A 67,518-nucleotide genomic window follows, 5' to 3' on the forward strand; every position below is an offset into this window, starting at 1 on the left:
AAGGGTCTCATGGCACCGTGGAGGTGTCCGCCCCCCAGGCCTCTGCGGGGTAGTTTGGGTCCCCGCTAGCTGGGTAACTCCGCGTGGATCAGGTCTGCGTGCCCTAGGCGGGGGCGCACCCGTGGACAAGGTGGGCCTGGATCCTTGGTCCTGCGGGGCGGTCGCGGGGCTCGTGCGTCCTAGCGCTGGTCTGCGCGGTGGCCGCAGGGGCCATGGACCGCGCGGGGGTTCCAGGACCCGCAGGGTCTGGAGTGGGGACCCGGCACTGCGCGCCACGGGGCCCTAGGGAGGGCTCTCCCGGTAACTCCCAGCCCGGCCGCCCCTCTGCTGGCACCCCTGCCCGTGCCCACTCTCGGGGCGCCGCACCAGTGTGTTTCCTCCGTGGCAGTCCTTGTTTGACCGCCTCGTACTTCAGCGGCGCCGGGAAGTGTGGGTTAGAGGCGTGGCGCAGGGCCAGGGGGCGGACCTCAGTGGAGTGAATGAATGGCGCGAGGAACCGAAGGATGAAGGCCGGACGGCGCCGCAGTGCCCTACGGGGTAAAACTGAAAGTGCACGCCGGGTTTTGGAGGGTGGCCGCCCACGTGCCAGGAGCGCTGAGTGACGTGGCTGGCTCGCCCGCGCCGGGGGTGCGGTCTGCATTTTCCCTGTCCCCCGGCAGGGGCGGGGGGGGCGGGCCCCGCACGGATGCCCCACCTCGGCCCCGCCCCCTTCCCGCCCCGGCGCAGCGCCGGACCCGCGGGTTCCCAGTCGCGCTGAGGTCAGAGGGAGGCGGCCTGTCGCCCAAGCGGAGCGCCTGCGCCGAGCGGGGCGGTAGCGGAGCAGAGCCGGAGCGTGGTCCGAGCCGAGCGGAGCGCAACGCCAGAGCGCGGCGGAGACGCTGACCCCGCCCGGCCCCGCGCCGCCGCGGCAGGCCCGGCATGGAGGAGGAGTGCCGGGTGCTCTCCATTCAGAGCCACGTCGTCCGCGGCTACGTGGGCAACCGGGCGGCCACGTTCCCGCTGCAGGTACGCTTACGTAACCCGGCGGTGTCCCCTCGCCCGGCCGTTGCGGGCCCGCGAAGGGGTGGCCGCAGCCGGGCCGCGTGACCTTGGCCGGGCAGCCCCAAGGGTCTGGAGCGCGGGGTGCCCAACGCGGGCGGGGGAGGCAGGCGCTTTGCGGGGGCGGGGCTTGGGGCAGCACTTGGACCCTTGCGGGTGGGATGGGGCAGGGATGCGGGCCTTTGGTTAGAATGAAGCCCCCGGCGCGAGCGGTGCTCACCCACCGGCCCGACCCTGGGGACGAGAAAATGCGGCGTCGCGGCCGGAGACCCTGCGAAGGAGGGCGCTGGGTAGGCAGGTGTAGGCACTGCTCACCTGGTGGGCTCCCCATGCCGTCCCCGCCCCCTGTGGGTCAGGATGCTGGCCGGGAGGAGGAGGAGGAACCCCGCAGTGAGGCCCCGGGCGGCAAGGGTGGGCTCCATCCTGCGATTGGCCGTGCCGGGGACGTGGTCCCGGGCAGGGGACGGGGCAGAGAAGGCCTACCTGCCGGTGTTGGCTCTGGAGAAGAAGAGCCCAGCGGCCAGTTCGGGCCCGTGCAGGGTCTGGCTTTAGAAGCCGCTTGTTACATGTGTCAGCCTTTCCTTACTGGGGTGCCCGCGGGCTTCCTCCTGCCTCCCCCTCCTGTCCTCGGTCAGGGGCTTTCCGTCTCTCTGGCTCATCAGCCGGCACCTGCTGCTTCCTGTCGCAGCCCCGAGGTTACGGTGGGGCGGCCCTTGGAGGGGCGGGGGGAGGCCTGGGTGCAGTGGGGTGTCATGCTGGGGTGTCAGCATTGGGGTCCCTGGCACTTGCCCTGTGGGCTCAGGAGGAGGCTGGGTGTCCGGGCAAGGTGGTGGCTCTCTTGGACCACTCACCTTTGGTCCATTGTCCCTGGGCCCCATCCGTGAGTAAGGAGCCGGTGTCGGGCCCCTGCTGTGTGTGCCAGGCCCCTGTTCTGGGCCCTCAAGGACGAGAAGGGCCACCCACTCCCAGTGGTCTGTGGGCTGTGGGCTGGCTGGAGGGACCCTGGGGAGGGTTGGAACCACCTCAGTAGAGATTGAGGGCCGACCTGAGGCAAGCAGGAGGAAGCAGTGGAATGAAGACTGAAGGTGGAAAGGTACAGGGGTTCAAGTCCAAGGGACCTGCCCAGCCGCCACAGATCTGTGAGCACCTGTGGAGATCATGTGAGATCCTTGGCCCTCCCGTTCTGACCAGTGGGGCTGCAGACCGCGGGGGTTGTCAGGGTGCGCGCTTGCACCTGTCCGGAGGCCCCATCTCTTCTTGGTCACTGATTGCTTGGGCAGGCCCAGTGCGGTGGGACGATGCTGGGGGGAAAGCGCAGGGTCCCTGAAGCAGGGGCAGACGGGAAGGTGGAACCAGGCAGTTCCCCGGCAGATACCGGTGGCAGCCGCCCCCCGCACTAGGAGGGAGCCTGGGGAGCCGCCCTTCCCAGAGGTGTGCTGAGGTGCGCAGGCCTCTGCTGGCTTCCCTGAGCCTCTGCCTCTCCCTCCTCCCCACCCGCCTGCGGCCACTCCCTTTCTCTTTCCCTGGGGCAAACTTTCTCTGCTCACCTTGTTCCTGAATTTCCCAGCACTTAGCCTCAACTTCCACACCAAAATGTCCTTTTCCAGTTACTTGACGGGGTGCTCCCCCGGACCACCCACTTGGGGAAGTGCCTCTTAAGGACTGAACCTCGGTTCTTACCTGGGGTCTCCCCAGTGCCCAGCATCTTTACCTGTGGGCTTGAGGGACATAGGTAGGAGGTTGTCATCTCCCTCCTGTCATCCCTGGGGTGGGGGTGACACCTCTGCCTCTGATTTAACCCATCCCTGCACTTCCTTCTGTCTACTTAAAGAAAAACACACAACATGCGGCTTGTGAGTTTAAGGTTATTTTCCCCCGCGGACTCACTGAGGATCGTAGCCCGGGAGATGCCGCTCTGAAGAGGTTGGGGAGAAACCAGTTTATATGTGATGTCTTTTTAGCTGGGAAATACATGCAGTCAAGCATACATCTTGGTAGAAGGTTACTGCTAATCAGGAAGAACAGATATCTTAAGTTAATGATTTTAGTGCTTTTCTGAGTATAGGAAGATGCAGGAATTTGGCGTCATTGCAATTCTTTCTGAGATATGCATCTAAGTATCTTAGGGCCTGTTTACCTAAAGCACAGAGTGCCTCCCAGGTTTTTTTTTTTCCTGCGGTACGCGGGCCTCTCACTGCTGTGGCCTCTCCCGTTGCGGAGCACAGGCTCCGGACGCGCAGGCTCAGCGGCCATGGCTCACGGGCCCAGCCGCTCCGCGGCATGTGGGATCTTCCCAGACCGGGGCACGAACCCGTGTCCCCTGCATCCGCAGGCGGACTCTCAACCACTGCGCCACCAGAGAAGCCCTCCCAGGTTTTTTTTTTTTATCCTGAATTCTTCAGGTGGGCGACTGAAGTGGGTTAGACTTAGGCCTGTATCAGTTGAACCGGAAGTGAGCCAGGCTCTTTGTTTTTCTTTGTTCACACTCCCCTGGAGGCTTAGGAGGCCCAGGAAGAGGGGCAGGTCTTTAGCCCGTGACCTTGAGGAAGCTCTCTTCCGCCTTGAGTCCTCTGGTGCTCAGTTGCCTCATCTGTAGAATGGACACGATGCCTGCCTCACGTCATTTTGGGGCCAGGGAACATGGGAGGGTGAACGTCTCTGGGAGATGCCTGGGAGGCGCTGGCTGCTGAATGAGGTGGCCCCAGTGCCCGAGGGTGCTTTTCGTACCCCTCACTGTGCAGGAAGACCAGACAGGAAGGTGGTAGGGCTGGTGGCAGCAAGCCTGCCTGGGGCATCTCGGGGAGGCCAGGACCCCCCTCAGGACTGGATGTGGGTTAGGGTTCCTTATGCATGTCCTTTGCCCTCATGACCTCCTCCTCCTAATTACAGAAATAAGACGTAGCCTTGGAGGATGGAAAGAGCTGAGGAGAGGGAGAAAGTCGGAGAGGGTGGCCCTCAAAACGTGTTCCAGCGGCCTTCCAGCCTGTGGATTTGTGAGACAGTGAACTTTACTTTGCGGCTTGAGCGCTCACACGGTCCCTGTTTGAGGTCCAGCTTGGGGCACACAGTTCAGCCCATAACAAGCGCAATTTCCAGAGATTCCTTAGCTTGCTAACCGCTTAGTGCCTCCTCACCTGGAGTCCAGATTTCTCATGGGTCTTCCTCTTGCTTGGGCCCGGGCTGCGGAGCCCTTGTAAGTACTGCAGGATACTCCACGGGGTCCCATGCAGGCATCTTGCTCCCCTCCCCATGCGTGAGCTGGATCAGGGAGAGGCAGGGAGATGGGTGGCGCTGGCCCGCAGACCCGGCTTGCACCCCGCAGCCTTAGCCCAGGATGGGCTGGGGGTCAGTGGAGCCTGGAGGTGGCCTCTCCCCGCACGATTCCAGCCAGCCGTCCCTTAACTCCACAGTTCAGTCCACTGTAGGCTAGAAGGAGCCTGTTCGGAGAACTTTGGAAGTGGCACAAATCGGAGGTTTAATTAAAGGCCCAGAAGTTGACACGACATCCAAAAGCTGTCCTTTTTGGGAAGGATGGCACCGGCGGCGACAGGCTGTTCAGCTGCGGCTCCTGTGTCTCCCTCGCAGCCCCGCGGCGTGCAGCCGGCTAGGCAGCTGGCTGCGGCCGGCTCTGTGGTCGCCCCTCCTTCTGAGGCTGTGTCTGGGGTTTGGCACTGCTGCTTCAGGCACGTGTGGCCTCTGTGGTAGGGGTCACCAGAGGCTCACGGTGCCTCCTTGAAGGGCCATGCTGGGGGCAGGGACATTACATTATGGAATTCTGTGGCCTTGAGATTCTGACTTGGGACCTTAGCTCAGGACCCATTTAAACACCACGTCGCCAAGATGGGAAGGCAAGACCACAGGCGGCCCCGGAGGATGGTTTAGGGGGACATCTCAGTTTGGGGCCTGCAGAAATCCACTTCGTTCTCTGAGTTTCCTGGCCCCTCGGTACAGAAGCAGAACTGAGACGTCTAAGGGGGCTGGGTGGAGACTCTGTTTCTTTGTACAGGGACCCCAAAGCCAGGCCTGAGTGCCAGAGGGCTGGCTCAGACACCCCGCAGGAAGAGGCAGGCTGGTGGCAGTGGGTGTGCTGAGAGGCCCCTGGCCTGGAAACCTGGATACAGGCCCCTCCCTTGCCTAGTGACATGGCCACAGGAGCTGAGCAGAGGTGGACGGTCCTGGGGTGTTAGAAGCACATGTGCACGTGTGGACGACTCACCCAGCGTCTCCTAGAGGCTCGTGACTGGGTCCCAAAGAGGCGCTTCAGACCATAAGGAGTTTATTTCCAGCCTCTCACATTGAAGAACCCTCTGAACCACAAGGTGGTCTTCTCCGGAGGTGTCTTGATTCGTGGTCAAAATACCTGGTCCTTTGGAAAATCTTTACATTTTTTCCTTAGAATTCCTGGGATAAAAATGACCTTTGCAGCAGAACTGCATTTGGAAGATACTGGAAGAATGTCACCTGCCCTTTAAAAGACACAGTTTTTGCCTTCGCATTTTTCATGGTGACACATGCATTGGCAAACAGTGCAAGGGAGCCGACGCCCCAAAGCACACCTCCCTCTGGCCCCACTCCGGCCACCCAGCACTTCCCGGGGCGGGACGCACTGGGGCCGGAACCCTGTTCTGTGCTCTGCAGGCCACATGGATCTGCTCGCTCCCCTCTGGCCTCTGGAAGCCCCCATCTCATCCACAGTGTGTCCCAATCCTGGAACTTGGGTGTTGCTTCATTATTTCTCCGGCCGTTTATTTTCCCAAGAAGGTCCCGAATTGCTTAATATCTTGGTTTCCTGACTCTCGTAGTTTGGGACTGAAATTTCTGTTATTCTTCTCTGCCTCTCATGCAGAAAGGCACGAACTTAATTGTCTGTGGTGTGTGTGGGTGTAGCGTGTGCGTGAGCATGTGCGTGTGCGTGCTCAGGTGTGGGTGTTTGCGTGTGTGGACACCTGTGCGGTCGTGTTATGCGGCATTGCTGTACGCTTGGTAGCACCCTGTGTTGTGCTGCAGTGACCGCCCCTCACAGGGACCTCTCTGGAAGCGTCTGCCAGCAGGTGGCTTCCGGGACTGCGCCCAGCAGGGACGGTTGGCTGTGGGCCTCAGGGGCTTGGATGTCCCCTGGTGCTCAGCCACTCGGAGCTTTTGAAATAAGATCACAGAGTGATCCGGAAGAGTGATGCCGAGGAGGAGAACAAATGGAGTTTCTCAAGAAGGAGGGAAGGAGGTGTCCGGCCACGGGCCTTGGGCTAGAATCGCGCGGTCAGCCGCGGAGGGGCAGCTGCTCCCTCCCCTGCTGACCCAGAGCTGCTTTCCTGTCCCCCGTCTGATGCCAGTGCCACTGGGAACTCGGGGCAAAACCCCTTCTTTTATTTAGGGCTTTGCAGTGCGGCCCAGCTGAACATGACCGGCTAGCGTGCAGGGCCTGGGAGCCGGGGCAGGTGCGCTGTGCTGGGAGCAGGGCTGGGGCTGGGGTGATGGGGTCCGGGGCTGTGATGCTGAGGTGAGAGTGCCCGTGGGGCGCAGGTGGCCTTGGGACTTACGGCTGCTTTGGGGAACACAGGGCTGTTTCCAGTAGGAGTTCCCATTGGAGACTGGAGGGTGGGGGTTGAGCTGAGTGGTAGGGCTGACCAGGGATGGGTGGAGTGAGGGACGCCAGGCGCCCAGCCCTGAGGCTAATCAGGCCCATCACAGGCATGGGGCTTTCTTGTGTCCCCTCTTTCCTAAAGCTGATTTCCTAGGAGAGCGACTAAAGGTCTTGCAAAACAAGCCACAATGAGGGTTTCTGAAGATGGTGAAGTGACCCCTCCCGCTGCCCAGCACTGACCCTGGAGGAACCAGGGTGGTCTGAGCTTCCCCGCTCCTGCCGTCAGCGTGCTCTGCTGAGTTAACGACCGGGTCTCACTGTGTTCCCCTGGCTGTCAGCAGTGAGTTGATGACGCAGCAGCCGGGCGGGCAGCCGGGAGCACATAACCCCCGCAGGCCGTGGGATCAGAGCATGGCTCCCAGCCCCCCAGCACGTGTAGCTGCCCTCGGGGAGGGATGCTTTGCCTGCAGAGGTGGACAGGGGTCTGCGTGGGGCGAGAGGCGGGGGCCTCTGTGGCCGGACGCCTCTGGCGCATCTCGCCGCCCTCCCACACTGTCCCCAGGTGCGCCTGCGCATCCGTCGTTGGGGTCTCCCCTGCCCCGGGAGAGGGGTGGGAAGCTGGAGCGTGGGGTTGCGGGGCAGCGCCTGACGCCGGGACCTCGCCCAAGTGCCTCGGTTTCGCCTGTGCGTCTCGGTGGGCCTCCCGGGTCTGAGACCGCATCCCCGGCCTTAGCTGTGCTCACGTGGTCGCGTGCGGACCTGCACGAGCCCAGTGGGCAGCAGGCCGAGGCTGAGGCTCTAGTTCTTTCTGCTCTCGGAGCCCGAGGCCCGGCGTTGGCCCCCGGCCTGCATCCCGAGGCCCACGGGCCACAGCTGGCGGGGAGCTCAAACTCCCAAAATCCCCGCAAGTCCAGGAGCTCCAGCAGAGGCAGAGAAGGCAAGGTTTCCAGCAGGGGCTTGGGGCCAAGAGACCTTTTTCTACACTGAGGAGAGGAGCTCACAGAGGCCAGAGGCGACAGAGCTTTGGGGGCTTCAGAAAGCGGCGTGGAATTCACAGGCGGTGGGACGTGCAGCCTGCGGTCTAGGCTTCATCCCACGGCAGCCCTCGAAGCTTGGGGGTCCGTGAGGTGCCTCTGGGGCCCCGGGGCCAGGGGAATACGGCGGCACAGAGGCTCCCACGATGGGAGTGAGGTCTTGAAACGGGCCCTCTTGGGCCATCTCCACAGAGAATTCCAGGAGCATCTGCCCCTGGCTGGCGCCGGGCTGGGGACGGTGGAGGAGGGGGATACACCGGAGGGGGGAAGGGGGGAGGGGAGAGGCCAGAGGGGGTGTTTCTCTTTATCTCGTGAGGCCTCACTTCCCCTCCCCTCTTTCTCTTTTTTCTTAAAATGAGTCTTGTTGCTGGTAAATGGTGAAAATAGCAGGGGTGGGGCAGGGCCAGTTTCCCAGTGTGAGTAATTCCACCGGCTGCCAAGCTGAGTGGGAAGACAGGCTTGTGGGTTCCCGAGCCCAGGATGCGGCCACAGCAGTGAGTGAGCCTTGCCGTGAAATGCAGTAACTCGTGGAGGAGTGTGTGCTGGGATCGTTACAGACCTGCTGATGTAAATATAATTGGCATCAGCGTGAGCGTTACGGCTGCACAGCTGCATCGCTCCTCGAGGGGCCTCCGAGCTCAGGGCCAGCAGTGCACGATGTCTTCTCGTTCAGAGCACGCTGACTGCCTCTTCCGCCCCGGCCAGAGCACTCTGCTTTGCTTTTTGTTAATTGAAGCATAGTTGATTTACGATATTTTGTTAGTTTCAGGTGTACAGCGCAGTGACTTCGGTTATACATATATATTCTTTCAGATTATTTTCCATTATAGTCTATTGCAAGATACAGGATATAATTACCTGTGTTATACAGTGTTTTATATGTAGTGACGTGCTCCCATATTCCTAATTTATCCCTTCCCCGCCTTCCTTTCCCCTTCTCTAACCACACATTTGTTTCCCGTGTCCGTGAGTCTGTTTCTGGTTTTGTATTATTTTTTAGTATCCACATATATGTGATATTGTCTAATATTTGTCTTTCTCTGTCTGATTTCACTTAGTATGATAATCTCTAGAGCCACATCCCCATTGCTGCAAATGGCAGTATTTCATTCTTTTTTATGTCTGAGTAATATTCCAGTGTGTGTGCGTGTGCGTGTGTGTGTGTGCGTGTGTGCACGCGCATAAATAAGCTCTAAGAGAACAAAAAACTTAACTTTGTTCAACTCTATTTCACAAGACCTAGAAAAGTGCCCAGCACTGGGTAGGCTCCTACTAAGTCTGAGTTAAGTAGAAGAATGAATGAGTGAATGAATATATATACACACACCACATCTTCTTAAACCAGTCGTCTCTTGATGGACACTTTGTTTGCTTCTGTTGACGAAAAATTAATCCGTCAATCTAAGAAAGAAATGGAAAATTTTATTCCAGCCAAATTTGAGGATTATAACCCAGGAAGAGCATCTCAGAAAGCTCTGAGAACTGTTAGGCCTGTTAGAAGTCAAGACACAGTTACAGAAAGTTTTGGAGACAGCTGGGCATCAAATGTCATATTATTGACAGTTTAGATAATCCATGTGACCCCTCACAAGATCAAGAAGGAATGTTATCTTTAAGGAGTTGTCTTGTAGATGCCGGGAGAATGTTACTCTTTATGGCTGAGCAGGGATTTCTGCCCACGGGGAGGTTTGTAGATGCAGATATATGACACAAAGTGGGGGGAGAGAGGAGGCCAAAGGGCAGAGGACATTTTTTTATGTTTAAATTTTTCTTGTCTTGCCATAAAATAGGAAGTTTATTTCATACTTCCGTGTCTTGGCTACTGTAAATAGTGCTGCTGTAAACATTGGGGTGCGTGTGTCTTTTCGGATTAGAGTTTCCGTCTTTTCTGGCTTTATACCCAGGACTGGAATTGCTGGATCATTTGGTAGCTCTATTTTTAGTTCTTTAAGGACCCTTCATACTGTTCTCCATAGTGGCTGCACCAATATACATTCCCACCAACAGTGTAGGAGGGTTCCCTTTTCTCCACACCCTCTCCAGCATTTGTTATTTGTAGACTTTTTTTTTTTTTCTTTTTTTGCGGTATGCGGGCCTCTCACTGCTGCGGCGTCTCCCATTGCGGAGCACAGGCTCCGGACGCGCAGGCTCAGAGGCCGTGGCTCACGTGCCCAGCCGCTCCGCGGCATGTGGGATCTTCCCGGACCAGGGCACGAACCCGTGTCCCCTGAATCGGCAGGCGGACTCTCAACCACTGCGCCACCAGGGAAGCCCATTTGCAGACTTTTTGATGATGGCCATTCTGACCCATGTGAGGTGGTACCTCATTGTACTTTTGATTTGCATTTCTCTAATAATTTGCGATGTTGAGCATCTTCTCATGCGCTTGTTGGCCGTTTGTATGTTTTCTTTGGAGAAATGGCGATTTAGGTCTCCTGCTCATTTTTTGTTTGGCTTGTTTGGTTGGTTTTTTTTTTTTTCTATTGAGCTGTGTGTGCTGTTTGTGTATTTTGGAAGTTAAGCCCTTGTTGGTCGCATCGTTTGCAAAGGTCTTTTCCCATTCTGTAGGTTGTCTTTTTGGTTTGTTGATGGTTTCCGTTGCTGTGCAAAAGCATTTAAGTTTGATTATGGCCCATTTGTTTATTTTTGCTTTTATTTCTTTTGTCTTGGGAGAAGAGAACTCTGCTCCTAGAGGGTGCATGTGAGTAGGCTGGACTCTCCTGGGGCTTCCACCCACACTCCATGGGGTTGTGCAAGGGTGAGCCAGGGGTGAGCTAAGGGGAAACAGAACGGGGAGTCTTCACAGTTGGTTGATTTCCTTTGCTATTGTCACTGCTCTTGCTTAATAAGGTTTGCTCCTGCATTCTTTTGTTCCCTTAAGATCGTTAATTGCTGAGAGCTGTTCAGGGGCAAGCACTGTGACCAGGCTTAGGTCACACCTGGCTTAGACCACAAGTGGCTTCTCTTGCGTCAAGAAAGCCATGCCTGGTCCTCTTCCTCCTGGGACCCCCCCACCCTGTGTGTCTACGGTCGGGACTCAAAGCTGAGGGGTGGGGGGATGTGTAGGGCTGTGTAGTGCGGGTGCTGGGAGCAATGGAAAGACCACAGCTGCTTCTGGGGGCCCCCCTTTTGCAGGTGAAGAGCGGTGCTGGGGTAGAGTGACCAGCAGAGGCAGGACCCTCCCCATCTCCCAGTCTCTTCCCCTCAGTGCTCAGTCGGGAGCCCCTGGCTGAGCAGGGATGTGATGTCCGGGGTCGCAGTCCCAGATCCCAGAGCTGAGTACTAAATGTGTGTGGGGGGTGTTGAGCTGAAGACTAGGTTTTAACGCAGACACCTCCTTTCTCTGGGGCCCAGGGGCTCCCCTGTTGGAGCCTGGCCCTGTGCCCCGTCTTCCTGCTGCGTCCCCCGGCCCTGCCCTCACACTAGCCAGTGATGCCAGTTCATAAGCTGCTGGTAGGTGAAATGGAGATGCCAGCCCAGGGGCTTAGCGCTGTCGTTCAGAAGCAGAGAACAGCGGCTTCGAATGTGCGGGCTCTGAAGGATTAATTATCTGTGCATGCGGAAGCAGTGGAGCAGGCTATTTTGAAAGGATTTTCAGGATGTTTGTCATCGTTGCTTCAGATCTTGTTTCTTTGAAGTCGATGAGAATTTAGGGACCTGGAATACCGCAAGCTCTGTCTAGGAGGCCGTGAAATCTGGCAAGTAAAGTTGCAAAGTGCCAATTTTAAGTTTCTAGTTTAAGAAGACTTGAGTTTTGCTTTATTACTTTAAGTCCTCATAATACTGGCTTGAAATTTTTAGAAAGACGTTGAAATACACGTCATAAGCGTGTAGCTCCACATGTGTTCACAGAGGGAGCGCGCCTGGGGAACCCCCCCCCGTGGAGAGCTGGGGTGCGGTCCTCGTCTGCACCCAGGCCCCCCCCAACACCCCGAGTCACTACCCTCACCGCCCGGAGAGGCGCTATCCTGGTGGCCAGGGAGCTTTGCCTGTTTGCGATATTGAGGTGAGGCCTGAAGGTTGGTTCGTGTTGTTCAGGTGAAGAGGGAGGGAGGGTTTGGGAAGTTACTGGTGCACAGGAAGGCACGCACAGCCAGGGCACAGTGGCCGACGATGGGGCCCCTGGGGCAGCCACGGCCCGGGGTTTCCATGCTCTCTCCCCGACCTCCATCTCTCCGAGAGGTACTGCGGGTGGGGGCCCCGCTCTCACCTGCGTCCCCCCTCCGCAGGTGCTGAGATTCTCAGTTACCTGGGCTGTGCAGTGTCTGTTTCCAGAGTTGGTGGAATTGCTCACCTGCTGCGTCTCCCTCCCTTTCTCTGTCCTTGAGAATCAGTTATAAAAGGATCCCTTTTTCTCATTTTTGCGGTTTCCGGAAGAGAGAGGGCCCGAAGGTCAGGGTCCACGTCTCGCTGGGAGTCCCCGGTGGGCGGCATCTCCTCCTGCAGCAGTGAGCTCAGCGGGTGCGCTCAGGGGCCGGCCCCACTTCCCACCCCGCAGGGCACTGTCTCCTGCTTCCCCCGGTGGCTGCCGGCTTCCCCCAGCTTGTGTGGCTCCTTTGGTGGGGTCTCTGGTGGGCCATGTGGAAGTGAACTTCCCAGCTGAGACCCGGCTGGGGGTGGGGAGAGGACGGAGGGGACTGGGCACCAGGGCCGGGGTGTAGAGAGGGGCGCCCGTGAGACCGATGTGTGTGTCAAATGAGCGAATACTCATCAGGCCCTGCTCTGTGCCTCGTCCCGAAGAACAGGGTCGCAGCTTCCCTGGGGGGTAGGGCAGGAGCGCCGTAGGGGGGGAGGGGCGGGTCCAGGAGAGGAGGAGGAAGGCTTCCGGGCAGGTGCCAGGGTGGCTCAGCGCCAGCCGCTGGGGCACCGTGTGCGAGGCGGGGAGGGGGCCGGCGGGGGCGGGAAATGGTGGGTCGCGTGGGAGGTTCCAAGAGGCCGCGCTGGTGGTCTGGGGTGGGGGGCAGGGGCGGGAGGAGACGCACCAGGAGGCAGAGGTGCCGGGTTGCCGCCTGGTGGATGACGTGGCCTTCAGCTCAGCCCCCTCCCCAGAACCCGTGGGTGGGAAGAGCCTCCCCCAGCGGTGGCGCCCACGAAGGCTCAGCTCCGGGCAGGCAGCGAATCCGGTGGCGGTCGGGGCTGGCGGCTCCAGAGGCAGGCTGGCCCTGAGCTTGTTCGCACTGAGTGTGGGAAGGCGGCCGTGGTCAGAGTCCACGCGTGAGCCCCTTGCCTCCCCAGGGGTGGGGGGACACGAAAGAAGGCCTGAGTGGGTCACCTGTGCTCTGCCCCTCGGGGGTGGCCGCCTGGTGCCGCAGGACGCGGCCGGGCCCTGGGTGCCGCTCACGCTGGGTGGACTCCTGGGTGTCTGGCCTCGCCCCGGGGGGTGGTGCTTCCCAGCTGTACCCTGAGCACAGGGCCCTGCACGGGGGTCTTGGGGCCTTGCTGGGCGCGTTCCTTGGGCAGCTGGGGTGGCCGGCCGTGTGGAGCGATGCCGTGGATGCTCTGAGAGGCGGGGAGGGGACCACACTGCGGGGCCCTTGTCCCGGGTCTGCCCACGGCGATGGCGGTGAGGCCAGCCTGGAAGAGGCCGGTGGGGCCTGGCGGGGGTCCTGGGCCCTGATGCCCACCACCTCTGAGGACCGAGGGGGCCCACAGGGAATGTGACTTCTCCCGCCGAGGGATCTGCGGTGTCCTGTACCTCAGTTCACCCGAAGGAACCAAGACCGATTCAATGCAGAAAAATAGGAAAGTAGAGATACGCACAAGGAAAAACCGCTGTGGGACTTTGCGTGTCACGAGTGCACGCTGTCAGACTTGTGGAGACGTCCGGCCGTTTCAGACACAACCTCTTGTCCCCGTCATGAAGCAGGGGGGCTTCTGCTTCATAAACCTGGCTTTAGCTCCATGCTGGCTTTACCTTTTCTCCAGTCACCTGCTCTGACTGCTGGAAGGAACTTTCTAGACCTTGTGTTCAGGCTCTCTCGGCACCAGAGCGCCACCCCTCCCCTCCCTTAACCGCTCTGCCCCCGGCGCCTCTGGAGAGGCTGGTGGCCCAGGCGAGGGGGCCGAGCCCCGGCGGCCAGGTGACCTGAGCCGGGACCGCGTGAGGCTGGCCCTGTGGGGTGGGGTCCCTCTCTCGTCCGGGAGCGGGTCTGTGGCTGCGATCGCTTAGGACCTTTGGCTCCGGGCTGGGTACCTTCTTTCTCCCCAGCTGGCACGTGACGACGCAGGGGCTACAAGCCAGGCTCCCAGGGAGGGACTGGGAGCCCTTGGCCTTGCCCGCGCGTTGGGCTGGGGGCCGGAACACAGACGACCTCACTGCCCTGTGTCCCGACAGATGGATGCCTTGCTGGTCTCTGTGAGCACTTCCATTTGGTGGCATTTCCGGAAGTGAGGTGCTGAGTTCCAGCGGGCAGGCAGTGGCCTCTGAGCCCTGGCCCTTCAGGGGTGCCTGCTCCCCGAAATGTTTCCCGTCACCTCCACGCACGTCACCGGAAGTGCGGGTGCTGAGGCTGACCTGGGGAGACCACCCCCCTTCCTGTCCTCCACGTCTGGGACCCTCCAGCCAGCCCCAGGCTGGGCCAGGCACCTGCCGTGGGTCCCTGGAAGCCCACCAGCTCTCTTACACCCGCTCCTTCTCTGTCCGTCTTGCAGGTTTTGGGGTTTGAGGTCGACGCAGTGAACTCTGTCCAGTTTTCAAACCACACAGGTAAGGCGTCAGCCTCAGCGGTCCTCGCAGAGCTGAGTGTGGGCGTAGGACGCGGTCCCTCACCTTCCAGACGGGAAATGGAGCCGGGGGTGTGGTCCTTGCCGAGGCTGCACAGCACGTGCACACGGGGCTCGGGGGCCTGGGTTTGCCGGCTGCGTGTTTACATCAGTGTGGCTGCTTCGGAACTGGATGGCCTGGCGGGTGACGTGACCTCTCGGCCCCCCGCTTTCCTCCGTGAACCAAGGACGGTGATCCTCGTACCTGCTCTGGGCCCCCCCACCTGGGTGGCACTGTGGACTGGGTGGGGAGCAGATCCCAACTTTCTCGTGAAAGCAGAGCCTCGGGGAGCTCGTGCGTGTGTCTCTTCGTGCACGGGGACCCCAAGGATTTCTGTGCACAGAAAGCTGTGCGAGCGCTGCCGCCTCGGGTTCGTGAGGGTCACAGCCCTTGGAAAGCCCCCAAGGTGTCAGGCGAGGGCCCCGGGCTCCCCACCCCCGTGGCCTCAGAGACGCCCTGACCTGGGATCCCTGAGCTGGTGCTGGCAGGGGCACAAAGCCTCTCGGTTCTTGGAAACATTCCCACATCCCTTCCTTGAAATGACTCTGAACCTGACGGAATCTCAGAGCACAGAAGGTCCCAGAAACTGCTGGCCGAGTGCCGACCAGATTCGCGGAAGGGTGCTTCCGCTTGGCCCGATTCTTCCGGGTGGGGTTCTTGGAAGGGAGGGGGTGTCACGAGTCACCAGCACACTGGGTTCAGATGAAAAGGCTACAGTTCCCACTAAGAGTCCTTTCCTGCCTTTGCTTTCGGAGGGCCGGGCACAGTGACATTTGGACACGTTCCCAAAAGTTGTCAACCCAGTGAACCCCTTCAGAGCTTACGGGTTTTACTGGCTGTTTTAACTACCCTCTTTTTTTTTTTTTTAAGTGAAAGAGCCAAGTTGGCTTAGACATTAGATGACGATGCCCGCCCCCCGCCACCCCCTGTGCCCCCCGCCACCCCACCCCCGCTCCAGGGCAGCGCCGGGCTCTGAAGCAACAGCCGGTGTTCTGTGGTTGTTCCTTTAGCAAGAGTTTCCTGTTACCCAAGATCCAAGCCCTTGGACGAGCGGCTGGAAGAAACTGGACGGGGCTGGAGGTTGGCGGGTGGGGCAGGGCCAGGCTTCCAGGCACGTAGGGTTTGGGGTGTGACCTGCTGCCAGGCCTGGTGGTGACCCCCTGGGGGCGCAGGACCAGGTGCCTGCAGCAGACGTGCAGGGAGGAGCTGGGTCCCTCGGGGTCACCGGCTCGGCCTCTGGGGAGTTTGTTGTTTCATCTGTAAACTGTAAATTGGGTGGGTTGGACAGAGGACCAGAGTGCCCCTGTGTTTCAGAAGGGTCTCCTGAGTTTGGAGAGGAGAGGCTGGGTTGGTGGGGGGGCAGTAAAAGGAGGGGGCCCGAGCCTTCTCATCATGTTAGGAAGCTGGCTCGCTGGGCAGGGGGCGACCCATGCTTGAGACCTGGCGGGGGCTGACTGCACATCACGGGCTGCACTGTGTCCCCTCAATTCACGTGTCAGAGTCCTAACTCCCAGGACCTCAGATGTGATAAGGTCTTTAAAGAGGCAGTTAAAAGGTACATGGGGTCATTGGGGTGCCCCTGCTCCAAGAGATTAGGACACAGACACATGCCCAGAGGGGCAACCACGTGGGGACGCAGGAGAAGCCCGCCGTGGGCTCTCAGAGCAACCAGCCCTGCGACACCGTGATCCCGGACTCTGGCCTCCAGAACTGTGGGAGCCCCTGTGGTTCTTGGTCACAGCAGCCCTGGGACAAGAGAAGTACATGTGCAACGGAGTCAAACCACACGGTGTTGGGGACTCCCTGGCCGTTCCGTGGTCACGACTCGGCGCTTTCACCGCTGAGGGCCCCGTTTCAGTCCCTGGTCAGGGAATTGAGATCCTGCAAGCCACGTAGCGCAGCCAAAAAAAAAAGAAAAGAAAAAGGAGAAACCACCACGTCTGGAATGATGTTCGGGAAACCAAGGGGCAGGAAGGGCCGTTGTTCCTCCCGCCTGGGCCGGTGGGACTTTGTGGCAGCAACACCTGCGGGGACACAGCCGGAGGCTGCCAGCTCTCAGCAGACACCTGAGCCTTGGGGGACAGCCCTGCGAGAGATGGGTCACCTCGCCTTGGCGGACCTCCTTGCCTCTGGCCCTCCCGACTGGTTAATGGGCGTCCACCAGAGGCCACGCTGTCCTGGAGAACTGCTGACAGGTGTTGTCAGGTGTTGGCCCCTCCGTGGCAGGAGAGCCCTCGCCCCACGGGCACAGGGGGCGCCGCAGCCCCTTCTCCAGGCCCACAGCCCAGCCGGTGCGGGACCTGCAGGACAACACCCGAGACGGCAGGGAGGGTCTGGGGCTGTGGCCGGGATCTGCCTCCCGTGGTCTGTACTCGACTTTGCTGTCATAGAAGTCAGCCCTCCCCGAGGCTTTTACTCATGTGCTTAGGAACCCGTCCGTTTGAGTGGTCCCTCTTGGCGTAAGGGCTGCCAGGATGGACTTGCCGTGGGCGGACTGCAGGGTGTCCCTGGTGGGGTGCGCCCGCCCCGAGGGACCTCGAGAGGGCCTCCTGCCTTCCCTGTGTGCGCTTCACCCGGGTGCCTGTCGGGTCAGGAGCCCCGGCCACAGCCTCTTGCTGGTTCACATGCGGCTCTTGGTCAGGATTTGGCCCGAGACTTGGATCGGTTGCCGCTCATCTTGGATGGAGGTGGGGATGCAGGGAGCCCCTACCTGCCAGGGTGCGCGGGTAACAGTCTTCAAGCAACTCAGCCTGGATGGGGGACGCGCACAGGAGAGGCTGGCAAAGCCAGGGACCGTGACACGATGGGGACGCTCCCAGGTGCCCCGCCGAGGACAGGGAGAAGTTTCGCAGCCCTGCGTCCTGTCTGCTGGTGCAATGCAGGCTGCACAGGCGTCCTCAGGCGGCCTGCAGAGCTGGGCCCTCGCTGCACCGGCTGGGAGGGTGGACCCCGGACTCAGTAATAACAACCCCAGAACGTGTCGGAGCCAGACGCGCTTTCGGGGGGGACCTGCCGAGGGCCGTATCGCCCGCGTGCCCCACGCGTCAGGGCCTGTGTGTTCTGCTCTCCCCCCACCAGGCTACTCACACTGGAAGGGCCAAGTGCTGAACTCAGAGGAGCTCCACGAGCTGTACGACGGGCTGAAGCTGAACGACGTGAACAAGTATGACTACGTGCTCACGGGTGAGGCCCGGGGGACGGGGTGCCGGAACCGGGGCCTGGCACCCACCTGGGGTGGGCTGGGGAGGCCCGGAGCACCCCTGACCTGGGCTGCTACCTGGTCCCTGCCTCCCTGCCATCAGGAACTCAGTGGGGCCCTAGTGACCGCATGACCTTGGGGGTCCTGGCTGTGCCACGTCTCCATACTGGGGTTTCCACGCTCATGGCGGGGGACAGGCGGGGTGTTGGGAAGGGGTCTGGGACAAAAACACCCAAACAGGCAACACGCTGACACCTGGTGTGTTGGTTTCATTTACAAACCCACGTGGTTGCGTTTATTTATATACGTGGTTAGAAGTGAACATGCTGATTCTGGAAAATGGAAAAGAGGAAGGAGAGCAGTCCTCGTACACCCGCGGCTTCTTCCTTTCCTGTAAAAGTTAACATTTCTGTTGGGAAGTGTGCGGTGTCCCCTGGTGCCTGAGGTCGTGGGGGCACCTGTCTTGGCCCTGGCCGCGGGGTCTGGGCACTGCCCGCCGTTCTCTGGGCAGGTGGGCTTGATGTGCCGTTGCCGTGGTTGGGTGACGAGAGTTCTCTGTCCCTCCCAAAGGTTACACGCGAGACAAGTCCTTCCTGGCCATGGTGGTGGACATCGTGCGGGAGCTGAAGCAGCAGAACTCCAGGCTCGTGTACGGTAGGTGCTGGGAGCCCCAGGAACGGGCGGCTCAGCCTCCTTCCTTCTGGGCGCCCCATCTTCACGTTCTGCTCCTCCCAGCACACGGGCTCTGTCTGGGGACGAGAGCCTCACAGGTGTCCTCACGGTGAACCTGGCGTCTGTCTGGGGCGGATGAGAGAAGCCGGTGACCACACAGGGCTGTGATCAGTGTCAGGGTGGGGTGTGTGACCACCCGGTCCCTGGGTGGGGTGAGGGACTCCCCAGGTGGGACCCGGACAGCAAAATGCCAAATGCCAGGTGGGAGGTGCATGAGGACGGGAGGCCGTGCTTTCCCATTTTAGTCGCGTGTGTGAAAGTTAACAAGTCAGATGCGGGGCTCCTCCCAGCGCCGCCACTTTTGCTGATAAGATGCCCTTTGTCTTCCGCAGTGTGCGACCCCGTGATGGGAGACAAGTGGAACGGAGAAGGCTCCATGGTTAGTGCTTCCCCGCGTTGGGGTGCGGGCCGTGGGGCTGTTGGCAGCACTCTGAAAGTGTCTGCCTGGGCGAGACACTGCTCTCGGGCCAGAGACACGTCCTTGTCCCTTGTCGGGAAGGAGGGGCCGGGGCTGGCAGAAGAGGTTTCCACGAAGGGCCCCAGAGGAGGTGTTTCAGGGCCTTGCATCCCTGTTGCAGCTCTAGCAGCCGCAGATGAGTTGCAAAAGAACGAACATGGCTGTTTTTTAATCGAATTTCAGGTGTGGACACTGAGCTTTGAATTTCCTCTAATTTCCACGTGTCACAGAATATACTGTTTTTCTTTGGACTTTCCCCCCAACCATTTAAAAACATAAAAGGCACTCAGCCCACCAGCCACACACCAGCAGACTGTGGGCCTGGGTTCCCGACGCTGATGTGGGCTGAGCGGGTGGAGTCATCGCACGGATATGGTGGAAAGCCGCTAGTGGGGACCTGACCCGGATCGTCAGGGTGGATCGTCAGGGCTGGCTGCCCCAGCCCTGCCTCGGGACCCCCTGGAGCCTTGGGGTCCCCACAGCACGGGCCGCCCTGGCCTCCCTCCCTCACCCCTCACGCGTCAGCCCTGTCCTGTCTTTTTCCCGCAGTACGTCCCTGAAGACCTCCTTCCAGTTTACAGAGAGAAGGTCGTGCCGGTTGCAGACATCATCACCCCCAACCAGTTTGAGGCTGAGTAAGTCATCTGAGTCGGCTGGAGCAGTCAGACCCACCCCCATCCCCATGGGGAGAGTGACAGGGACCCCGCTGGAGAGTCCCAGTCTGCGGGGCAGGGAGCTGCCAGCCCACCTGAGCGCCAGGGCGGGCGCTGGTTGTCAGCAGCAGTGGGCAGTCGTTTCCCTCCGACTCCCTGTGGTCATGCTGGTCCCTGAGCAGCGAGAGCCTCTGGGGACAGAAGTGGGCAGAGGCGCTGTGGCGAAGCCAGGGGTGCACGTGGCTGACACGGGCGATGGGACAGGGAGCCCACGCCAGCTGACGCGGGCCACCGCCCCGGAGCTCTGAAACCCACATCCCAAATCTCTGCACGAGGTTAAGAGGACCATGCCGGCCCCGCTGCTCAGCGCCATGTTTCCAGGGGCCTTTCTTGGATGCCCGCCCCCCCCCCCCCCCCGATGGACAGGAGAGCTGGGCACTCAGGGGGTTGAGGAGTGGCTTCTGGGGCCTTGGGGCGTGAGCGCTGCGGTGGGTGGGTCCCCGTCGCGTTCGGCTCTGTTAGGCCGGCAGCGATATCCCCTCTGGCCCCGAGGCCGCCCTATAGAGTGGGGATGGGGCCCCTGGACTCTGGGGGGCCTGGGGTTCCCTCACCCGCGCCTGTCGATGCTGGGGGATGGCGGCTCACCCAGAGGTCCCTGATGGTTGGTGGCTCAAGAACGTAGTGCACTGCGATTTGCAGCTGTTTGCGAGGACGCTGGCTGCCCTCAGTGGCACCGTGTGCTGTGACCGTGCACGGCCGTCCTTCCCCGTTGTTATGTGTAAACGGTAACCACGGTCTGGAACTCCAACCCGCCCCCATGATGTGTGAGTCCCTTTTCACTTTTTAAATTTATTTTTATTTATTTTATGATTTATTTGATTACGCTGGGTCTTGGTTACGGCACCCATGTGGGATCTGGTTCCCTGACCAGGGATCGAACCCGGGTCCCCTGCGTTGGGAGTACGGAGTCTTACCCACTGTGCCACCAGGGAAGTCCCGTGAGTCCCCTTTCAAACTGACTCTTGACTGGTCCCCAGACACGGTGGCCGCCTGGTCCGCGACGGCGGGCGGGGCCAGCCAGTTCCCTGTGGGGCAGGAGGGGTCACCCGTGCACCGTCGGTAGCCCTGGGGCTCTTCCGGGCGATGGCTCAGCTGTGCTTGTCTGCCTCCCAGGTTGCTGAGCGGGAGAAAGATCCACAGTGAGGAAGAAGCCTTAGCGGTAAGGAGGCCGTCCTGTGCCTGGTGTGGGGCAGGCAGCCCGGCTCACGGTGGGAGGGGACAGCCACACGCCCTCCGGCGGAGGAGACGGGCACCTGTGTGGCCAGCATTGGCTTCCCGTCAGCCAGCCACCCGAGGCCCGGGGAACCTTTGCAGATTCCGTTTCGGCCCCTTTTGGTCACCTGCGGCCTAGTGCCTGCTGGGTCTGGGTTCGCCCGCTGCCCGTGCCAGCTGTCTCTGCATGAGCGTCCGGGGCCGTCGCAAAGCGCCGCACACGGGGTGGCTGAGCAGCAGGGCTTTGCTCTCATAGTTTCGGAGGCCAGGAGCCCAGGCTGGCCGGCTGGCCCGTGCTGTCAGCAGCCTGTAGGGAGAGTCCTTTCCTGCCCCAGCCTCTGGAGGCGGCTGGCAGTCCTCAGTGTTCCCGGGCTTGTGGGCACACCACCCCAGGCTCTGTGTGTGTATGCGGGGTGTGTCTGCACGCACGTGTGAGAGTGCATGTGGGGTGTGTGTGTGTGTGTGCGTGGGAGGATTCCTTGCACGTAATAGACCCGTATCTTTGGGGGCTGGCTGGGCATTTCTGGAGTCCACAAGGCAGGATTCCGGAAGGGAAGGGCGGGCTGGGCCTCTCAGGCAGGAGCTGACACCGCAGCCCTGGGCGGATTTCTTCAAAGCTCTTTTCAACCTTCCCTCGGTCCTTGCCGAGGGTCCATAGGTCTCCTGCTGGGATTTAGCTTCAGGTGGGGTCTGCCACCCCTGCGCTGCGTGCCCAGAGCACCAGGGGCTGCCAGGGCCTCACACCTTCCGCGTCTGGGCCTCTTCAGAGGCCGAGCTCACTTCACGGTCCAGGAAACACACACTTGGAGGAGCCAGGTCCCTGGGTCAGAGCTGGCGGCGGCCAGTCGTGGCCACCCCTGGGCCTGTGGGGCTGTGTGTCTGTTTCCCTGATAGGCGGAGAGCTCACTGGGGCAGGAGAGCAGGCTGGGAGGACCCCCCTTCCCTGCTCTGAGGGCCTTGCTCTGGGCTGGCACAGCGGCTGGGCAGTCTCAGAGCCAGGTGACCCTGGGGCAGGAAAGAAGCAGGGCCGTGGGCACAGTGACCCCATCTCTAACACACCTGCCCAGCTTGGGAACCAGAGGAAACTCACGGTACCCAGTGCAGGGTGGGTGCTGGGCTGGTGTCACACCTCGTGTGTGTGTGGGGGCGGTGTGCATGTGATGTGTGTGCGTGCGTGTGGTAGAGGGGGTGTGTACGCGTGCACTTGGGGCATGTGCACGCGTTGTGTGTGTGCATGTGGCGTGTGGCAGTACACGTACGTGCATGTGTGTGCTGGGGGTATATGCGTGCATGCAGGGTGTGCGCGTGTGCACACGTGTGTGTGTGTGGCCGGGGACAGCCTGTGCTCGCAGGGCGTGTTCACAGGCACCTCTCTGAGGCTTTTGCACAAGGAAAACGGGACCACCTACAGCTGTTTAAAAAAAAAGCCACCCAAAGTGACGTCTGTTCCTCATTACCCGGTGACCCTGTGGCCGGTGACCTCCCCAGCCTGCAGGCCCCGGGCCGGTGAGGGGAGGGTTAGTGGTGGCGTCGCCTGCTGCCTGATACGAGGCCTCCCACCTCCCACCCCTCCTGAGCCCCAGTTCACCCCAGTGAGCATTTTCCCCGGCGTGCTGCTGGGGAGGGGGCGGTAGACGTTTGTTGAATGGCTAAAGGAGTGCATAGTTTCCCAGGATGGACAGCGTGGAAGCGCTCATCGCTCGATGGTTGCCGGGCACGGCTCCTGCCGCCCCGGAGCCCGGGCGAGAGGAGATGGTGGCCTGGCTGGTTGGCTCCTTCCTCCGGGGTTCGGGCACAGACGGGGTGCAGGTTGGGACCGATGGACATGCGCCCTTGGACTTGAGGCTGGAGGGAACTGGGACGGCTGGGACCTGGCAGAGCTCTCACTGCTGGGCAGGGGCGGGGCCCACGGTGTGGCCCCTGTTAGCTGTCTCTGTCCCATCCAGGCAGATTGTAAGAAGCTGAGGGGCCGTGGGAGACGGGGTGAGGCCGCCAGGGCCCCGTCTCGGGCGGCCACGGGGCGGCTGATGCGCTCCCCGTGTCCGGCGGCCACGCGGCGGCTGGCGCGCTCCCCGTGTCCGGCGGCCGCGGGGCGGCTGACGCGCTCCCCGTGTCCGGCGGCCGCGGGCGGCTGACGCGCTCCCCGTCTCGGGCGGCCACGCAGCGGCTGACGCGCTCCCCGTGTCCGGTGGCCACGCGGCGGCTGACGCGCTCCCCGTGTCCGGCGGCCACGCGGCGGCTGATGCGCTCCCCGTCTCGGGCGGCCACGCGGCGGCTGACGCGCTCCCCGTGTCCGGCGGCCGCGGGGCGGCTGATGCGCTCCCCGTCTCGGGCGGCCACGCAGCGGCTGATGCGCTCCCCGTGTCCGGTGGCCGCGGGGCGGCTGATGCGCTCCCCGTGTCCGGTGGCCGCGGGGCGGCTGATGCGCTCCCCGTCTCGGGCGGCCACGCGGCGGCTGATGCGCTCCCCGTCTCGGGCGGCCACGCGGCGGCTGACGCGCTCCCCGTGTCCGGCGGCCGCGGGGCGGCTGATGCGCTCCCCGTCTCGGGCGGCCACGCGGCGGCTGATGCGCTCCCCGTGTCCGCAGGTGATGGACGTGCTGCACGCGATGGGCCCCGACACGGTGGTCATCACCAGCTCGGACCTGCCGTCCGCGAGGGGCAGCGGCTACTTGATCGCGCTGGGCAGCCAGAGGACTCGTAAGTCCCCGCCCGGCACTGGGCTCCCTCCCGCCTTCCCGCCGCCTCCCTCGAGGCTTCCGAGGTTTGGGTTCAGTGGAAAGAAAATCGAGCCTGACTCGGCAGGTGGCCAATCTCCCCAACTCCCGACAGCTCCAAGAAAGATCAGACTGAAAACAGAGCCAGGAGAGGTTTCCGTGAATCGGGGTGCGGGGAGCGTGGGGTGCTGACTGCTCCCCCCGCGGTTACCACGCAGGTGTCTGTGACCGTGCTGGCGGCACACAGATGACATCCCCTCTTACGGGCTTGGGGGTCACGTGGACCAGCCCAGCTGGAGCCCGGCTCCTGGGGAACCAGGTGTCCCCAGGCCTGCCTCCCCCCAGCCCCCCACCTCAGAGCTGATGCCGACATCGCTGGGAGGACCGTTCACGCCCTGCTGTGTCAGTCGTTCAATTATGCTGATGCCGCAGCGTAAAATGACACAGGAGGCTGGGGTCACACCAGCTGCCCCGAGCCGTGCCAGGTGTAGCCGTCACCACCCCCTCTGTGTCTGTGTAAAAGGACACTTACACACCCAGATACACTCACAGATGCACGTGCATCCACACACGCTCACGCCCACGCACGCACCCCGACCTCAGTGAGTGAGCACCGTCCCTCCAGCTCTACCCCCACCCCCATGGCTCCCGTCACACATCATCGCATGTTCCGGCCCCTCGTCTGCAGCCTGCATGGTGTCCCCCAGGCCGCCCTGACCCTGTGGCCCTCCGGGGCTCCAGTCTCTCACTTTCTCTCTTGGGACGGGCAGCCACTGGGAGGCATGGGGGATCCCTGCAGGCTGAGCCCCCTGACGCTGTGCAGGGGAGGGCAAGCCGGTTCCCGGGCCGCGAGGCCTCTGCCAGCTGCGGGTCTGGGGGCCCAGCTGCCGGACGCTTCCCCCCAGGGACCCCCGACGGCTCCGTAGTGACACAGCGCATCCGCATGGAGATGTGCAAGGTAGACGCAGTCTTCGTGGGCACCGGGGACCTCTTTGCCGCCATGCTGTTGGCGTGGACGCACAAGCACCCCAACAATCTCAAGGTCAGTGGGGCACAAATGGGAGAATGTGTTAAGAGCCGGAGGGGTCCTGAGCCAGATGAAAAGGGAGGGCTTCGCTGAGGATGCCAGGGGAGCTGTAGCCTCAGCAACTCGGGGTCTAGACGCGTCGCGCAGGAGGGAAATCCAGTGACAGCTCGTCCTAAAATACGGCCGCTGCAGTCAGACTTGCTGGAGACCCCTCTCTTCCTGGGGATCGTCCCCCCTGCCCCCGCTTTGTGTGTGAATGTCCACAGTGCCCTCGCGTGCTCAGGCACACCCATGCCCTTTGACCTCCTTCTGGGCAGCCATCCTTCCCCTGGGGGGCAGGCTCGCACCCTCCCCAGCAGTCTGTTCCATGTTGTGAAATGCACGGCTGGGATGGGGCCCTTCCCCTCACCTACAGGCTCAGGGGCGAGCGCTGAAATGCTGTGGTTTCCCCACCCCCCTTCCCTCAAGGGCGGAGGGTGAGCACGGACCTGCTTCACGGCCAGCTGGTGCCCAGAGGAGGCCTCGCTGGTCGCCCTCAGCCCACCCCAGATTCAGTTCTGCCCTGGGTCCCAGCGTTGGGGAGGGAGTCCACTTGCCTCCCCAGCCTGAGAAGCCCTGAGTTTTTAACTTTGAGAGGCCAGCAAGCGATGACTTTGGCCGGCTCTGGGGCAGGAGCTCTTTCCCGTGTAGATTCTTTATAACGGATTCCTTCCAGAAACGCTTCTTAAGCACCTACTACATGCCAGGCAGTATTGACAGAGCCGCCTGTGGTCCATTGAGTGCACAGGCCTCTGCTCAGCTCTCCTGGGATCTTCGCAGCGACGGCTCCGTGACGGGGGGAGCGTGGGATTGTGGGTCCCCAGTGCCTTGTCAGTGGGCAGCCCCACCCAGGCGGCCCGGGGGCGGGGGCTCAGTGTACTCTCCTCCCTGCAGGTGGCCTGTGAGAAGACCGTGTCGGCCATGCACCACGTTCTGCAGCGGACCATCAAGTGTGCACAAGGTGCCACCTCACGGGCTGGCGGGGGTGCAGTGCTGCGCTGCGAACAGGGCTGGGGCTCCCGCCATCTCCCTGGCGTTGGCCTTTAGGGCTGGGGCGGGGGCAGCCTTGTGGAGCTCCCTGCTGAGCTGGGAACTCAGGGGCGATCCCTAGCATTGGGGGCTCTCACAAAGGCGAGGGAAGGACGAGACGGATTCGGGATCACTTCTGCTGGCTCTGTTCCCATCATTAATGCTCTGCCTGTTCTGCAGCCAGGGCTGGGGAAGGACTGAAGCCCAGCCCGGCCCAGCTGGAGCTGAGGATGGTCCAGAGCAAGAAGGACATCGAGAACCCGGAGATCGTCGTCCAAGCCATGGTGCTGTGAGGGCCGCGCGAACCCACCTCCTCCGCCCCGCGTTAGGCGCCTCCGTGTCCGTCCCTGTGAAAAATGTAATGTCTGCCTTAGAGCTGTGACCGAAACTTGGTATTTTTTTCTTCTTTCGTGAGTGTCCAGCATCCACTGATCTTCGTTGTGAAAATGTGCTGGTCGTGCTTTTTAAAAATAACAAAGCGATCACAGAAATTTGTAATTCGGGACCCCAGCTCCCCTCCCACAAGGCTCCTGGAAAACCAGCTCCGCGTTTACGTCCCGAGGGCCTCCTCCCCGGGCTGGCTTGGGGTACATGGTGTACCCCCGTCCTTTGTGCAAGACCCAGGGAGGCCCCTGTGTCTGCATCTCCGAGAGCGAGTCGGGGCTTAGTGTCCACGTCCAGAAAAATGATGGCAAATGTCTTTATTCTGGGTCCGACCGCACCTTCTGTGTTCCTGCTTCAGAACTTTTTGCCTCTTACTTTGCTGCAGGGTAGGCCCCTGGGGGTTTCAGATTCTCCCCTTCTGTTCTTGGTGTGGACGGGCTCCTGCAGCTCACATGCACAGACGCTGCACAGTCACTTTGGCGGGGACCTTCCCAGGACCCCGAAAACCTGCCCGTCTCGCACGTGTCGGGGGACTGCCTTGTAACTCGGAGCGTCTCTAGGGACCGCCTGGGCGACAGGACAGAAGCTGGTACGCGGCCGAGCGCGCCTGTGGGGAGGTCCCTGTGTCGGGCTCCTTTTGGAGAAGTCGCCCAGTTTAGGGCAGAACGGGTCAGGTGCTGTGTGTTGCCACCTACAGCTGGTGACAACCGTGTCGTGTCAGTGTGCAGGTAGAGGGCAGGGGTGGGCTCCTGCCCCACCCCCCGTTGGTGTGCTTAACCCCACCGGCCAGTTATCTGACCCCCTCCCCCATTCCCCCCGCAGCCCCGCAGTCCCGCGTCCTGTGCCAGCCAGGTGCCCGGAAGCGAGAGGCTTCCCGGGGCCGCCGCAGCTCTGCCCCTCCCCACAGCGGGCGGGGGCCGAGCTTCACAGCAGCGGCTGTCACACATCTCTGGCTGGGGCAGCGCCGGCCGTGGCGCAGGCCCTGTCACCAGTCCAGCCGGCCGCTGCGGGGGTGACCTCCCTGGCCCCACTTTACCCAGAATTTTGAGGACCCGCAGGCATGGGTGCAGGCGGGGTTGCCCATCCTCAGCACCCGCCCCGACTCTGGGGGCTGCAGAGTTTGCATCTCTCAGGAGCCCACAGTCTGGAGGGGAGCAGGGAGGCTGCAGGATGTTGGGGCCCGGATGTGGTCCCTGGGGAAGCAGGCTCTCCTAGGGCAGCCCTTGTCCCCGACCCCCGGCCTCGCCCCCCAGGCAGGCCCTCTCCCGGAGCCCCCACCCCCGTCTGGCTGTGCCCGCGTCTCTAGGGCTCTCGCCGCCTCAGTACTGCCTTCTGCCCTTTGTTGGAAATGCCCCCGCACGAAGGCTGGCCAGTCTCCACTGGACTCTCTGCACCCTCTTCTTTTCTTTCTTCCCTACACCACTCACATTCCAAATGTCGTCACTCTCAGGCGTTAGTGCCTGCGCGCAGGGTGGGGGGGCCTCAGCTCCCCTCAGCGGCCGGTGGGTCAGGGCATCTGTGTCCCTGTCATGTTTCCTGGTCCCTGCAGGGCCCGCTGGCCCAGGAGGAAGGGGAAGCCTGTGGCCTGGTGGGGGACAGCCCCCCGGCAGGGCAGCCCAGGGACCAGCCATAGTCCCCCAGGGCCCCGGGCCTCTGCAGAGCCTTTCATGGAAAATACTGTCACTGCCAAACAGAGCTGGGGAGACGGCCACACCGCCAGCCAGCGGGGAATCTCCACTTTCTTCTCTTTCCTTGTTCTTGTTTTTAAACCTTGGAGAACAAGTGTAGGACCAGGGAAGGAGCCAGAGGATCTCCTCTCTTCAATGGGACGGTGAAGACGCGCCCTGCAGCCATGGTGCTGGGGGTCGTGGCTTGTTCTGTGTGCACCGTGAACTTGAAGGAAATGCACTCTGGTTCTTTACGTTTTATGTCAGAGTCCTGGCCCCCGCAGTGGGTTTTACCCTCAATTCTTGATATCATACATAGAACGATGAGAATTGTTCCTCCCGTAAAATCATGAACTCTTCTATCTCCTCCAGCCCTAAAGCCCCAGCCATCTGGAGAGCTGTGGCCTGAACCCCCTGTCCTAAGAGGAGATCGAGGCTCCGGAACCTTAGCTTCTGTGGGAAAGCACGTTCGACCTCCCCACCCAAGCAGAGTGCACTTTCTGTCGTGATGTTGCTGAACCTGTGTATCTCAGGCTCGTTTCTGCTGGGACCTAGTCCATCTGTCACGACGACAGCAGAGGCCCCCGGTTGTCTCTGTTCAGAATTTCCCATCTAGAAGTTCCATGGCAGTCGCAGTGGGTTTTGATACAGTTTAGGTCCAAGTTAGACTTCACCTTTTTTTTATATTCCCTTTCCACAGTTTAGTAACATGGAAAATAATCATTTATTTTAAGATGAGAGAAATATTGGCCCTGAAATGCTTGCTTATTACCAGAGTGTAGATTTCAGACCTTCTCCTGGAGACCTTAAAGATGGATTCCAAAACACGGTCTTTGTTTTTTAACCAGTCTTGAATCATTGCCAAGTCCCGCAAAGGTAACCAGGTTAGTCTGCGCCGCTTTTGCCGTGCAGGCCGGTGGGGGTAGAGCAACGATGCTTTGCTTGTTGTCCTGTCCTCAAACTCTTAGGACCAGTCTTCAGAGTATGTTCCATTTTGCGTGGCCGAGCCTGGCTTGACGCTTCTGACCTCACCGCTTGAACCTCACGTTCACTCATCAGTTGAAAGGCAGAGAAGAGGGGGGACAGCGTTCCATCTGGAGGCCGCTGGACCCCCAGTGAGCACACGCCCTCTCAGGACCACCTGCCTGCGGCGGCGGGGCCCGTGTCTGTGAATCAATACCCGTGACCACGGGGCTGGGCTGCGCTCCACTCCGGCGCCAGGATCACCCGGAATCCCTGCCTTGGCCACCTGCCTGGTCCCAGGCCTCATTCACACATGTCTCCCCATGGGCAGGGGTTGGCTCAGCCCCCAGCACCTGCCTGGGCCGGAAGGAGGGCAATTGTGAGTGAGCGGAGTGGGTTATGTGCCAGCAGGGACGCGGTGAACGTGGTCCGTCCTGGCTTTCTGAGTGGGTGGGGGCCACGTGGCCCCCAGACTCACTTCTCAGATCCTGAGCCCACCCGTTTCCATTCCACGCCAGGCTGCAGGGGGCTTTCCTTCGCATCACCTCGTGTGGTTCTTTGCGTCGGGACCCCCTGGAGAGCTGCTCCCGTGTCTATAGAGGGAGCACGTCAGTTGGTGGGCACTCGGGGGGAGGCGGCTCTGGAAGCCCAGGTCCACGGCCCTAGGCCGGGAAGCCTTGAGCTTGGGCCTGTTGGTCAGGATGCACATCCACGCAGGAGACCCTTCCATGTTCTCCAGGTCGGCCCATGGGCGTCGGTCAGGCTGGGCCCCCGCGGAGCAGGGATCGGGCACCGCCCGCACAAGGGTGGCCTTGGAGCTGTGCGCAGAGCTGGCGTACCCTCGCCTGCGTTTGCTTCTGCAGCCAACAGTGTCATGAACTCCTGCCTGTTTTTACAGACAGCGCTGTGGTTTGAGAATCTAGTCACGCGCTTCCGGCCTCTGCCAGACGGGGGCGACGAGGGCAGAGGTCCCTGCCCCCTCCCTGGCAGGTGACACACAGCAGCTGCCCTTCTAGGGGCTTTTTCTTTGGGGAATTAGTCTTTCCTGTCCGGCGACTGGAACCAGGCTTTGTAGTCTGTGCTGCACGGCACGGGGGGGAGGCCCGTGAACGTGTCCCGCTGCCATGTGGCCTGGGGCCCTAGTTCCTAAAACTGAGCTCTCCCGTAGCGCATGTCTTCCCGCGGACTCCTGCAGCTCATTCTTGGTTCAGAACGTTTCCTGTTCTTAATGTGCAAAGACACCGATTAAGAAACGATGTCTTACAAACTACATTCCTGCCTTCCGTTAGAGGTTTGCGCTCACGACGCGGTGTGTCCGTTTGGTCATTTGATGAGTAATCTTAGGTCTGACTTAGAGACTGTTTTACAACTTTGGAAAGTTCTTCCTAGAATTTTTTTTTAACTTCTGGCAGAGTAAACAGGTGTGTTTAAAGCTTCCCACTGTCGGAGCTGAGCAGAGCCCTGTGTGCAGAGCGGGAGACCTTGTGTCCATCTCTGACCCTCAGGGAGGGGCCCCAAGCTCCAGGGTTGCAGTGAAGGAAGCTCCCAGCCCCACATCAGCATGGGGCAGGTCCCCGGTCTTCTGCAGCAGGAAACCCGTTCTGGGAGGACATACCTTCGTGAGGCCATGGGCCACTCACCCTGGCCTGGGGCATCACTGCCCTGCAAGGGCCAGGACTGGGCAGGCAGGGGAGGGCACGCCGCCCTAGGCCCCTGTGCTTGTGAAGCCCCCAGGCAGGCCTTACTCCTCGTGCGTCCGAGGACGCAGAGCCGGGCACCCTCCCTCGTGCTCTTCTGAGCCGGAGCCGGGTCAGTGGGTTTTGGACCACTAGTTGCTTTCTCACTGAGGACCCGGGTTCTGGCACAAGGAGGGTGGGTGTAGGGCATGGTGGGGGGTCAGGACAGAAAGGGGGGGAATCAGTAAGCCTGGCAGCAACACCCCCAGTGTGCCCCCAAACTCCAGCCTTAGTGCATTCCTGCAGAATATCTGGGACTGTCGTCTTGATGATGGGAGGTGTAGATGTTGATAGATGGGGAAACGGAAGTGAAGTCTTAATTTACCCCATGCAGCCCCTGAAGGATAAGAAGTATGTGGGTGGCGTTTTGAATGTTTTGAGATTTAGCTGAATACTTTCTGATTTAGAATTTTCGTTGGGATTTCCCCCAACAGTTGCAAAACTGGACCCCCTGGAGGACTGAGGCACTGACTCAGGCCAGTCGACGCCAACCCAGTCCTTCCCTAACTGAGCTCAGATTCTGGGGGCTTCTCGGGGGAAGCGATGCAGCCTTGGGACACAGCTCGATCCCGGCTGCAAGTTGGCGGGGGGCGGGGGCGTCTCTGTGTTTCTGGCAGTGGTTTCACTAGCCCCGTGCTCTACCAGCCCCACCTGTGCGCGTGTGGATGTGTTTTAAACGTAAAACTCGTTCCAGTGCTGTAGAGGCCGTGTCTGTCTGTACTGGTCTTACTGACTTACAATTATCACAAATAAATATTTTCATGGTGATTGTGTTGAAGTGTGATTTCTTTTTTCCAGAGGAGCTCCCTTCTGTGAACTAGGACCTAAAGCTGTGTTAAACAGCCAACCAAGCAGTGGTTACTGCTGGGGACGGAGGGCAGCCGATTCCCTCGGGGAAGGACCTGACATCCGTCTTTCGGGGAAGGACCTGCACTGTCCTGCCCGCCATGGCCAGATGCCCTCTCCTGCCCTGTTCTCTGCCCTGGGAGGGCTGGTTTGGATGCTCTGGGCAGGGGGCTCCAGGCGGGCTTCCCACAGGATGGGGCTCCCCTTCCCGGCCCCTCCCTGCCCGGTTCTGAGGACCAGCTTCAGTCACTGACCAGCTGCTTCCGGCTTCCTTCACACCTGGGTGGTGACAGCGCTGGTCCCGTGAGCCCGGCAGGTACCTGCTCTCCCCAGGATCAGCCCACATCTCTGTAAATAAGTCCTCAGGTCGCCTCCGGGCAGCACCTGGCCCTGCTGGACAGGCAGGGAGGGGTGGGGGAGGACGCGGGATCCTGTCCCAAGTGCCTCTGACTCGACCTCTCAGATCCGCTTCTGCCAACCCTGTGCTGCTCTGCTCACCAGCAAGGCCCTCCTGGCCCGGACTCCGCCTCCTGGAGACAGTCTCCTGTGGCTGCTGTGACACGTTCCCACTAGTTGAGGAGCTTAAGGCAACACAGATGTATTCTTTCACCGTCTGGAGGTCAGATGTCTGAAAACGGTGGGCAGAGCTGGCTCCTGCCGCAGGCTCCGGAGACACTCTTCCCTGCCTGCCTTTTCCAGCTCTGGAGGCACCTGTGTTCCTTGGCTCGTGGCCCCTCCTCCACCTTCAGTCTCTCTGACACTGACCCTCCTGCCTCCCTCTCACGGGGACCCTGTGATGACGCTGGGCCCACCCGGCTATGCCAAGACCATCTCCCCATCTTAAGACCCTTAGCTTAATCACATGTGCCAAGTCCCTTTTGCTGTACAAGGTAACATCCACAGGTTTCGGGCACTGGGACACGTGTTGTATGGAACTTCCCAGGGGCCTCTGGGATCCCAGCCACGCAGCGTCGTCCTACCTGTAACTCTGCCTAAGTTAGGACACTGAAGAAATTCTCCATGAGGTGCAGACTCAGGCTGGCCCCTGCGGCGGTCTGAACCTGCACAAGGCTGTCCCAGGCCCCCTCCATGGTGTTGCTCTGCTTTCCCTGGAGTGTGGCTGTCATCCATGACCTTGGGGTACGGGGCAGGGGGGATGGGGGAGAGGAAGGGAGAGGAGAGTAGGCCCTTTCCTCCCTCTTCCATCCATCCCTTCCCCCGCTGCTAAAGATTTATTCAGATATAATTCACATTACATGCAGTTTGCCCACTTTGAGTGTAGAATTCAGGGTCTCGTTATAAAGGTGGCACCCTTGAAAAGGATGCTAAATTTAGCTTTGACTGGTGTCTCCCCCAAAATCAATGGTGTCCTCCAATAAGTCAGGGCCACCAGAACCTCAGAATGTGACCTTATTTGGAAATAGGATCTTTGCAGATGTACTAGTTGAGGTCCCACTGCATTAGGGTGGACCTAAATCTGGTAACTGAGGTCCTGATGGGATGAGGAGGGACACAGACACACAGAGGCAGACGCGTGATGCAGCCACAAGCCCAGGGACGCCTGGGGCCTGGCAGCCCTGGCAAACCAAGAAAATGCATTGCGTTGAAAGTAGGGTCCTTAAAGGGGAGGAGTGGGCCCTGAGGCCTGGGATGGGGACGTTTGGAAGGACACGTCCGAGGCTCTGGAACCCCTAATTCCTCCAGACGCCCAGCAGCCCACCACACTCGCCCTGGCTGAAAATCAGCTCCCGCACCTGGAGACCAAGCAACAGCCACACACCTGAGGCAGGTACCTCGCAGACGGACACTCTTCCCTTCCAGATGCACCTCTACCACCTCTGGAGCTCCAGGCCAGTCACCAGCAGGTCAGCCAAGCGGAGAGGGAAGCATAGGCCTGAGCGGCCAGGAATGCCCTACATGCCCAGGAAGTGCAGGACTGGCTCCTGGGTGCCGGCGGCCATGGGGAGCGTCCGGTGGGCAGGGGTCTCAGGGGTGGGAGACGGTGCAGACCACGTGCAGCCCAGAGGCTGAGCTCGCAATGGCCTTGCAGGCTGATGGCGCTCGGCGGTACCTGCAGGGTTACCGCCTCTCCTGCCCGCACCTGACCATCTCTGTACCAGAGCCAGAAATGTGCCAGTGTGTCTGAGGACATCTCGAGCTAATGCTCTAGAATCGGATTTGCTGAAAAAAATGTATTCGCGTATTTATGTATTTATTCATTTTTGGCCGCGCCACGCAGCTCGCGAGATCTTAATTCCCCAACCGGGATGACCCTCGCGCTCGGCAGCGAAGGCCCGGAGTCCTAACCACTGGACCGCCAGGGAATTCCCTCAAATCCTGTATTTTAGAGACAGGATAGAGTCACAGCAACGGAGGCGTGTGGAGCTGCGGTTAGAACACAGGCTCCTGGAATCCTGGGTCTACAGCCCGCCTGCTGTGACCTGGGCATCCCCCACCCCTGCTCGGCCACTCAGGGGGAGGGGTCTCAGGCCGCACGAGGCCCAGCGGGGGCTCCACCCTGGACAGCTCGCACCTCGTGACACCTCTCTACTGTGATTACGGCTTCAGATGAAGAAAAAACCCCAAAACAGAAAATTTGTGAACACTGAAAAAATACATACATTTAAAGATAACACAAGCCCTCCATGAAAGTAGTTTACTTAAGATCATTGACTGGGAGAAAAAAATGAACACAATGAAAATGAGGAATAGAGACACCGGAGAGGTGCATTCCCCCCCCCTCCCCGAGTGGCGCCGCGTGAGGTCCCAGACACAGGTTGGCAGTGGAGAGACCCACATGGGCGACGGGCTCTGTGCAAAATCGGGACTAGAAGTAGGTCAGCTCGTCGTGTCTGCCTTTGTGGGTCTGGTAGCTGGCCAAGGCCAAGGGCTTGTTCTCGTGTGGGAGGCTTTCAAATACTCGAATGTGCACGAAGTTATCATCGTCCACTTGAACCTGGAAAGACAGTCCAGTGAGGGGCGGGCGTGGCCTCTGACCCCTGCTCCACTGGCCTCGGCTGGACTGGGAGAAAGGCCCAGGGTGCCAGGAGGCCACGTCCCTTCAGGTGACCAGCGACTGGGCTGAGGACATTCCCACCTTCCTCCATCGAGTGCACGGGACGCCCTCGTTGCCCCAGCCAGCACCCGGCACCCACACTCACTCCATCAGAGCCCCGAGTCCCCGAAAGGCTCGGTCCTCCCCTCCAGGAGGCTGTGCGCACACGTGCACACACACACGCGCGCGTGCACACGCATGCTCATTTTAGATGGCCAGCAACCCCCTGAAGCTGGGGGCTGCCACTCGACCCTCTTAAGCACCCTTGCCCAGGCACCTAGGCGCCCCCAATTCAGGCCAGACCCTCCGAAGAGGCTGACATCCCACCTTGATGAAGAAGACCCTCCCGGCGACCACCTGGCTCTTGAACTCCACAGCCTTGAACATCGGGAACTTCTTCTCCTTCTCTTCCAGCTGGGCCCTCACCTGCGGGAGGAGAGAACGGAGAGACACGTGCACTTACTTGAATTAAGTGTCACAGCTGAACTCTGATGCCGGCCCTCTACAGACTTTCTATAACACGACTGTTCTTCACAACTGAGCAGACACATTAAATTGTCAGCTCTGATGATAAAGTATAGAAAACAGCTCTCTAATTCTGCCGAGTTTCAACGGTACTATTTCTCTGTATCATTTTCCCTTTCTTTTCCAGGCATGGAATAGTTTGATATTTTCATCATCACAACAACGTATGTAAGTTCATACCGTTTTTCTTTTACTTAACAGACAGTTCATTGCAAAGAGTATATATAGTTTTTTAATTACTCTTTTAAATTTTTTTTTAATTTTAATTTTTGCTGCATCGGGTCTCAGTTGCTGAACGTGGGCTCTCCCTTGCGGCGTGCGGGCTCAGTAGTTGTGGCGCACAGGCTCAGTAGTTGTGGCATGTGGGCTTAGTTGCTCTGCGGCATGTGGGATCTTAGTTCCCTGACCAGGGCTCAAACCTGCGTCCCCTGCATTGGAAGCAGGATTCTTGACCACTGGACCACCAGGGAAGTTCCTAACTACACTTTTATTTGTTTATTTTTAAAGAAATTATATTTATTTATTTATTAATTTATTTTTGGCTGCATTGGGTCTTCGTTGCTGCTTGCGGGCTTTCTCTAGTTGCAGCGAGTGGGGGCTACTCTTCGTTGCGGAGCACAGCCTCTAGGCACGCGGGCTTCAGTAGCTGTGTCACGCGGGCTTCAGTATTGTGGCACACAGGCTCAGTAGCTGTGGCGCACGGGCTTAGTTGCTCCGCGGCATGTCGACCTTCCCAGACCAGGGATTGAACCTGTGTCCCCTAAACTGGCAGGAGGATTTTTAACCACTGCACCACCATGGAAGTCCCTAATTACTCTTTTAAAATTGAAAGCTAAAACAGTTAAAAATGTTAAACTAAATTTAATATTAAATTTAATCTTCCATCTTCTAGATGTGCCTTAATTCTCTTAAAAATTCCCAATTTCTTGTGACAGATAATGCAGCAGATAACACTTTTGCAGGGAAAAACGCTTTGCTGCATTTTTAGATGATTTCTCTAGCGTGCAGTGCCTTTGGGCGGAGGCTGTCCCTGATCCTTCGTGTCAGACGGTAATCACACTTTCCGATGAGTCCTGTTTTCCAGGGTCTTGGCCTTTTGGGAACCGAGCATTCTGATGGAGGAAGGGGGGAGCAGGTTGTTCTGTCTTGACTTGAAAACCTAATCTAGTTTCAAAGTGCTCCGGCTGCTCTCTGGGTTACCGGCAGGCACTAGAGCGCGCTGGCTCTGCACTGCAGTCACAGGACCGGTCCTAGAGGGCCGGAGGATTTCACTGGAGCCCGGAAGCAGGCTGCTTTGGGAGCTGAGGGGGTCACCGCCACACATGCCAGCGAGTCCCTGTGGCAAAGGCCTTCAGGAAGGGGGGGCTCCTCGTGGATAAGGTGGGCAGAAAGGACAGGAGGGAGGGTCAGGAAGTGAGAAGGCGGGCCGCCTTCTCTCCACGCAGCTGCCACGGCTCCCACGGCGGTGCGCGTGTCCCCAGGGGCTGGTGCCCACCTGCGTCTGAACACTCCCCCGTGGGGCCCTTCTTCCTGCCAGGTGCCTGCCAGGTCTGCAGGGAACTGACCCTGCAGACAGTTTACAAGGCCAGCGGGGTGAGTGACACCCACAGACCCTCCCGGGAGTCTGAGATGGAATCGTCTCTCTCTCTGCTTCAGGGGGGCTTGCACAGAGCCCCCGCCCTGTGCAAGGACTGATGGCTTGAGAAAACCCTAAACGAGGTGGCGGGACAGAGCATGTGCAGGCGGCAAACGCCAGGCCAGGCCACGGCCTGAGGGACGGCAGGTCACTGACACCGCTGCCTGCCGGCCAGGAGAAAGGTGAGCTGGGCTGTAGCCAGGGGGTGTGCAGAAGGCCCCGGGTCACTTAGGAAGCTGCCAGTTCCCGGCCCTGAGGGGACCAGGTGGGGCAGAGGGCCAGGGAGGGCCCTAGGACAGGGCTGGAGGAGACGGGGGCGGAGTGCAGCACCACGACGTCCTTCTGACCCGGGCCGGTCTCTGGCCTCTGATCTTCTCATGTGCAGCCCAGACTGTCCCAAAAGCGTCAGTACAAAGGGCCACCAGATGGTGCCCATGCCCCTCACAGAGACCACCCAGCACAAAGGCAGCCTCCTTGTTCCCAGGGGCAGTGAGAACGGTCCACTGACGTATAACTTTCACGGAACTGACCCCAAATGAAGGGGCCCTTTGAGACAGTAACCCTTCCCTCCCGAGTGAGCTGACACACGTTTAAAGTTCACCTGACAAGCGGGGAATTCTCAGGCCCGGAAAACCACGAAGAGGCGGGAAGGGGTCTTGCTTGTCAAGAGCCGACTTTGCTGACACTCGAGGATAGGCAGGGCAGGCCCGGCTCCTCCCACCCTCACCTGGTCCTTGGGTGCAGGTGCCTTCCTCGGAACCCGGCCCGACAGCTGCCCAGGGTCCGAACCAGGCTCTGCCTCCGTGACCCAGGCTGGACTGCGTTTCGAAGCTGTTCAACGTAGAAACTCAAACGTACACGAAAGTGCTAGACTAACGGCCTAGTCTAGGACGCCTGTGGACCCCGTCCCCGGACTCACTCAGGGTTACTTCACCCCTCCTACTGTACCGTTTGCTCTCTAAGTGCTTTTCACCAACGGGCACGTCGCGGCCCTACCCCTGTGGACACCTCCGCTCGCGGGTGCGCTTCCCAGGCGGGAAGGGGCATCGGCCTGCGCCCAGCCCGGCCCACGGCAGGATGCGCTCGGGCGCACCGCCTCTGCCCCAGCGGCGATGCCTACGGACTGCCCGGGCCCCCAGGACCCCATCCGCCCCCCGGGGCCCTGACCTGGTCGGCGATGGCCTGGGTGTCGGCCGTGGCCGGCTGCGTGGGGGTGGGCGCGCCGCACATCATCTCGGCGGCGGGCGGGGCGGGCGGGCGTGGACACCAGGCGGCGGGCACTCGGGAGCAGCGGACGCGCACGAGCAGCGGACTCTGGCGGGAGCAGCTGACCGAAATCAAGCCGCCGACCGAAATCAAGCCGCCGGACCTGGCGCGGCGGTCACGTGACGCGCGGGCGGAACCACGGCGCGCGGCTGGGGGGGGGGAATCCGGGACCGGAAATGGCGTGCCGGGCGCCCGGGACGGGAATGGGGCGCGGGGCGCCCTGGTAGGGATGCGCCGTGGGCGGGAGCAGGCCACAGCCTGGGACCCCCGGCAGACACCTTCTCGGGACCAAGGGTCGTGTGATGTAGGGCTGGCCCCTCTCCCTGGGTTTGGTGTCAGCCACCCCCGTCGGCTGAGTCAGAGGGCGGGATGGGGGCGCGGCCGCAGGACTCGGGGAGAGGGTGGGCAGGGCCCTGCAGGATGTGGGTGGAAGCGCGGGCGCGGTCCGCAGGTTCCCGGGAAGGGTGGTGCTCCGGCTCTCGCGGTGGCTGGGCGGGCGCTGCCCCGGGCACTGCCCTGCGGGGGACCTCGGGGGTACCGGCCCGGTGCGGGGCAGGGCGCGGGGCGGAGTTGGCCCATCCTGACTCCTTCCTGGCCTCCCGGACCACACAGTGCCCCCAGACCCCACTGTCCTGTCTCGGTCTGCGGGTCCCCACAGTTTGACCCACTGCGTGAGATGACAGTAGTGGGTCCTGAAACGACAGGGGCGTTTGGGGTCCGGAGAGCAGCGGGCAGCTGGACCGAGGGCGGAGGGGAGAGAAGCCCCCGCCCAGCGCGGGAGCTGGGGGTGCTGGGGGAGAGGGGCAGGGGCGGGCTGGCAGGCCCTCCCTCCCGCGGGCATCTGCCTGTCTGGCGCCCCTCATCCCACGGCCCGGCCCAGCGCCCCACCTGGGCTGGCCTGTCGTGTGGGCTGCTGTGAACATCGTGGGCCTGTGACCCGGGGACACAGTGAAGGGCTGACGTGGGTGGACGGAAGAGGCACAAAGGAGTCCAGTGATGGGGAGGTGATGACTCCCGGGGTCTCAGGCTGGGGTGGGGGCAGGTGGATGGAGTTAGTTAAGGGCTTGGTTCTGACGGGGTTTGGTTTGGGATTGAGACATCCTGGGATGAGAAGGTTCAACATCCTGGGAAGGGAAGGGTCCCCGTCATATTGGGGCAGGGTGGGGCCTGTGCTGGGAGCTGTCTGGACAGGACTGGCCTTTCAGAAAGATCCAGCTGCCCCCCACCCGACAGGACTGCACCTCGGTGGTCACTGGGCCTCTCCCATCACTGGGTGCTGACTCCGGGCCGAGGCCCAGCCTCGCCTCCTGGCGGGCCCAGTGGGAGTGGCCCGTGAGCGAGTGTGTGGGGAGGTGAGCCTTTCTGGTACTTTCTAGGGCAGAGCCTGGTCTGTAAGTTCAGGGAAGCATGTGGTTGAGCCCTGGGGGGAGGGGGAGGAGAGACTGACACCCATCCAAGGCCCAAGCACAGAAAGCCGAACGCTGACAGCGGGGTTTGCAGCAAAGTAAGGCTTCCAAGCAAGGGAGGAGGGAAGCCTCAGGTCCACTCCTCATTGGTCTGAGCTGGCAGTTTTTATTTTTCTTAATTGATCTTTTGCATTTAATGAAAAGAAAGAACTATTCATTGAAAGACATTTTTATGAGAATGAAACAACAAACCACCCACTGGGGTAAATATTCTCATTACACATATCTGACGATATATAAATAACTCCTCCAATGAATAGATCAAAGATCATTAAACATAGGCAGTGTACGTGAACTGGCACTCCCAATTTACACTTAGAAAAATCGAGTTCGCAGTTTTTAAAGGGGAAGGACAGAGGAGCTGGGGTGAATCATCTGAGCCATCTGCCGTCTACGTGTCTGGTCTGGTGGTCTGTGACTCCGGAGTCTGTGTCAACATACTCTGTAAAGGTCATCTTGCCCTGGAAGATGACTCAGAACAGCACATAACCAGTGATGCTTCTTGGAACTGTGGCTCCAAGCCTCTGGCCTTCACTGCTCCTTATTCATTAGGCAAAAATGTGATCAAACAGGTATGGGCTAGGACAAGAGGGAAAACAAGAACAGACACCCGGACACGAGTGTTAATTATAAACCAGTCACAGGACTGGGTTTCAAGACTCGCACAATTCATAATTGAACAAATGAATGAATAGAGACGGATTTGACCCCATAAAAATGGAAAACTCCTCTGTGTCAAAAACAAAGCGTCAGAAAATGACGACCTGGAAGGGCAAGGCAGGCGGTTCTGTGGCTTCTGTCATCCTGCAGCTCGGGGCGGTGGGGGGGGCACCTTGAGGCGCCTCGTTACGCCTGACCCTCCGTCCCCGCTGGACCTGGGTCTGCAGGTGCTCGCATTTTAGAACTAGGAGGGTAACACCTGTGGAAAGGCTTGTTTTTTCAGAGCGGGCGGGAGCAGGGGATCCACCACCATCACTTGGGTTTTGACAGAGACTCACAGGCAGGCAGAGGAGGGGGCGGCTTACACTAGGTGTGCCCTGCTGGAGTCTCTGGGCCCGGGGAGGCTGTGGGCAGGCCCACTGCAAGCTGGGCGTCCTGTTTGATTGCTTTCAGGGGCATATTGGGCCTTCTCTGGTTGTCCTGAGTTAGAAGGGGGATGGGGCAAAAATTAGGGAAGGTGACGGTCACGGGCACCTCCTGACATTCTGGGCCAATGGCTGCAGAGGCTGTGGTTTGGCTTCTGGACGGTTGTTGCACAGATGGTGGGTCTCTGGTCACATGGACATGGTCTGGCCATTGTCTGTCTGTATAGTCATTGTCTCATGCTGCTTTATGGAGTCAATGTTGCTTTCTTGCTGCAGGTTTGGGTCCAGACATGTTTTCCAGCTGCCGTGGAAGGCAAGCTCTGAAGGTCAAACTCTTGAATGCTGATCCACCCTTTCCTTGCACCTGCTGTGTGGCATAGGAGTAACTGCTGAACCTCTCTGTGCTTAAATGAAGCACTAAGTGAATTAATGAGCATAAAATGCTTGGGACGGTGTCTGAGCCCTAGGGTGAGTTGATGATGTTACCACTATCATTGCCTATGATTACTATACTCACATAAGTCTAACCCATAATTAGCATTACTTTTTCTACCCAAATGCCCTGAAAAATGTTGACATTCATCTCATTCCTTGACAACACAGCTTTTTATCCCACTAGAGCCAGGGGAAGAGACCTAGTATCCCGTGTCCCCATCTAGAGTCCTGAGGCCATTCACTTCAATTTGAAATCCCTGTTCAGAAGGATCAGACTTTTAAATTCAAGCAATTTTGGAGTTTCACTTGTGATCTCTGATTTTCCCAGAGTCAGAAGAAACCAAGGTGTTTTGTGGGGTTTTTTTCTCAATTTAATTTCTTACGTGTAGGAGCCCCAAGGATATGAGACCAAGGGTGAGCCTGGCAGTCGAGGTTATATGCCTCAAGGAATGGGACGGGGGCCTGGGGCTCCCAAGGGGAGGAGGGCCCCTCATGGGGCGATACAGAGAGCTGAGTTTGGTAATTAATGTTTGCCCTGCTGTGCAGGGAAGTGTTTCAGATAAAAAAGTTATCTCTGGTAATAACTCTTCCTCTGGTACAGGCCCCCATCTCAATTCTTTTAGGTAGTTAAGGAAGAGATCATAGTTGTCCTGAGCCTGCTGGCTCCGATTGCCTACAGCTCAGAATAGTCTACCTGCCAAAGGGGCGTATTCTGTCCTCCTCACAACCTGGCTTGTGTGTTTCCCTGTTGGCACGCTTAGGCAGGTGACTCATACACCTGTGCCCCATTCTATTCAGTTGCTTGTGTTTCATATTGCAAAAATGTCATCACCAGAATTTGTTGCTAATTAAATTCTAGCCCAAGAGACCCTTTGGGTGGGGGAGAAAAAAAAAGAGAAAGATGAAACATTTAAACAAGTAAGCATTTATTACATTTACCTATTCATCTTCAGTAACAAAGGAAATATCAGTGGAGGTAAACCTAAACATAGGTGCCCCACCTGGGCACGTCGCCGCCCAGCCTCCTGCATCAGGACCCATTACAGGCCTGGCTGCCTGGCCGAGCTGGAAGCAAAGCGGACAGTGGCTTTACCTCCGAGCCAGGACCCTTGAAGCAGCCATCTCGAGCAGAGACGGCCCTGAGCCCCCTCTGAAAGGTGAAAGGAGGTGCAGAAATTGGGACGACTCAAGGGAGGGAACAGATGTACATCTTGAAGAGCCGTTGCTCTAAACTAATGTCGGCAAAGGATTTTCTAAGCTTAGAAGCATCAGAAGAATCAGAAGGGAAAGGCCGGGACCCAGATGGGGGCAGGGGACTCTCTGGGTGCACCTGTTGACCTGTCCTCGGCCATCCAGCTGTTCTCTCTGTGTCTCCTAATGACCTAGGGACCCTTGTCCAGGTCCCCAGCAGACAGACAGGCAGCACTGGGACTGTTCCCTGCTTCCGTACCCGTCACGTAGGAGGCGTTAAATGAATATTTGACTCCTTCTGTTACAGAACTCACACTGGGCTGCTCATCTCTCAGGAATACAATGCTAAGGGCCAAGTGTTGGGTAAGAGGAGAGGCAGCTTTATTGAGGAAGCTGGCAATCCTGGGGAGAAAGTGGGCTCACGTCCCAAAGAATCAACTCCCCCTTGCTGATCAGGGGACAAGAGATTTTAAAGGGGCGTTTCTGGGGTGCACGGGCCCTGGTTGGGGGGAGCTGCATGAAGAAGAGCGCAGTCAGCTCTGATAGTCGACTTGAAATTAGTCACGCGGTGATGGGATCACTGCCCTTCGATTGTTTTAAGTACAGTTAGTCTTCAGTTCCAGAAGTGGTTTGTTCGCATCCCCTTGAGGCCGGTTCTTGGAATTGTGTAAGACAGACCAGCAGTTCATGTCACGGCTGTAGTCTTGTCATCATGTAATTAACTTCTTCCATCTGGTGGGGATTTCAGTATCTGCAAAATAGCTCAAAGGACGTGGCTCAGAATATTATCTACAGACTTTGAGGAGGAATTAAAGGTCCTTGACTTTTTGTTTTTGTCATACCACGAGGCTCACGAGTTCTTGGTTCCCTGACCAGGAATTTCACCCAGGCCCCGGCAGTGAAAGTGCAGAGTCCTAACCACTGGACTGCCAGGGAAGTCCCAAGAGGTCCTTGTCTTTTTCTTTCTTAAAGTACTTTTTTTTAATTATACTTCTATAACTTAAAATTTTACTTATTTATTTATTTATTCTTGGCTGCCTTGGGTCTTTGTTGCTGTGCGCGGGCTTTCTCTAGTTGTGGCGAGTGGGGGCTACTCTTCGTTGCAGCGCGCGGGCTTCTCATTGCGGTGGCTTCTCTTGTTGTGGAGCACGGGCTCTAGGTGCGCGGGCTCAGTAGTTGTGGCTCGTAGGCTCTAGAGCGCAGGCTCAGTAGTTGTGGCGCGCAGGCTTAGTTGCTCTGCGGCACGTGGGATCTTCCTGGACCAGGGATCGAACCTGTGTCCCCTGCATTGGCAGGAGGATTCTTAACCACTGTGCCACCAGGGAAGTCCCAGGTCCTTGTCTTTAATGCCTAAACTATATTATTTTGTCTTGTTTGACAGCTTTCCTTTGCTTCTGCATGTTGTCTCCTCTCTGATTAAGTTTATTCTTTGGCTAAAGTTTTTCTACAGACAAGAGGCAGGCAGAGGACGCTGGGGGGACAGTCTGTCCTGGGAAGGCCCCACAGAGTCCTGCTCAGTTACACTTACACACTTCTGTAAATCAAAAACAAAACTGCAAATTAAATCAATTGAGGGACTTCCCTGGCGGTCCAGTGGTTAAGACTTCGCCTTCCAATGCAGGGGGTGTGGGTTTGATCCCTGGTTGGGGAGCTAAGATCCCACATGCCTCAAGGCCAAAAAACCAAAACATAAAACAGAAGCAATATTGTAACAATTCAATAAAGACTTTAAAAATGGTCCACATCAAAAAAATAAAAAAAATCTAAACGGGACTTCCCTGGTGGCCAGTGGTTAAGACTCCTCACTTCCAATGCAGGGGGTGCAGGGTCGATCTCTGGTCGGGGAGCTGAGATCCCACATGCCATGTGGTGTGGCCAAAAAGAACAAAATAGTCAATGCCAGGAATTTATTTGAAGGAAAAGGAATATAATGGATGGACAGGAGATTTATCTATAAAAATGTCCATCCCAGAACTTAGAAGCCGCCCCCATGCCCAGCCTCCGTCCATAGCAAGGAGCCCTGTGTACTTGGGAGGAAGTGTTTACAAGAGCGTGTCTGCCAGGGCCCTGATGTTGGCGGCACTGGATGCTTGTTGAAATGCTGAGTTCCCAGCCCTTTGCCCTGGAGATTCCGAGTCCCTGGGGTTCGGTGGGGTCCAGGCACCTGTGGGATTGACGGATATTCACCGATGTTAACAGTAGCCATCACTAGGGGGTGGGGAATGGGTGTTTAACAACTTTCTGTGATTTTCAGTATTTTCCCAAAGTTTTATTTAAAGGCCTTTTTGCTTTTAGAAGAAAGGTTTATTTTGGAATATTGCATCTTCTTGAGAAATTAATATCATGGGAGAATGCTAGATATGTTATTGAAAAGCAGTTTCAAAACTGTCAACATAGTGTGATTACTATAATATATTAACATAAAACTAACACAAATCTTATGCACAGAAAATAAAGAACAGATCTGTCAGAAATTTTTCTCTTAGGCCATGAGACCATGATTGGTTTCCTCCCCTAACTTTTTTTATTGCCCTAATTTTCTATAATAACCGTTGAGGGATACGTATCGGGGGAGGAGCACACAATATGGAGAGAACGGGTTTGGGTCTGGAGAGCAGCTCTGGGCAGCGGGGTGCACAGAGGACGTGGTGGGGGTCCCGGAGGGGCAGCGGCTGGGCCACGGCAGTGGACAGGCTGTCTAATGTATGTGCAAAATGAATCTTTGGGCCCTTGTTCAAAATGTATTAAGAGTTTCAAGAAGGCAGCAGCAGAGCTATGGCAGGCGCAGCCCTTCTGCTTGGGGCCGCGCTGCTCACTGCACACGTGGACCACGTGCCACCTGTGAAGTGGTGCTGGTCTGGACGTAGGGCGCTCGCGGCTGTGCTGGGCAGACGGGCTGGCCTGGGTGTCACCTTTGCCTTGTCTTTTTCAGACTCCGGGCGAGAGCATAACCTGTAAGCCTCTTTGCTCACCTACAAAAGGGCAAATGCCACCCCTCCCTTGCAGGATTGTTTGAAGATGTATAAAGTCCTCGCACGTAGTAGGCCCTCATTAGGTGGTAGTGATGTTACTTATTTTATCTTCTTTACACTTTCTGTAGTGCGTTCAGTAGTGTCCTCCCAAATCACATCTACCCAGAACCTCAGAACGTGACCTTAATTTGGAAATAAGTTCTTTGCAGATGTAACTAGTTAAGATGAGGTTAATAGTGGATTAGGGCGGGCCCTGAGTCCAATGACTGGTGTCCTTATAAGAAAACAAGAGGACACAGAGAGACAGACAAGAAGAACAGCATGTAAAGACAGAGCTACAGGGGAGGAGGCCACGTGAGGACAGAGGCAGATGTGGTGTGATGCAGCCGCAGGCCCAGAATCACCAGGAGCCCCAGAAGCAGGAAGAGGCAGGCAGGACCCGCCCCTGGAGCCTCCGGAGGGAGCGTGGCCCTGTGGACACATGCATTTCAGACCTCTGGGCTCTAGAACTGGGAGACAATAACTTTCTATTGCTCTAAGCCACCAGTTTTGGGCACTTCGTTACAGCAGCTCCGGGAAACTGAGTCACCTCCCTTGCACATCACATACACGCTTCCTAGCACAGATGCGAAATTATGCTTCAAAGATGGGCCCAGCCTTCTTCACCAAGTTGAGCCTGGAGTTGAAAGACCATGACCTCAGAAAACACACAGGATCCACGAACAGGGGTTTTTCTACAGAAAACAAACACAGGCAGGACAACCTCGGGATGAGAAGTGGATCTCCATGATGCTGCGGGAAAGGAGAGAGGCTGGTCCTTGTGATTTGTGGAAGACATGAGCACACGTCTATTTCTAACTGGTACCTAGTGAGCTAGTCACAGCTGTTCCACACACCATCACCTCCTAGGCACCGTCCTGGGTGCAGACGAGTAGGACAGAGAAAAACCCTGCCCTCAGGGTGGGATGGGGTGGAGGGTGTGTAATGTGTGTAGAAGTGGGAAAATACATCCTTCCCCAAGTCCTGTCAGACTTTCTGTTTTTGCTTTTCTAATTTTTAAAACTTTTTATATTGGAATCATTTTAGGTTGCAAAAATACTATAAAGGTTTTGTAAACTCTTCATCCAGTTTCCCTAAATGTTAATGTCTCACACAAGCCTAAACACAGCATAGTTACCAAAAGCAGGAAGTGAGCCTTGAGATGCACTGGAATGAGCTCGTGTCCAGAATCCACGCACGTTTCACTGCTGTCCCCCCACAGACCTCTGTCTGACCCAGGCTCCTCCCACGCGGTCCTTCGCGGTAACGTCTCCTGAGCCGGCTTCGACCTGGGACAGGTTCCCAGTCTTTGTCTTTCATGACCTTGACACACTTCAGGAGTATGAATTGTTTATTTTGAGGAAGATCCTAGTTTGGGCTTCTCTGATGTTTCTCCTGAACGGGTGGAGGTCGTGTGTTTGGGGCAGGAACACCACCAAAGTGATGCTGTCCTTTCAGTGCATCATCTCAAGGGCGTGTGATATCCATACACCTTGCACTGGTGATGTAGACCTCCATCTTGAGTGAAGGCATGTCTACCAGGTTTCTCCATTGTAAAGTTACTATTTTCCCCATTGTAACCAATAAGTACTTTTGAGGCTATGCAAATAGCATGTCTGCCATCCTCCTTCTGCCACTAATTTTAGTATCCATGGATGGTTCTTGCCTGCAATGCACAGCGGACTTTGAAAAGTCTCCTAAAGAAGGATAATTTTGCATTTAGAATTGTCGATTAAAATTCAATTGACAAGAAGAAAAAAGAATTTTACTTGAACCAGATTGAGGATTATAACCCAGGAGGAAGTCTTTCAGGAAAGACTGTTCTGCCTGTTAAAAGTCGAAGGCGTGGTCATATACTGACGTACTGACATTTTAAATAAAGTTCACCAAGGATACATAGTCCAGGTAGCACGTATAAAGCCAGCAGCAGGTCACCGCGACCCCCTATGAAGTTGGGACAGTACACTGTTCTTCTAAGAAGTTACATTGCCAGCGTCAGAAGAAAGGGAAAAAATTGATCTTTATGGTGGAGCAGGCATTCCCACCTTTGAGGAGGTCCGGTTATTGTGTAATGCGGACGCACACTGCCATCAAAAGGGGAGTGAGAAGGCCCTAACGGACAGAGAGAATTTTATGCTTCATTTCCTCATCCTGCCTTAAAATATAAATTTTACTTTGTCTGAACAAAAGCATGTATTTTTTAGTTACACTGAATATGCAACAAATCTTTCATTAGCTGTCAGTGTCTAATAGCTGCATAGGCTGTCAAGTATTGGTATATTTTTAAAGTATATGTTGGTGCATTTCATTGCATTCTTTTGGTGAAATTCCCTGTCAGAAATTCACTGACTGTCTATTAACATTGCTCTTTTCTTTAGGCTTTGTTGTCTTCTTTTTCCTGCTTTAGGAAAAAGCACGTAGCGTCCTCCTTTCTGGAGTACAGGGATTTGTTATTTCACTGCCCCGCACCTCCGCTGAGACGTGGCTGTTGGGGCAGGGATCTTGTCCTGTTCAACAGCGCCACCGCTGGTGAAAGAACTTAAATAGCTTTTTCAAACAGAAAAAGTTGGACGAATGGGGCAATGAACGTTTGTATTCCTGCCACTGGAGTCAACCATTGTTAACATTTTGCCGTATTTGCTTGTGTGCCCTGTGTGTGATTGTTTCTCTATCTATTGACATGACACTTCATCCCCACCAAACACTTTGCAGTTATTTCCTAAAAGTAGAGACATTCTTCTCCATCACTTGTTGGCAAACTATGATCATTGGGCCTAATCTGGCCCATCACCTGTTTTTGTAAATAAAGTTTTATTAGAACACAGCCACACACATTCATTTGCATGTTGCCCATAGCTGCTTTTGCACTAAAGGAGCAGTTGTTTTGGCTCACAAAGCTGAAAATATTTACTACCTCACCTGTGCAGAAAAGCATTAACCTAAGGCCTTCATGCTATCCTTACAAAGTCCTGCTTATGAGTTTGGCCCTTAGCTGGCACCTGGGAATGTGGATTTGGGGAGGGTCCCCATTACCGTAACTGTGATAAGAGTGCCTCACTGAGTCTGAACCGTTTGTACAAACAACACAGCGTGTGCTGAACATCTGTTCTCTCTCTGGGAGTCCGGAGTCTCCGTGTGTGTCTGTGACTAGCTCATAATAAAAACTGGGCACTTTTTTTTTTAATTAACATTTTGGCTGTGCCGCTCAGCATTTGGGAGCTTAGACCACCTCCTACAGTGGAATCGCAGAGTCTTAACCACTGGACCACCAGGGGAGTCCCAAAAAACCCTGGGCTCTGGTCTCTAACAAGCTCCTTCTGACATTTAATGCGTTGTCACAGCTCTTTGCTGGGAAGTTAGCTCGCTCTACAAGCCTTTTCCCTGTGCCTTGAATCCTTTTGCCATAATAAATCATAGCCATGGGTCTTCCTAGCGAATCAATGAATCTGGGCGTCTTGGGTCCCCCTGACACATGGCCCTTTATAGAAGAAGTCTGCTGAGGCCCATTCTACATAAACACCATTGTTATACCTAAGAAAACAATTCTGCAATATAACCTAACCTCTAGTTTCTATGCAAGCTTTCCAGTTGTCCCCCAAATGATTTTTTAGCTTATTTTAAAAAATCAGAGTCCAGTCAAGATTTGTATATTGCATCCCCTCCTTTACACATGCTTCACCCATGCCTTCGTTCATGACACTAACTGTGAAGCGTTGCGGACTGTCCCAGATCGGGTTCGCGATTCCCTCCTCGTGGCCCGTGCGCGGCCTTCCTGTGTCCAGAGGCCGGGCGCGGACCTACAGGCTGGACGAGGCCAGTGCAGCTTGCCCCATGGGTGATGCTGCCGCAAGGTGGGGCACCGGCTGGTGGCGTCAGGCCACTGCGGGCGGGGGCGATACTCGCGCACCCCCGGCCCCCCTCCCCGACCACCTTCCCCCCGCGTCGTGGCATTTTGTGATGACCTTGGCTGACCCAACATTCACTGGATTCACTGGGGGCTTTCCTCTGCCTGTGCTCGCTGGCGTTCTTTAATAAGGAAGTGCCTTCCCTCAGCAGCCGGGGGGGAAAACTACGGCACCCCCCAACTCCCCAAAGGCTGGCAAACGCTAATGACCTCCTTCTAATTGCCTGTGTCCAGAAAGACTATCCGACGAGGCAGAGCCAGATGGATTTATCATTCCGGGCCCGGCCACTAGAGGACGGTGGCGTGCGGCCCGGGCGAGGCCGGCGCGGGCGCGTGACGTCACGCTGAGTCCAAGACAGGCCGGCGCGGGCGTGTGATGTCACGCGGCGCCTGGCAGAAGCCGGCGCGGTCATGTGACGTCACGTCGTGCGCCCAGGCGAAGCGGTGCGGTAACTGATACCCTGGGGTCTCGGCGCGGTCGCCATGGGTCCGCGGGTGCAGCTTCCGCCAGAAATCCAGCTGGCGCAGCGCCTGGCAGGGAACGAGCAGGTGACCCGAGACCGGGCGGTGAGGAAACTCCGGAAATACATTGTCGCCAGGACTCAGCGGGCCGAAGGTGGGCGCGGGGTTGGCGGCATGTGGGAGGGGGCGCCTCGGCGGACGGGCCGGGTGGGGGTCGCGGGGCGGCCACCCGGGCTAGGGGACCTTCCAACCTCGTGGAGTCTCCACGTGGTCGGGCCGAGTGGGCGGGGCCTGCGGCGATGCTTCCACCCGTCTCCCGCTTCCCGCTCGTGCTCCCGCCTGAGCGCTTGGCCCTCCGCCCCTTCCTCACCTTGGCTGTCCTGAAGGTGCGCGGCGCTCACCTCCTGCTGCGGTGGGCACGCGTCCCTATGCGGAGGCTCCGCCTCCCCAGCCCCTTATTTCCTCTTCGCAGTTAAGACCTGCCTTCCTCTGGGAACCGGTCCCCGCGTCAGCCCATATATCCCGCTATCCCTGCTACCCACTGTTTGGGCACCCTGTGTTTTTTCCTCAGAGCGGCATTTATTACTGTTGGTAGTCTTTTTCTTGTGTAATTATTGGGTTGTCGTCTGAGTTTCACGTAGTGTACAGTCCTCAGAGAACATGCTTCCTAAGTGATTCTCAAAATGTGGGTCTCAAAACGTGGCCCCATCAGCAGCTTCGGCATCACCTGGACATTTGTTAGAAATGCAAATTCTTGGGTCCCATCCCCGTACTGCTGAATCAGAAACTCTGACAAGTGGGCCAGAGATCCGTTTTAAGAAGCCCTCCGGGTGATGTGATCCTGTTGCTAAGTCTGAGAACCACTGCTCTGGAACAGGGTGCCAGACACGTAGTTAGGATCTCAGTACATACTTGTTGGGTGATTTTATATGTTCAGTATCTGCCTTCATAACGACCCTGAATGAGGTAACTTGTAATTTTAAAATTTGAAAAGTGCACAAAACCCAGGTGTAACACCGGGTGAATTGTTGCCAACAGACTCATCTGAGTAGACACCAGCCAGACCAGGAAATGGTGTTTCACTAAATTTTGAATCGACAGAAATGGAGTACAGGGCCTGTTGCTTGTAGATTCTCGGCAAATGTTTATTCAATGAATGAAATGACAGTTATCTGGGGGAGTCCTTCCAGCCACAGGCCCAGCAGGTTCTGAGTTGGGAGGGTGGCTTGAGAGGGAGGGCCGGGTACCTTTACAGTAAGATGACTTCGGTCTAGTTCAGGCGTTCACATTTCTCTGGCTGTGTTCTGGCACTAAAAAGCTGGGTTCATCTGTTCTGAGCGTTGCTGTTTTTGGTGCAGGTGGTTTCACTCATGACGAGCTGCTGAAGGTGTGGAAAGGACTGTTCTATTGTATGTGGATGCAGGACAAGCCACTCCTCCAGGTGAGTGTCTGGGAGGGTACAGAAGGAGCTGGGGCAGCAGGACCAGTGGGAGGACAGGCGAGCACGTTGTCGACCCTCATTTTACTACTGCAGACATGCTGGGCAACGTTTTACAGCTTCGATCCTTTTTGTGCTTTTGATGGCCGGAGGGGCCAGGGCCTTGGGTTACAGTGAGTCTGCGCTTGCTGAGTTGAGCACCGCAGCAACCCTGTTGAACGCCAGCGGCGTCATGGCTGAAAACCGGGTTGTCTGTTCTGTGTTTGTCAGAGATGGCAATGAAGTGCTGAAACGCTGGAAACCAGGGGACGGAATTCACGTCTTCTGAGACGAGTATTTTTTCTGCTAGCCTTTTTTAGAAAAACAGACTTTATTCTTCAGAGCAGTTTTGGGTTCCCAGCAAAATGAGAGGAGGAGCTACTGAGGTTTCCCCCCCACAAGCACAGCCTCCCCCGTTATCACCCGTACCAGAGTGGGACCTTTGTCACTGTCCGTGGACCTACATGGCACGTGATCATCACCCAGAGTCCATAGCTTACCTTAAGGTTCACTCTTGGTGATGTTCAGTCCGTGGGTTTGGGTAAATGTACAATGACATGCATCGTCATTATGGTATTTTACGGAGTAGTTTCACTGCCCTAAGATACTAGTCTTTTTAGAAGTGTTTCCCAGCGGGAATTGTTTACTGCTCAGAATCACCTGGGTGGTGACGGTACTTATTTAAAATGCAGATTCCTGCGCTGTATTCCACGCCTGATAAACTAGAAGCTCTCGGGGGAGGCTCTGGAATCGTCTGTTTAGCCAGTGCACTAGGTGATGCCTGGCACAGTGACACAGGCAGGCAGCTGGTAACTCACAGGGGTCTCATCAGCCCCCTTTCTGCTGGTCAGGTGGCTGTGTGCTCCCAGGCTCCTGTTCTCCCGCCCCTTCCTTTGTCAGCCTCCGTTCCTCAGGGTTCAGCATCGGTCATGCGGGCAGTCCCTGCCCTTGCTTGTTGTGAGGTCCTGTGGGCCCTGGCCTTCAGGGGAGGCCTCTCGCGGCCAGTGTGAGACTTGCAAACCCCACGCTTGCTGGGCTGCGAGGCCCCGTGGAGCCGGACCCCGCGACGAGTGAGGACAGTTGAATGTCTGTCTTACTGCCGTTGCTCGTTGCTGTAGGATCACGTTTGTTCAGGACTGAGGGCGTTTGTTCTGTTTCCTGCGCAGGAGGAACTTGGCAGGACCATTTCCCAGCTCATCCACGCTTTCCAGACCACAGAGGCACGTGAGTATCCCCGCCATGGTCGCGCCCAGCCCCTGGACACGAGGCCTGTGGTCTGAGAGCGGGAGTGAGGGCCCCGTCCCAGCTGGCGTCTGCTGGTGCTGACGTGGGAGATGCTGTTCTGTTTGTCCTGCACGTGTTCGCTCACTTGCCCAGAGTAGACTCAGTTCAGGAGTCTAGAGGGCTAACCCTTGTATTTCAGAATTACAGAGGCAAGCGGTGTAGTGTCCGCAGCTGTCTGACTGAGTCTCACCTGATGGTGGTGAGGTTCCTGCAGAGCATCTTTCTAACTCTTGCGTCCTTGTTCTGACCAACGTCAGCCGTTCTCAACCCTGCGGCCTGCCTGTTGTGTCTTTAGAAATCCTGATGTCTAGACCCTGGTCCCGTTAGGTCAAGCTCTGGGGGTGGGGCCTGGGCGCCAGCATCTGCGACACCCCCTGCCCTGCTCCGAGGGCAGCTAGGGCTGGGCAGCGTCACTGGCGTGGACCCCGGGACCGTTGCTGGCGGTGCCCCGGCCGTGTGGGTGGGTTTAGTTCGGTTATGCCTAAGCTGGCAAAGTAGTCAGAAGTAGGGAGTGTGCAGTTACAGTAACTGCGTTTGAGTAATCACTGGAGGAGATCTGTTCTCTATAACTTTTACCTTCTAAGAACCTCCAGAAGCGTTTCTGTGCTCAGTAGAGGGCCAGGTACAGAGCGTTCACTTGGTGACACTTGAATGAGGTAGTGAACGCAGGCCTGTCCTGTGGGAGGTAAGAGGTGCCCTTTGGGGACTTCCCTGGTGGTCCAGCGGGTAGGACTCCGCGCTCCCAAGGCAGGGGGCTCGGGTTCCATCCCTGGTCAGATCCCATGTGCTGCAATAAGAAGTCCGCATTGCCACAGTGAACAGCGCGAGCGCCGCAACTAAGAGCCGGTGCAGGCCAGATAATAAATAAATAAATATGGAAAGAAAAGGGGGGGGCCCTCTGTGTCCCTCCCGAGGGCTCTCTCCTGGGCGTGCAGACGGCCGTCTCCTCCTGTGTCCTCATGTGGTCGTCCCTCTGTGTGTGTCTGTGTCCTCATCTCCTCTGAACGACACCAGTCAGATGGGATCAGGACCACCCCAGTGACCTTGTACCTTAACCACCTGTGTAAAGACTTGTCTGCGAATAAAGTCATATTCCGAGGGGTTGGGGGTTAGGGATTCAAGGTATGGGCTGGGGACCTGGCTGAGCCCGTAGCACTCCGGTTCTGACATACTGTTAATGGCAGGGTTTTGTGTTTGATCAGGTGAGTGGATTCAGTGGGGCGAGTGCTGGGGCAGGGCGTGGGTGCCGGGCAGGGTCCTTAGCCCCAGCCGAGGTGGGGCAGCGGCACTGGTTGCGTGGGGAGAGGCGGCCCGAGCGCTGCTTCTCGTGCTGTGGGGGCTTCCAGTGCTCTCTGCCTGGTCTTCAGAGGCTGTGGCTTCAGTTTGCGGTTGTAGCTGGGATTTGCTTTTCTTTCCAAGGTTCTTAAAAGCCCCGGTTTTAAGCCAAATCCATAGCACTGCTGTCAGCTCAGCACACTCGGGCTCAGCACCCCCGAGGCCGGTGCCAGGCAACGTCCTGACAGGGCTTCTTCACGGCCCCTCCCCTCCCCTCCCCTCCCCTCCCCTCCCCTCCCCTCCCCTCCCCTCCCCTCCCCTCCCCTCCCCTCCCCCTCCCTCCCCCTCCCTCCCCTCCCCTCCCCCTCCCTCCCCTCCCCTCCCCCTCCCTCCCCTCCCCTCCCCTCTCCTCCCCTCCCCTCCCCCCCCTCCTCCTCCCCTCCCCTCCCCTCGCAGCTGCCGCTTTCCCCTGCCCCCACCCCTGACTCTCTTCTGGCCTTTTCTTTCCACCAGAGCACCTGTTCCTTCAGACATTCTGGCAAACCATGAACCGCGAGTGGATGGGCATCGATAGGCTGCGCCTGGACAAGTTCTACATGGTGAGGAAGCTGCCTGCCCCCCGCCAGGGTCCCTGCGGTGCTGGGGCACGGCGTCCAGCATCCCGGCCCCTGAGCCCCCCACTGCCCCAGCAGTGCCAAGGACCAAGGCTGCTGGGTGGCGAGCGCCCTGCGGTCTGTTCCCTGTGAGCCTAGTTGGGCCGTGAGGGGAGCCTCGGCCTCACGTGGGGTGCGCATGCCGGGGTTCTGCACAGACTGTCGGTTCAGGGGAGGAGGGTCACAGTTGCCCCTGGGGGAGACTCGGTGGCGAAGCCCTTGCTGCTTTGCTGCCGTGAAAGCAGAGCTTAGAGCTCGGGCCCTGGACGGAGACCCCTGGGTCTGCTCGTGGGGGGCCGGCTTTGGAAGGTGTTTTTCTCTGGGCAGGGACAGTTTACACAGTAGCGTGCAGAATCTTCCCCGTCTCTCTCCTTTCCTGCACTGCGTTCTGGTGAATTTAGGTTGCTGCTCTGCGCTCAGAAGTGCAGGGGAAACTGGGCTGTGTCTTGCTGCCGCCCCTGTTGGGCTGCACCTTTGTTACTGCGCTGCTGTCCCCTGGGACTGGGGACAGTCCCCAGATGAGTGCTGCTGTCCGAGAGCAGGTGGCCCGATGCGGACCCTGGATGGGGCAGCAGCCAGGCCTCGCTGAGCACAGGTCCCCGTGATCTGCCCCTCAGGCCGGCCACCCGCTCCATCTCAGTCCAGGGTTATGCGGTCACCATGTGTGTGTAACACCAGGTGTTAAAGTAGGACAGCTGGCGGGCGAGCGCGGGGCTCGGGAGAGAAGGAGGACGGCGCTGATGCGTGTGGGCAGGCGGGGGGCCGGGCGCCGGGCTTCGCACGGTTATAGAACGCCCGCTCATAATTCAGAGGGGCTGTGTCCCAGGGTGCAGTGCTGGGCCTTAGGTCGGGGGTTCTGCTGCTGTCCGTGGCCTGTTTCCTACGACCCCCCTGTGGCCATGTCTGGCAGCGCAGCCCTGCTCTAGAGGCTGGTCTTCCTGGCAGCACCACAGGTGTCCTCTGTCGCCTTTCACCACTACGGGTCCCCCCTGCAGGCTTGTTGGGTTCATGCCGGCAGGTAGGGAAACCGGGCAGTCAGCCACTGTGCCGGGGATTGTGGGCAGAGAAGGAAACTGGTTTCTCCCTCGGGTGGGGAGAAGCTCGGGGGGGGTGCTCAGAGGAAACAGTCTGGCGCAGACCTGGTGGTTCCGAGGCTCCGCTCTCCTGGGGGAGCTCCACGTCGTCCCGTTTTCACTCTGGAAACAAGCCCGTCCCTCGCAGCCGCCGATTGTGTGTGTGGTCACTCCCCGTGTCCCTGCTGTGAGCCCGACGTCCTGCTACTCTTGGGAGGCTGGGCGCCTCCCGCAGGCCCAGGGCCCCAGCAGCTCTCCAGGGCCTGCCGTGTGCAGTGGGGTGCCCAGACGACCCGGGGCAGAGGGGAGGTCTGGGTGGTGCCACTAACGGGGTCTCCTCCTGTGCCACAGCTCATGCGGATGGTCCTGCACGAGTCACTGAAGGCCCTGAAGACACGCGGATGGGACGAGAGGTCAGTGTCCCAGAGCGGCCTGCGGCAGCCGTGCCACTCGGGCCGGTCCGGGTCTCTCCTCTACTCATTTGTCAGCTTATGTTGAAGGGTGACTTAGTGCTGGAAACAAAGGCATTTTTAAAATGAAGTTTGTGCACGTGTTCGTGGGAATGTTTGTTTCAGTCTTGACGGTGAGTTCTTACTGGATCAGAACTAAGTCCTCACCAAAGGAGGCGCAGCTGAGCAGCTGTTCTTGTAAAACGTGGCACCTTCGGCTCTGTCATCGGCAGTCATTGCTCTCAGCTCTACAAATACTTGAGCCGTCCAGACTTCACATTTTTGACAGTGGTGCTTGTGTGTGTTCCTCCAAACTGTAAGGGCCTGTGTTTTCTGGCTCACCTCAGGCCTCCCCTGGCACCTGGCAGCCGGGTGGGATCCTCAGGTTGGGCTGGGCTAGGCTCTGCTGCGTCTTAGCTCCTCCCACAACCCCTCCTGGAGACCAAGCAGGGGCGGGGCTCCTGCAGCCTGGACCTGCCCCTTCGCCTGAGGCTCTGCATCCAGGTTACAGCAGCAGGTTTCCAAACCTCCCGGGGGGCCGTCTGAGATCACAACAGAAAGTGGGTTTTTGAGCATTTACATTTTAAAGTTTTTGGAATTAATTAAAATTTAAAAAAACCCTTTTTTCTACTTACGAGAGTGATGGATGTTCATTGTAAAGAACTCAGGAAACTTTTTATAAACATTGAAAAGCAATTTTAACGCCAGCAGACAATTGCTTTTTTTTTTAACATATACATATATTTTTTATGGCTGCGCTGTGCGGCTTGTGGGATCTCAGTTCCTCGACCAGTGATTGAACCCGGGCCACGGCAGTGAGAGCGCGGAATCCTAACCACTAGGCTACCAGGGGACTCCCCGACAATTATCGATACTTCTAAAGTGTTGCCTAATTGCATGGTCCATTACTGAGAATGTGTCACAAACGTCTCATATCAGTGTCCTGGTGCTGCATGGTTTGGGGAGGGCGGGCACTGGGGGAGAGGGCTTAGAATCAGTGTGTTTTGAATTTGTTTGTGATTAAAAAGTGATGGTAAAGGAGTTTATTTTTCAGCCCAAGGATAATAAATCTAGGGCCCAGACGTCAGAATAGCTGCCAGCCTAGAGCATGCAGCTTACGGCCGCGTTATTCTAGGGCCGCCTCATCTTCTGAAGAGCAGCCCCCCGCCCCCATGAAAGGTCAGCAGGATTTGGCCTACAGTTACTGGAATTACTGTTATAGGTTGAGAACGACTGTGGGTAACTCTACATTTTGGGCAAGGGTGCCTCTTTTAGTGATTTTCATCCTTAAAGTTCTGTGAAGACCTGGGAGTCTCACTCATTTCCGGATGTAGGATTGTGTTATCCGGGGGGTGGCTAGTGACTGAAGCAGGGTTCAGTGTTAAAGGGACGATTTTATTCCTGTTAATCTTGGGCTTGGGGGTGTGGTTGTTACCATGAAAGTAGGTCCATCCTCATTGTCACTGGTAATTCAGCACAGAGATCCTTTTGCAGAAACTGGTAGCCTCCCATTGCCCTGGGATAACCAGTCCTGCTTGCTGTATCTGCTCTTCTAGCCCTTCTCCGTTCTTAAGGGTAGCGGGCTGTAAGTGTAACATTCCTGTCTGTGTGAAGGGGACTGTTGTCAGCAGTCTGGCAGCGGAGGTCTCTGGCCCCTGGCCTGCCTCCCTTCCGCTGAGCCGTGGGAGGCACCCCGGTGTTGTCAGCAGCAGCATCGTCCAGGGAGCTTTTTGAAGGATACGTGCTTTACGGTTCAGGTGCAGGGATCTGTATATTAACAAGCACCAGGAGTTTCAGGTGCATCTGGGCCACTAAAGACCGGTCTCTGGAGCTCTCTGATCTGGGATTCCCCAGGCCTCTGAGACCGTTGAGACCCACGTGCCTGGGTGAGGTCTGATGTGACGTGTGACCATCCACGGGTCCGGTCCAGCAGGACCCGGGAGGCAAACTCGTCCCCTTCTCTGGCCTCCATCTCCCTTTGCGTTTGCTCTGTCCTGGTGAGCCTTCCCGCGCAGTTCCCAGCGGGGACAGTAGGGACACCAGACGCGGTGGGCTCTTGCTTTATAGCCGAGGTTCAGTCCTGCCGTGTGTCGTGGTCCTGGCCGTTGCCCGTGGATCCGTACTCGCAGGAGTCCTCTGTGCCGGCACAGACCCAGGTCATCGGGTCTTCCTGTGTTGGTGGACGGGGTCAGAGCCCCCTGCTCAGGCAGAGTGAACCCATCGCCTTGTTGCCCCTCGTGCTGCTGCTGGACTTGCCTTTTCTTGCCCCAGACAGACCGAGCAGCTGCTGGAGCTGCTGATGACAGAGATCCTGCACCCCGACAGCCAGGCCCCCAACGGAGTGAAGAGCCACTTCATCGAGATCTTCCTGGAGGAGCTGACCAAAGTGGGCGCCCACGAGGTAGGTGGTAGGCGGCAGGGTGAGGGCAGCAGCCAGGCTGCTTGGGTGCCTGAGGCCCAGGCACTGAGCCCCCGCTCTGTCCCCGCAGCTGACGGCGGACCAGAACCTCAGGCTCATTGGGCCCTTCTGCACGGTCGCCGCCCAGACTCAGGAGTGAGTGCGGTTCCCTCCTGCTCACCTGTTCTGTTCTGCTGAGTCCCCAAGGGGGCTGCCCTTAGGAAATGCTGTGTGCTCACGACGGGCCAGCAGGGGGCCAGCGGGGCTGAGGGGCTGGGGTCAGGAGAGACGGGCACGGGGAGGCGGTGTTTCTTCCCTGGAGGGCCCAGCCTGACGGGTGGCTGCGGTGCGGCTGCCCCTTAGCCCCCTGGTTTTGCACAACATCACTCGAGGCGTCTTTGAGGCGATTGTGGAACAGGCCCCGCTGGCCATCGAGGATCTCCTGAAGGAACTGGCGGAGGAGCGCGATGGAGACACGCCGTCCAGGGAGCCCCCTGAAGGTGAGGACCGTGCTCATCTCATCGGGACGACGGGCCTGCCCTGCTCTGAGCCCACGGTGGCTCTGCGGGAGCCCTGCCTTCACCTCCTGCCCCGTCCCCTCGATTCTGCCCGCCCCACCGAAGTCCGTGCTCAGCTCTGCAGCCAGGGTGACCTTGGGAACAAGCACACACGTTGTTCACTCTCCTAACCCTTGCCCCGTGGCCGTCCGCGTCGTCATGGCTTCCTGGGCTCTGCTCCTGCCCCGGGGCGTCTGCCCTGCTCTCCCCTCCCTGGCAGGGTCTCTGCCCTCCGTCCCTCCAGGCCCTACCCCGACCACCCTGTTTAAAGTGCAGCCTCCCAGTGCCTACCCTGCCTCGCTCACTGGGCGTTTCCATGGTGATTCTCGCTTTCTGGCATAAATCGCTTGAAGTTACATAAATCACTTGTTCATCTTTCTGGCCTGGCTTCCGCCACCGGATGTCAACTCTGCCAGGACGGGGACTCTTGGCCATGCTGTGTACCTGGTGTTCGGAGCAGCGCCTGGCACGGAGGGGGCGCCGCTAGATCGCGATGGATGAGTGAGTGAGTGGGTGAATGAACGAGTAGAGGTAGCACTTGTGAACGTCCCTCTGGGGGCAGGGCCTGTGGGCTCCGCATCAGTGGTGTCCAGGCTGGCCTGTCCACCTTGATGCTAACGTGGGTCTTCGTGGTTCGCCATCTGGTCTCGTGACTGTCCTCTGGGTGACCTGTGCGCTGTATGCTGTGGCTTTAGGGGTGTGTGTTGTCCACCAGCTTCAGGACTTTTCTGCTCTTGCCTTTTGTTGTGGTAAAATACACGTAAGGTTTCCCACCTTGACCACGCGTAAGTGCACTTGTTGTGCATCCATCACCGCTGTCCATCCACAGAACTTTTCACCTTCCCAAAGTGAATCTGTCCCCGTTGAACACTCCCAGTTCCTCCCTCTGCCCAGCTCAGCTCCTGGCACCCACCGTTCTGCCTCCTGTCTCTGTGAGTCTGACTGTTGATGACTCTGGTTCATGTCCGTAGGATCCGACAGTATTTGTGCTTGTGTCTGTCTCATTTCACTCAGCATGACGTCTTCAGGGTCATCCATGCCGTATCACGTGTCAGGACGTTCCTCCTTTCTGAGCCCTGATAATATTCCATTGTCTGTATTTCACGTTGTGGTCTCCATTCATCGGTAGATGGAGTCTTGGCTTGCTTCCGTGTTTTAGCTGTTGTGGTTAACGCCGCTGTGAACATGGGTGTACAGATATCTGTTTTGAGGCCCTGCTTTCAATTCTTTTTGGTCTATACCCAGAAGTGGAATTGCTGGATCGTATGGTACTTCTGTGTTTAACTTTTTAGGAACTGCCATACTGTTCTCCACAGCGGCTGCATTGTTTTACATGCCCCCCAACAGTGCACAGGGGTTCCAGCTTCTCCACACCCTCGCCAGTGTTTGTTGTTGTCTTTTTTTGGTAGTGGCCGTCCTCGTGGGTGCTAAGTAGTATCATTGTGGTTTTGATTTGCGTTTCCCTGATGATTATTGGGAACACCTTTTCATGTGTTTACTGGCCGTCCATGTATCTTTGGAGAAATGTCTGTTCAAGTCCTTTGCCCATTTTTGAGTCAGATTTTTTTGTTGTTGAGCTTTAGGAGTTCTTTCTGTATTCTGGGTAATAACCCCTCCCCAGATACCTGATTTTCCAGTATCTTCTCCCGCTCTGTGGGTGGCCTTTTTACTCTGTTGCTAGTCCCTTTTGATGCACAAAATTTAAAGTTCTTATCAAGTCTGGTTTGTCTAATTTTTCTTGTTACCTGTGCCTTCAGCGTCATATCCAAGACATCGTGGCCAAATCCAATCTCCTGAAGTTTTTGCCCTACGTTTTCCTCTGAGTTTTATTGTTTCTTTAGGTCTTTGATCCATTCTGAGTTAATTTTAGTATATGATGGTAGGTAAGGGTCCACCTTCATTCCTCTGCACGGGGATGTCCAGTGTCCCCCCCACCATTTGTTGAAGGGACAGTCCTTTCCCCACTGGCCGGTCTTGTGCCCTTGTGGAAGGTAGTTTGATGGTAGAAGTGGGGGCTGACTTCTGTGGCCTCTGACTCCCGTGCCCTTGCTGGCGCACCCCTGGGCTTTCTCGTCGGTCAGCACCCCGGCCACGCTGTCCAGCTGTCTTGGACGTCCTTCCTGGCTCCCCCTTCCCCTCCTCCTCTTCCTCAGTAGCCCGAGTCACCGGCACAGGCTGACCCAGGGGCCCATGGCGGCCTAGGGCCTGCCTGCAGCCCTGCTGTCGTCATTCTGTGCCACACATGCCTGTCCCTCTCGGTCACCTGTTGACCGAACCTGTCTTCTGTAGGTAGTGATGTCAGGGCCCCAGGTGTCTGGCCAGCGCAAGCTTCCTCACCCGAAGCTTCATCTCCCATCGCCCCTCCATCCACGCTGCCCCGTGGCTGGACCAGCCGCCCTTCTTCCCCATCCTGGGACTTCCTGCGATTGCTGCCTAAGATGCCCATTCATGATCCCCTCCTGGTTTCACTTTTTGGACTGGTCGGGCCCCACCTTCTCTGGGACGGCTCCCTCGTTTCCAGGCCAGTGTGGGCACTGCTGCCCTCGGGGGGAGGCCGTCGGGGCCCCTGCTATCCCATGCTGTGGGCTCCTGTGCCCAGGTGTGGGCCCTGGCAGGCAGGGCTTCTGGTTCCCAGGTGCTGGGGCCCCGTGACACCTGCGGCACCAGGCGTGTCTGAGTCCCTGGGGCCCTTTCGTTCTAGGCTCCGTCAGTGGGGCTGAGCCTGACCCAGGCAAGGAGCAGTGGGGCGACGACGACGAGGAGGACAGCGCCGGCACTGTCCTGCAGGTGGGTGGCCGGGCCCCGCGTAGGCTGAGCTCCCGGCCTCTGGAAGGCAGAGTGGGGTGGCATCCATCCAACCGGGGCTTGGAGGAACACAGGTGCCCTAGAGCCTCGTCTGCAGGAAGAAGCGCAGATTTGTTGAAAGTGGAGTTGGGGGCTGGGCGCCGGGAGGCTGGGCTCCGGCTTCACCGCTCGACAGCTGCCCCAGGTCTGCCTGTGGCTCCCCTCGAGGGCGAGGGCGCTGGGGCCGCCAGGGTGACGCGTGCTGAGTGGGGGGCTTTTGGGTCCCCACTCGGGGTCAGAGCTCAGCGGACAGGATCTGTGACTTCAGGCGAGTTGGCCACATAGGGTCCTTCCTGATACATTTCAGAAGTTGATTACTTGATGAATTAATACCATTTTAGGTAGCCTGGCTTAAATTTATCGGATTAATCTTACTTGTTTCTCCTGGAGGGTTTACAGTTGTGCAGAGGCTCACCTCGCGGCCCCTCGTGATCCATTGGGCGGCGCTGCCCTGGAGCGTCTGCCGCCGCGTGTGCTGGGGACAGCGTTTGCGGGGGGAGGGGCGGAGCAGCGGGGGACCTTGGGGCACAGCCTTGGCGTGTGGTCCTCGTGCTCTTTCTCTCTGTTGGTTCCCGTCCTGGGAGCACCTGCGGGGGCTGACTTTGGCCTCCACGGTGTCTGTCTGTGAAACAGTTCGACTACGAGGCAGTTGCCAACAGACTGTTCGAGATGGCCAGTCGCCGGGACACCCCTCCGCAGAACCGGAAGCGCCTCTACAAAGTCATCCGGAAGTGAGTAGCCCCGGGCCCTCCGCTCTCTGGTGGCCTCACCCAGGTGGGAGGGCAGCCGTCTTCAGAGCTCGGGCATGAAGGGGCTTCCCGGGGGCGGCTCCCCCCTCTCCAGAGGCCGTGGCGAGTGACCGTCTCTCGTTCTTTCAGGTTGCAGGCCCTCTCGGAAGGTGAGCATTGGGCCGCCAGGCCTAGACGGCATCTCGTCCTCTTGGGAGTGGATCGGGTGGCGTGTTCTCCCACAGCACGGATGGGTGCAGAGAGGCCGGAGGTGGTGTTTCTCCGGGGGAGGCAGGCTGCGGGCCTCTGCGGCCCTTGTCCTAGTGAAGTGCGGGGGATCTCAGGGCTGAGTGTGCGGGAGGGGCTGACCTGGCGCCCGAGAACCTGCATTTCCAGTAAGTGCCCAGGCCTGCCGCCCTGCTGCTCAGCGCTGCAGCGCCCAGCTCCACTTCTCGGTGTGTGGCTGGCGGAGCCGGCGTGGCTTGTTCTGAAAGACAGTTTCCTAGAAGGTTTAAGATAGAAGATGTAAGCGTTTTTCCCCCAACATTTCATTATGAAAAATTTTAGACACGTGGCAAAGTCGAAAAGGATTTTACAGTGCATACTTGCATGTCCGCCACCTCGGTTGTGCCATCAATTTAGTGTCCTTGTTTTACCGTGTTTCTTCCTCCCCCCGCCCACCCCTCAGTCAGGTTGTACTCCCAAATACTTCACGCTGGGGTTGTGTTTTTTAGGTGAAATTTACATTCAGTGGAACGCATGAATACTGGGTGCATCTGGTGGGCTTAGACTGAAGCACACACCTATGTGACTCCAACCCACCGGGACCCAGAAAGGTCACCTGCCCCTTCCCAACATAAGCGTCTGTAGGATGGAGCAAGACATGTCCCAGCGCTCCAGGAACCGGCTCTTCCGGGCGCCGTCTGTTGGTGCCCAGTGAGCTGCCCGCAGCTGCGGCGGAGTCCGGCTGGGGCCTCCTTGCCCGGAGCTCGTGGCCGTGGTGCTGGTGGCAGTGGGTGCATTGACCGTAGCCTCCCAGCCACAGCCTCCTGATGGCCCGCCTTGATCTTTAGGCCTCTTCCCCGAGGACGACATCCCAGAAAAAGCCTACAGGAATCCGCGGGGTGGGAGACGGGTGAGGATGAAGAAGCGCTTGTCCGAATCCCAGCTGCAGAACAAGATAGGTAGGCCTGGTGGGTGGGCTGCTGGCCTGGGGCTTCGTTACCTGCGTTCTGTGCTCCCGGCTCATGTCACCTGTGACTGAGGCCTGTTTCCAGGCGTGATTCCCCCTCCCCAGCCTGCTGCCCCCCAGCGCCCACTGCCCCTGTGTCCTGGAGATGTGGCGCCCTGGCCCCAATGCCCCGCTGCTCAGGGGCTGTTTCTGCTGTCTGGCCCGTGGGCCACTCCCTGCGTTCCCCGCTCTCCTTCCCTGTGGCTCCAGTCTGGTTCCTCTTCCTGACCCTTTTCCATCTTTGATCTGACCTGGTCCATGCCTCCTCTTGCGTCTCCCGTGGCGTCCTCCAGGGAGCCCCTAACCTCGCTGTGCTCTCCTCCTTGATTTTAGAGGCTTCCCCCTCTCCCGTCTTCCCTCCCCTCCCCCCTTCCTGCCTCTCCCCCTTCTCTCCCCTCACTCCCCCAGCTTGTCCACAGGCCTGTGGTTAGAACGTGACTGACCTTGCTAAGGGCTGTCGTGCGCTCCTGGCACACCCCAAGCCCTGTACCCACTGTAGACCACTGGGGCTGCCCCCTGCAGTGGGATGGGCTGTGCCCACAGCACCGAGCGGGGCAGGAGCCAGAGGCACCCCTGGCTGGAAGGGGACACGGAAGAGGGAGAGGCGGTGGCTCCACCCCCCACCGAGATCCCTCCTGTGTCATCCGTGTGTGGCCAACTGGCCCCAAGTCCTGGGCCCCAAGTGCCCTTTGAAGGGTCTCTCCATTCACCCCCGCTCCGGCCCGGGCCAACCCTGTCCAGCTCGTTTCACACCAGGGCCGCTTAGCAGGCGTGGACTGGCTCACATACTCGCGCCAGGCTGGGCCCTGGACGCTGACTGTCGGCTGTCACGTTGACTGGGAGGCCCGGCCCTGCTTTCCCAGCTGCCCCTTCCGACCAGCGTACCCTCTGGCCCCACGTGCACTGAGCCTGGGCCCGCCCGCCCCAGATGTCCTGCCTTTGCCCAGTTCCCTTTCTTCTTGTTCTGTCCTCGTGCCGGTCATCCTAAAGGCCCACCTCCCGGTCAGCCTCCCTGGCGTCAGGAGCTCGAGTAGGTTTCCCTGCCTGACGGCCGTGGAACTCACAGCGTTGCTGGCACGGCCTCTGTGGGGTCGGTGCCTCTGCCGAGCACTGTGTCCTCTGCCACCCTGGGGCCGGCACCTCAGTCAGCATCCCAGCAGCTGGAGCCGGCCTTCTCGCCGCCTCTTTACTAGGCCTTGCCATTTCAGGGGGAGCTGCAGAGGAGGCCTCGCGTCCAGACCCGAGCCCGGCATCCGCGAGGCGGCGCCGGAGCGCAGGGGCCGACCCCGCCGTGCCCCGGGAGCAGCCCGGGGGCCGTGGCAGGAGAGGGGCCCCCAGGAGGCGGCGGCGGCCTTGGGCGGGCGCCAGAGCGAAGGCGGCCGATGGCCAGGCGCCAAAGGCGAAAAGGAAGCGGGCCCTGGAGGGCCAGAAGTGATGTCCACCAGGCGCTCCGGGGAGGATGAGGGAACGGGACAGTCAGGCTGGGTTCCCGAGACTCTGGACACCGACCGCTCCCCGACTTACTGTGTCGGGAAGTGGCAGAGGTCAGGACTCAAGGGGGTTGGGCCCTCACTTAGCGCCTGCGTCCCAGAACGTGCTGCGGCTGTGCTGACCTCGGTCAGGCCGGCGGACCCCCGGGACTGGAGCCTCCCTGCAGGCACCCTCCCCGGGCAGGGGACCAGCTGCCCGCCGGGCGTCTGTAAATAAAGTGCCACGCGCTGCCTACAAACCCGTCCTGCCCTGGTGCGTTTATGCGGGTTCTCTGGGGGCGTTTGTGTTTTGCACCTGAAGTCTGTTGACGCGGTCCTCAGACACGCTCGGCAAGATGAGGCCGAGGGTTACCAGCGTCGTCTGGACGTGCACTTCATCAGCTCAGGCTGGGAGCTGACAGTGAACCGGTGCTTTGGGCAGGAGGGTCGGTTCCCTGCCCGCCCCTTGTCCGTGACTGAGGCAGAGCTGGATCTGAGGTCCCTGTGAAAAAACCAGACCAGCAGGTAACAGCGAGTCAGCATGGCCTTGGCACCTGGGAGGGAGGCTTGTCGTCAAAGGAGGACCAGCGTTGGCCTCCCAGGAAGCGAGGCATTTCACCTTTAATGTTTAACATGGACATTCTTCTGGTCAGTGCGCCCTCTTCTTTAATAATTACAGCGGATGGACAGTGTATGTTTGAAAGGCCACAAACAGGCTGCTCCAGTCCGCATCAGATGCAAGTTAGCTCATGCATAAGCCAGAACGACTTCCCCAGGCCTCAGTATGTGAACATTCCTTTCACCACCCCAAAGCGGCTTCAGGAGACGTCCACCGCAGACTGCCGGCGGGCAGGGCTGGCTAACGGGCGAGGTGACCTGGCTGATGACCCTCGAGCCGTCACTTCCTCCCCAGCTGGGACCCTGGGAGGGAGGGCGCTGCTGCTATTAGCGCTGTTTTGTGGGTGCGGGCAGGTGTTTTTTTTGTTTTTTATTGGAATTCCTTTGATCAAAAAGTATGGAAGCAGCCATACTATAGAAGTTTCTGGGGGGAAAGAAGCAGCAGCCATTCCTGATTGCAGTTCTTAAACCAGTGCCGTTCTCCTGTCACTGTTCTCAGGCCACGTTGTATGAACACCTCCCGTGTCTTCAGGATCCTTCAACTGTAACCGTGTTACGTAGCTGTGGGCACTGGTGGGCTGTGGGCTGCAGTTGCTCTGATGGGCAGTGTTTCTCCGGTGTGGGGAAACGTTCCCATCGGGCAAAACGAGGAAATTAAATACGACCGCCAGCCGTTGTGCCCCAGGAAAGCTTGTGTTCCAAAGGGGGCATCGTTTTTTTAAGCGCCTTGTTGAGATATGGTTCACGCTCCAGAAAACGTTTTCACCCATGAGGATGCCTGGGCCCCTCCCAGCCCCCGCCCCAGCCCCTGGCAACCGCTAACGACGTTCTGTGCTGCCTTCTCGGTCTTCAGATAGGGAAAATCAGTGTGTGGCTTCCTTCAGCGTGTGTTCAGCGTTCATGCGCCTTGGGACATGTGTCAATTTCATTCCCTTTATGGCTGAGTAGTAAATACCCCGCTGTGCGGATGGGCCCTCTTGGGCGGGAGCATCGCAGAAGCGACGTTGGCTCTCCCTCGGTCCCGCCCAGGCCACCGGCTTTCCACCTGCCCTGCAGTTGGGAGGGGGGTCTTGAGAAAGTGACCTTCCCCCTGGGGGCTAACACAGTGTTACAGGAGGGGGCTCTGGAATTCTGGTGCCCAGTTTCTCATCAAACTTCCGCTTATTCATTGACCCGTGTCAGCAGCCCAGGTTTCCTGTCTGATCCAGTGGTCACACGTAATCCCTTACTGTCACTTACGTTACTGCTCAGCGCAGCCTCCGGTGGGAACCCTCAGGCCGGCTCCTGAGACCCTTCCCCAGGCGCTCGCTCCCTTGCCCTCGTCACGGCAGGAAGCCCCAGCCCTGGGCCAGCCATGTCTCCAGAGAGCGCTGGCTCCTTCGGGGGCCCGGCCCTGCGCGGCCCCGGAGGAGCTGCTGTGGGTGAGGGTCTTCTGGGCCCCTCGTCTTTCTTATTGAGATTTACTTTACAGACCGTACGATCCAGTGGTTCTTAGTATATTCATAGGGTTGTGTGTCTGTCGCCTCAGTCCATCTTCGGACATTTTCATTTACCCCCAAAGAAAGCCTGTGCTCGGGGGAGAAAGCCTGAGGGAGGCTTTTGGACCACCAGGGGCCCCCACCATGAGATTATTGGCCACCAGGCTAAGACGTTCATTTATAGTTTCCTGGAGCAGTTGGGGTCTAGGACAGATATCACTGTGTCTGAGCGACCTAAGAGCTTCCAGTAGCAAGTGTGTTTTTATAGCTTTGCGGTTATGACTGGCTCCGCTAAAGGTTCCCTTCCCGGGAGACTGGCTGGTCGCTCTGGAGCTAGGTCGGGGACCACCGCCACCACCCCCGCCACGTGCCAGTCCACGTGGACTGACCCGGAGCTTCGTCCTGATGACGAGATGGCAGTCATGTCGTGGGGTTCTCGGCTCTTCGCCCTGGCTTGCTGAGAAAGGTCCAGAACAACAGCCCGAAGTTCTTAAAGTGCTTACATCAGCCTGTTTGCTCATCACACACTCCAGTGGCCCAAAACTCTGTTGTAGCCGGGACCAGTCGGAGCCAGGCTGACTACTTTGATTCAGCGCCAGTGGGGGGTAGCTCTGGCCCAGGCGGAGTCTAAGGGCTGCATGGGAAGGTCTTGTTCTGGGAGGGGTGGGCGTGAGGGGGGGCCTGTGTGCTGCAGACGGTTCACGCAGGGGAGGGACCTGCCAGGGCCGTTTGGGACCCCCCTCGGGTAGTGGGGTGGGGTGGATCTGGGGACAGTCCCACCAGCAGCTGAGACCGGGTCCTGGTCCCTCCCT

The 67,518-nt window shown here is 58.3% G+C and overlaps 3 protein-coding genes across 6 annotated transcripts; 2 read left to right on the forward strand and 1 right to left on the reverse strand.

Annotated features, from left to right (window-relative positions):
- The first annotated feature begins 742 nt into the window (after positions 1-742).
- Positions 743-31,058, forward strand: PDXK (pyridoxal kinase). 4 transcript variants are annotated; one of them, XM_073804562.1, is made up of 13 exons: positions 743-1,005; positions 14,305-14,359; positions 17,495-17,599; positions 18,186-18,269; positions 18,680-18,726; positions 19,354-19,439; positions 20,157-20,281; positions 20,389-20,455; positions 20,631-20,676; positions 23,317-23,428; positions 24,351-24,487; positions 25,406-25,472; positions 25,721-31,058. In XM_073804562.1, the coding sequence occupies exons 1-13, from the start codon at positions 919-921 to the stop codon at positions 25,831-25,833; spliced, it is 1,131 nt and encodes a 376-aa protein (XP_073660663.1). In that variant the 5' UTR covers positions 743-918; the 3' UTR covers positions 25,834-31,058. The 4 variants fall into 4 exon arrangements, with proteins under 4 accessions (XP_073660663.1, XP_033712061.1, XP_073660664.1 ...); XM_033856170.2 differs by lacking the exons at positions 20,157-20,281; positions 20,389-20,455 and having other exon boundaries at positions 746-1,005; XM_073804563.1 differs by lacking the exons at positions 743-1,005; positions 24,351-24,487; positions 25,406-25,472; positions 25,721-31,058 and adding exons at positions 8,041-9,969; positions 23,664-24,344.
- Positions 31,059-33,778: 2,720 nt separating this feature from the next.
- On the reverse strand, positions 33,779-37,709 carry CSTB (cystatin B). The gene is made up of 3 exons (XM_004314710.4): positions 37,520-37,709; positions 34,519-34,617; positions 33,779-34,092 (listed from the first exon to the last, which is right to left on the reverse strand). The coding sequence occupies exons 1-3, from the start codon at positions 37,583-37,585 to the stop codon at positions 33,964-33,966; spliced, it is 294 nt and encodes a 97-aa protein (XP_004314758.2). The 5' UTR covers positions 37,586-37,709; the 3' UTR covers positions 33,779-33,963.
- Positions 37,710-49,109: 11,400 nt separating this feature from the next.
- Positions 49,110-65,917, forward strand: RRP1 (ribosomal RNA processing 1). The gene is made up of 13 exons (XM_033856172.2): positions 49,110-49,326; positions 50,531-50,613; positions 51,816-51,873; positions 53,722-53,807; positions 55,286-55,347; positions 57,655-57,784; positions 57,873-57,937; positions 58,145-58,281; positions 61,040-61,125; positions 61,816-61,913; positions 62,061-62,080; positions 62,984-63,094; positions 64,350-65,917. The coding sequence occupies exons 1-13, from the start codon at positions 49,194-49,196 to the stop codon at positions 64,574-64,576; spliced, it is 1,296 nt and encodes a 431-aa protein (XP_033712063.1). The 5' UTR covers positions 49,110-49,193; the 3' UTR covers positions 64,577-65,917.
- The last annotated feature ends 1,601 nt before the right edge of the window (positions 65,918-67,518 follow it).

The sequence above is a fragment of the Tursiops truncatus genome, chromosome 4, assembly GCF_011762595.2.
Source record: "Tursiops truncatus isolate mTurTru1 chromosome 4, mTurTru1.mat.Y, whole genome shotgun sequence".
Taxonomy (NCBI): Eukaryota; Metazoa; Chordata; class Mammalia; order Artiodactyla; family Delphinidae; genus Tursiops; species Tursiops truncatus.

What these genes read in the sequence shown, in the direction of transcription:
- PDXK (XM_073804562.1), top strand. Translation starts at nt 919, where the DNA reads ATGGAGGAGGAGTGCCGGGTGCTCTCCATTCAGAGCCACGTCGTCCGC. An exon ending in CCAGTTTTCAAACCACACAG is followed by an intron (nt 14,360 to 17,494) that starts GTAAGGCGTCAG and finishes TCCCCCCACCAG; the next exon opens with GCTACTCACACTGGAAGGGC. An exon ending in GGAACGGAGAAGGCTCCATG is followed by an intron (nt 18,727 to 19,353) that starts GTTAGTGCTTCC and finishes TTTTTCCCGCAG; the next exon opens with TACGTCCCTGAAGACCTCCT.
- CSTB (XM_004314710.4), bottom strand. Translation starts at nt 37,585, where the DNA reads ATGATGTGCGGCGCGCCCACCCCCACGCAGCCGGCCACGGCCGACACC. An exon ending in CCCAGGCCATCGCCGACCAG is followed by an intron (nt 34,618 to 37,519) that starts GTCAGGGCCCCG and finishes CTCCTCCCGCAG; the next exon opens with GTGAGGGCCCAGCTGGAAGA. An exon ending in GGAGGGTCTTCTTCATCAAG is followed by an intron (nt 34,093 to 34,518) that starts GTGGGATGTCAG and finishes CTGTCTTTCCAG; the next exon opens with GTTCAAGTGGACGATGATAA.
- RRP1 (XM_033856172.2), top strand. Translation starts at nt 49,194, where the DNA reads ATGGGTCCGCGGGTGCAGCTTCCGCCAGAAATCCAGCTGGCGCAGCGC. An exon ending in CAGGACTCAGCGGGCCGAAG is followed by an intron (nt 49,327 to 50,530) that starts GTGGGCGCGGGG and finishes TTTTTGGTGCAG; the next exon opens with GTGGTTTCACTCATGACGAG. An exon ending in GTTGCAGGCCCTCTCGGAAG is followed by an intron (nt 62,081 to 62,983) that starts GTGAGCATTGGG and finishes CTTGATCTTTAG; the next exon opens with GCCTCTTCCCCGAGGACGAC.